This window comes from Seriola dumerili, unplaced genomic scaffold (genome assembly GCF_002260705.1).
Source record: "Seriola dumerili isolate Sdu_G_001 unplaced genomic scaffold, Sdu_1.0 BDQW01000097.1, whole genome shotgun sequence".
Lineage (NCBI taxonomy): Eukaryota > Metazoa > Chordata > Actinopteri > Carangiformes > Carangidae > Seriola > Seriola dumerili.
In genome coordinates this window covers 2,253,040-2,325,128 of record NW_019174352.1, presented here as the reverse complement: position 1 = coordinate 2,325,128, position 72,089 = coordinate 2,253,040, and the positions used below count along the sequence as shown (strand labels likewise).

The window sequence follows — 72,089 nt, the reverse complement described above, 5'->3', positions numbered from 1 at the left end:
AATAACTAATTTTGACAGCGTAGAAGACACAGTTCCTTATATTTAAGAATACGTGACAAGAATTCCTCCTTTGAAATCTGTCAAAGACCACTGGTAAATAGGATTTGTGGGTGTGTTAGTTTTACGTGGCTCCGTGGGCCTGACCTAACCCAAACATGTCAAACTCCTTGGCTGCCGTAATGGCCCAGCACCAAACCCTGTCACCTACACCCAACTGAATCCAGCAGCCTGAGCCAGTTTGGCCAATATTTACCCATGAGGTAACAAATGGTGTTAGTGTGTCTGAAGGACTGGGTTTTGAAGAGGGCGCAGTGGGAGGCTTACGAAACGTTTTTTTGTGGGCGACAAGAAATAGGAAGGATTCTCAGACTGGGTTATGCAAGACATTAGTCATCATGGCATGATTCATCTCTTGGTTGACTTTCTGTCTCTTGTCTCTCTCTTTTATTCTCTCGCTCCTCTCCCCACTCTTAAGCTCCCTTTCCTGTCTCTTATATCTCTTTTCAGTGAGGGCACAGGAGGTCACGCAGAATGAGACACTGGCCTGTTTTACCTTTTACTGTAGGTGGAAAAAAAAAAATTGTTCCAGGTCCAGCAAGATGCACAAGGAGTTAACAAGTCACTTTGAAGTTGTATCCAATTAGTCTATGTCATAGGTCCAGGTAATAGACATTTAAAGTGTATGACTACATGTAATTTGATAATGGTAAACTAAAAAAAAAAAAAAAAGTTAATATTTTTTCCTGTTACATAACAATTCTCTATCGCTATGGTCTTGCCAGCACACCTCTGACTAACCACCCACATGTCTAATTTTGTTATTGATTCAAAACGGTGTCACTCTCATGAATGGCTGTTTTCCACAGTTGGAGAAACACAGCCAATCAGAGCCTTTGTAGGCGGGTAGGTGTGCCAAAAAAAACAAAACAAAACAACAACAACCAAAAAAAACATGCAGAGCAGCAGGTCGGCTTTCGAAAACGCTGTGGTGATGGGAGAGGTTGGAGCTGACGGAAAGGTAATTCAGATAACCACTCTTTACAAATGTAGTGAGCAGAAAAGCATCTCAGAATGAACAACATGTCGAACCTTGAGGTGGATTAGCTACAACAGCAGAGGACCACGTCTGAAAATGATGCGATGCAGTCACGTCAACATGAAGCAGAATCTCAAAGGAACGTTTTCAACATGTAGTTAGAGCAGAAGTCTCACCCGTGTAAACCCCTACAATCACTCAATCCCTTTTGTTCATGTTTTGTCTTGTTTTTCCACTTCAGTTCATATGTGATCATGCCTCCAAAAAAGATGTATCCCGATTATTGCGTTACTGCCAGCCAGAATAAAGATAAATGAGTTATTGGAGATTGACAGGTGGATCATGGCGGCGTCAGCAGTAAAGCAGCTGTTGTACCCGACCATTGTGGTGATGAGAGGGCTGAGAGGGGAGGCAAAGCTCTCGATTTACCTGTTGACCTAGATTCTGAACCTCACCTTTGGTCATGAGTTTTGGGTAGTGACTGACAAAATGAGATCGCAGATACAAGTGGCTGAAATGGCTTTCCTCCATAGGGAGGCTGTGTTCAGCCTTAAAGATGTGGCGAGGAGCACCAATACCCAGAGGACATTCGAAGTAGAGCCGCTGCTCCGTCACGTCGAAAGGAACCGCTCGGGGTGGTTTGGGCATCTGATTAGGATGCCTCCTGGGCACTTCCCAGTGGAGGTGTTCTGGGCTTGTCCAACTGGTAGGAGGCCCCAGGGTGGGCCCAGAACACGCTGGAGGGATTATATATATATCTCATCTGGCCTGGTAATGCTTCAGGATGCTGCAGGAGGAGCTGGAAGGTGTCGCTGGGCAGAGGGATGTCTGGACTACTTCGCTTGACCTGCTGCCACCGCAATCTGACATCTGATTAAGAGGATGAAAATGGATGGATGGATGGATGAAGATCACAAGGTGTTTTGAATCAATGTCCCATTTTGTTGTTTAGCATTTCAATTAAGTGTATTGTTACTTAAAAATGTGCAATAGTTTTCTACATTTAATATTTTTCAAGCAGTGAACATTACAATTATTTTGAAATATAATCACGCCAGATGTGTCGACACAAGGTTTCCATGGTGCCATCATAATGTTTTCCTGCTTTTATGCTTCAGTCTCTTTTCAGCCTTAATAACTTTTAAAAGGCAGAAAACTGCAGAGCAGTTGCTTCCTTGCCGTTTGTTCACTCTTCCCTCGCCCTCATTGACTCTTCACACCTCCCACACTTACGTACATACTGTGCGCCACCTCATGTGAACGCACATGACCTTTAGCTTTGTTGCCTTTCACCTGAATATGAGGTGATGTTTTGTGCCTTCATGTAAATTTCGCTGCCACAGTGTTTAAGGTAAATCCTTTTTCTGCCAGGGAAACACAACAATTCAGATCCATAAGAATCTCTACTGTACTACAGATGTGGACAGAACACATAAATGTACTGTACATTCATCCTATGGCTCTTTGTTTCAGTTAAACAGATGCCTTTGAAGCTTTTTTCTTTTTTTTTTTTAATGAAGCGCAATGCGCCACGATTACAATGATTGTGTCTGTACTGTACTCCCCATCCCCCCCCCCCCCCCCCCCCCCCCCCCCCCCCCCCCCCCCCCCCCCCCCCCCCCCCCCCCCCCCCCCCCCCCCCCCCCCCCCCCCCCCCCCCCCCCCCCCCCCCCCCCCCCCCCCCCCCCCCCCCCCCCCCCCCCCCCCACCCCCCCCCCCCCCCCCCCCATGCAACTCCCTAACCATTGTGACATCACCAAAATACCGCCGCCATCATCAAACTACATAAATCATGTCCTGACAGTGATGCTAAGGTGACTGATCCAGCAGGAAGAGAATAGGATCAGTGCAGCCGGCTCTATTGCTCACTCGCCGCTTTTCTCTTTCTCTATTTTTCTTCCTTCACCTGACCTCACCTCCTGTCACCCCTCCCCCTCTCCCCCTCTCTTCATCCCTTCTCCCTCGCTTATGTAAGAAGGTGATCACGGCTGTCCACTGGGCCGGTGGACGATGTGAATGAAGAGGAAATTATGAATGAATATGCAGCCATTCTTAATCTTGTCTCTCTCTCTCTGATGCCTTCACATCCTCTGTCTCTGTCTCGTTCTGAGTGTCTCCCTGTAACATTTTCAGCATTTCTGTCTTGTGCTTCCTCCCCTGGCATTTCCTTTTTCCTTTCCTGTCATCCTTCCTTTTTTTCCTTCATTTCTCTCTCCGTCCTCTTTCTCTCACCCATCAGCTCAGCATTAAAGCAGCACGGGGGCTGTTGCTGTGCAGATTAAGCGTTGTAATCCTGAAGCGCAGGGATGCAGTGCGCATGCATGTGAGTGTTCGTGTGTGAGCACATGCACAATTGTCTGCAGAGGACCGGATGTTTCTGTTTGCCTTACATCATGGCAACAGCAGCGGTTTATGACCGCCGCTCCATCCCACACCGCCTTTCCATCATCATCAGTGCTGCCATCATAATCATCATTGCTCCATCTTTCGAGTTTTTGGGGGAGGGGGCACAGCTGAGCCACAGATGAGGTCATGGGACGGTTTCATCGCTCATTCAGGAAAACAGCAGCTGAATGAAAGAGGGAGGGAGGGGGAGAGGAGATAAGAGAGCGGGAGGGGGAAAAGCATGCCGTCATCAGAGGACATATACCCACGTGCTCATTCAGAAAAACTGGCTTCAACAGGGGAAAGAAGAAATAAAAGAGAGAAGGGAGGGATATAAAGATGGGTTTATAGCAGCAGCTAGCTTTCCATCTATATAATAGCATAGTCTCATGAATGCAGTGGCAATGGAGGGAGGGTAAAAGAAAAGCACACAGAGAAGAACAATGAAGGATTTTCATCTAAAACCAGAGGGAGAATAGAAGATAAAAGGAGATGATACAAAAGAGGAAGCAAAGGATTATGCACACGAAATTCAAGTGCTGTGCAGAATGAATTTCCAACTGAAACCTGCGACAGTAACATCCAGAATCTTCATCAGCATCATGTATAGATGCGTAGAAGATGATGAAGAGGTTGCAGGACACAGCCAACATACTGAACAACTCTACACTGAATTCAGAAATATTACACCTTCCTTGATGCAACTGAAGAGGGAGACAAAAACTTGTAGTTCACCCAGCCTCAACTACATGTGCTGCGATGAAAGGGACAGGGTGTGATGACAGTTTTTGTTCTCGCAAACTGCTTTTGTTATGAAAAAACACGGCCGAGCATGAGAAGTGACAGGAAACGGTATTGAAGATGACTTGAAGGGCAACATTGTGCCGTTCCAGCTGCAAGCCTCAAAGACTCAACTAGAGTAAAAAAGGCAGAGCACTGCTAATTTATTCAGTTGAATGTGTTTATTTCTCTGGCCACGTGTCTTGGAATCTCTTTTATAAAGAAATTATTGGTTTCTGTCCAAGAGGCAAGAAAAAAACCTCATTCATAAACGACTGACAAAAGAATCCTAGCTCCAAACAACCTGGTTCAACAGTATGTTGTACAGTTAACTCCATATGTCTGAATAAAGGTTGTACTAAATAAAAAACTAAACAAAACAATGAAATGCTGCTGTGCTGCCTTGACAAATATAATTTCCCACAAGCCCAAAGTGTAGAGAAGAATTTATGACACCTTAGAGATTACGCCTAAAATATTGGTGAATATCGTAGAAAGACAATAGCTGCGATGTACTGCATTGCACTCACCGCTGCACTATAATATCAGGCTCTGTAGATACTCATTAGCAAACCCCAGAAGCACATTTTACTTTTCGGAAAGAATGCTTAACGGAGCTATTTGCAGGTTTTTGCTACTGATACATAGCCAACTAGTCTTGTCAAGAGATTCAGTCTTTGTTGCACTTAACAAGGTTAAAACATCCTCTGAGCAGCGCTGCTTCTTCAGGGCAGACTGGATTCGGTGACAGTGACTCGATATCAGAAAGTGACGAGACAGTCACAGTGGGCGCGGGCTAGCTGGTTAGAGTGCTAACTTAAGTAGAAGAAAAGAAGTTATAGAAACAGAAGCAAAACAAAAGGGTTGCTTTCCACCTCTGGAGACAGCTCTTGGCGAGTAAAGGAATGAAGTTTGATGCTGAACTCTCAACATTTCTTCTAGACGGGTAAGTACAAATAACTCCTATAAAAGTTCCTTTAATGGGACAGATCTGCAGGCTAGCACCGAGGTACCTGTACCGGACTGTACCGTAGTTGGACACCAGGATAAATTTCCAGAAAGACCGACTACCACAGCACAGATTTATTTATTTTTTGTCTTAAAAGACCTGAGCCAATATTAATTAATATATTAACGATGTGGAAAATGGATCTTGAAATGATTTTTAATTTGACATAATTAACGGATTGATTCTGCTTGTTGATGCTGATGTGCAGGAACTGAAGTTTACTCTAACCTGCTTGATTCATTAAGCACAGAGTGAGCTAATGTTTGTTAAATGCTTAAAACATCAATGTAAACTGGGTCAGTCAAACTCAGTGAGGCCGGAGGCCAATTGTTTACAACACACACACACACACAGAGTCAACTGTTACAGTTATCTCCATTGTACAACTGTAGGTCAGAGCAGGAGTCAGTCGTCCATGTGTGTGTGTCAGTACTGGGGTTAAATTGATTTTTCCCCATGGTCCATGTGTTGGTTTTGTGTCAGTGTTGAGTTGTGTGTTAGAGACGGTCGTGGGGAGGAGATTTGTGCTTATATAAAAAAAAATATCACAAATTCTCAAAACAGTGAGAGATAACAGGAAGCAGAGCGACCTGATTTCCTCTAGATGGAGGTAAAATGTCAAGAGCACTATCTGTTTTCTGTGTGTGTTTGTGATGGTTCACCTTTGTCTGCCGGCTTCCTGTCTTTCCATCAGCACTGAGAATACCACTACATATAATGCTGTGATTGAGTGTTCGTGAAACGTGTGTGGTGTGTGTGTGTGTCTGTTTGTGTGGGTGGGTGAGAGTGAAGAAGAATTAACTGCGGACTTATGGAAAGCCAGCGACAACAAAGGACACCACATATGCACGCACATCCTCAATGCCAGTAGTCACACACAAACATATAAGTGCAAACACACACACACACACGTGCGCCCACAGGGCCGCTGTCATCTGATGTTCTGATGTGGAAAATAAGAACACTGTTCTACTATAGATGCTCAAACAAACATGCCCTCATTCCATGCATATATTTACACGTGACACTCACTTCAACACATATACTTAGATATGGGCTTGTTTCCTCATACACACACACACACACACACACACACACACACACACACACACACACACACACACACACACACACACACACACACAAACCCACACACACACACACACACACACACACACACACACACACACAAAACTGCACTGACATACAAACACACTTACTATGGTCACATGGCTAGCCAACCTCTGTTAGCTGCAAGTCGCTGATTAGCCACTCCCTCCTGCCTCAGGGGGGTTCCGCCCACTTCCTGTGAGCTTACGGAAATTCTGAGCCATTAGAGGATGAGTCTCACCTGAAATATTGATTAGCAGGGTTTCATCACTGTGTCCCTCGATTTAACTGACTGAGAAGGAACTGAAAGTTAATATACTCTAACTGTTTTTAGTCCAAATCTAAAAGTAGTTGACCCCAAGTGAAGTTTATTGTCTGGCCTCTCTGCGTCTCTCAAACTATAAACTCAGAGTGACACTCCACTTTTATGAATGGCTCGATTCTCTCTGGATCTACGTGGTGTAAATCCTGGGGTCTCAGTGTGGGATTACCTCAGATAATCTTGCCCTGCAGTGAGATGTAATGACCTCGAGGGGTTATGGCTACAAATTAGGATTTTCCATGTTCGTCCAGTGAATGTACCTTTGTAAACCTTCACCTGTGTATGAATGGCGTGTATGTACTCAGTGAAAGGGATTAAAAAGGGACCCAGACGAACAGGGAACTTGTAGGTAAGTAGGTAGGTAAATTAATTTTGGTGACGTGGAATGGATTTCATTTGGGTGTATGCGTGTGTGTATGTTTGTGTGTGTGTTGTAGGGAATAAAGGCTCTGTGACCCACACAGGTGTTTTCACTTATTCTGACTAATGAGACCTCTGCTCATGTTGAGGGTGGGAGGAGCTACGGGTGTAGTATTTGACTATGTAGTGTGTTCAAAACAGTCGGTACATATACACGTTTGAGTCTGCTGTTGGAAACTATTGTTCCATAAAGAAAATAGGAACTAAAAATATAAATTAATTGCAGATGGTGATGAGAAGACAATCTTAAAAAAAACAAAAGTACAATATCTTTACAAATATATTTTGCTTTGTAAAGTTTAATTGGAATTCCAAATGCCAGTCTTCCTGTTCAGTGGCAACAAAGTACAACAGAGAAGTAGGCTACGCTCATTTCTTGTAGACTGATGCCACATAATTACCAGTTTCCTATGTGTAAACTGTGTTCACATAAACATGCAACTTGAAGCTATGACTGAGGAGCGTACTGCACAGTGTGGATGCCTCATGTCAGCCAAAAACTATTCTTTAAGTTGATAGTGTTCTCAATGCATTTTAACCCTCATACAAGCACCTTTGTGATAACACAACACGATAGTCTTTCCCATATCAACCATCTGTCCCATTAAGGTGCGACTTAGCACAGCTGCAAAAAAACAGTATGTCATGAAAGTTAATATAGTATGACTGGGACACAGCTTAAAAGAGAATCCTTTTAAAATAGATGAATTTAACTTAATATTCACATACAACCAAATGAAAAATACCAAATGCAGGTGTGAAAAAGGAAAAAGAAATGAGAGATGAGAAATCTGAGGTGGTGAGGGCTGTAAAACGAATACAATAAAAACTGTTAAGGTGCATCAAATCGAAGGCTGGTGTCCAGAGTCTCACCGTAAGTCTGCAATGTTGTAGATTCTGCTTGAGTGAAAAACCCACAACAAGGGAAAGAGAGAGGACGTAAAAAATAGTATCAAAGAGCTGGCAAGAATATGTTTAAATGCACATTGCTGCAAGCACTCAGTTAAGTTTTGTGTTTCATGACGGCATGATTTGTTTTCATTTGATTTCAAACAGATACTAACACAGTTTTTTTTTTTTAAATCTCTATATGAAGTATATCCTCATGAGGCATTTTAAAACCCTTGTGCTCACACAGGTCACACAGGTGATGCCAATTAAAGTCAAGGGCTCAGCTCTACCTGAGAGGAGGTCTAATCAGGCAAGATGAGTGAAAACACCTGTGTGGGTGCACCATGGCTTTGGCTTGTAAATTTCAGTTTGTGCATGTTTGTATCTGAACAGTTTTTATTGCTTCCATCCCCTAAAACGTGGATCATTTCTCTTGTGACATAGAATTGGTTTTGTTTTTTCCTAATGAACACAGTGCTTGTGGTTCTCTCTGTGTTCACCAGCAGAGGTTGTTATATCCTGGCTTATGAAATACTGCCACCCTGTGGGCAAGAATAAGACTTCAGACTATGCACAGCCTTGTGTGTTGTATATTGTTCAATTCAGTCAATGTTTTAACTCAACATTACTCCCATAGGAGCTTTTTTTTTTATTATCTTCTATTAAAAAGTTCTGACTGGAGGTTAAAAATGTTCCACTACAGAAAACCTGTGTCAGGGAAGGAGATACAGTTTGATTTGCCAGTTCTTTGTTTCAAGACATTTGTCTGAACAATTATCTTTGTTCAAACTCTGTATATCGTTAACAGCACGTGCTGCTGTTTGGCATTGTAGTGCTGATGGGATTTCCCACCCTGTTCTGTTTTGAACAGCTGGGGATCCCCCCGTTAGTTCACCTGTTTTTTATTTTTTTTTATTTATTGTTTTTGAGATTAAATTCTTTTAAGGTAAAACCAGGCAGATGTTGGTCTGACTGCGCCACTACAGATCAGACAACCTGCCGATCTTAAACAGGCCACACCGACAGAGCAAACCATTTCAGTAATGACACCAGGCAACAGGGAGTAACTGTGAAAGACTAAAAATATGTTATGTCTTGTCTTTTTAATGACACTTTACTCAATATTTCACATAAATACAGCAGCCAATGTGGTTACTCAAAAATCTCATCGATTTCTTCAAACAGATGAATGTGAACTGTTAAAGCTAAAGGAACTAACGAGCAAAACGTTTCCACCTGTTGTGTATGACTGCGCTCGTTCTCCACAGGTGTGGCACATTCTCATGAGGGCACGGACCTTTTCAGATCTTATTTCTGTCATGATGCTCTTGTAGCTAGAGATGGAGACAGTCACTTTTCTCACTTGTAAGTTGCTTTGGATAAAAGCATCTGCCAAATATTTTCAGCCAATATCTTTGTATCAGCTGGACCTGACACATGTGGCACAAAGTCAAGAAAATTCAGATAGTCATAGTTGGATTAGATATTCACCCAACTAAAATGATTGCATTCCTGTCTTTCTTTATTTTTGCTTTCTAAACATTTCTACAAAATTCAGAACAAAAAAAAAAAAAACAAAAACAAAGAAGAAGAAAAAAAGCACATTCATTTTGGAACTGACTGAGTGCACAACCTTCCACAGTTGTGAATATTTTCATTAACTGATGTGTAAAGCCGCCGAATCAAGCTCAGTTTTATGGGGGAAAAATTGATTGAAAATGATTGAGGCTTAGTTCTCTCTCTCTCTCTCTCTCTCTCTCTCTCTCATGCATCATATAATCCCCTGCGAGGGGTCAGAGAGAGGAACCCCCTCGGTGAGTCAGAGATTATCTTATCCCTAACTAATATGAAATGATTCAAAATCCCCACAGGGAATTATGGTGAAGCTATGAAATGGAGATAGCTGGAAACACCCCACTTCATAAATGACGGATGACTCTTCAACAAGCAGGACTGACTCGCGTGGCGACCCTTCTACATGAAACTGAATGACTCGTATCATATCTGGGTCAAGCCATTTCCTTAAGACTGGATCATGTAGGTCAGCTGGTTCGTCAGTGGTGATCAATGGTCTTCATTACACCTGACTGTGACTCCTGCACAATACATCCTTTATTCTCAGCCATGTTCTGTGCCTCTTTTCTGCCTTTTAAATCAAGATAGACACTGAAACATTGCTAAAGAAGTGTGTTTATTTTCTATAACGATGGAAAGAAGGCATGGTACCTCTGATAAAGGAGCCAATTGTTCAATCTAGGACAATCAGCATAGGATTAAATCAGTGGGTTCACATAGTCAAAGGTAGATATCAAGTGGGAAAGATGTTAGAGATTCACTTTCAACAACAAGGCCAAAGAATCGTTTGTTTCCAATGGAAGAAAACTTGGCAATAATGAACAATTAGGAGCACAACGTTTGTGTGTTGTGTCACGTTATTTCATTTGCTCATCCTATATTAACTTTCTTTGTGATGGAACGACCCTGTTACGCACGAGTCTGACCCAGATCGGTCCGACATATGTAGATACTAAGCTGTGTGTTGGTCACGTCATTTGTAAATGAGTCCGGTCTGATCAGGTCTTCCCTTCAACGCCACGGGCCTGCGTGTCAGTATGTCAAACATCTGACTGGATCTGAGCAGGCACATGATAGGCTTTGATGAGGTGTTGATTTGCTGTCAGTATGGTAAGACAGTAGTACTTCTCTCTCAAGTTCTTGATTAACGTTGGGGGGGGGGGGGGGGGGGGGGGGGACCATGGTCAAACCAGAATTAAAGGTCCCATATTGTATAAAGGGAGATTTCCATGTGTTGTAGGTTCTATATTAATACTGTGAAAGTATCAAAGCCTCAGTCCACAGAGAAATACACACACAGCCTGTATTCAGAAACTGAGCCTTAAAACCAGCCGTCAGGACTTCTGGAACTGCAGTCACCACTCTCAGCCACGCCCCCAGCCCAGCCCACCCACACCCAAAGTCCAGCCTTGCAGCATTTGGTTACTCTGAGTGTTTTACCTGAAATCTGCTATATTTGTATTAGATGATTCAGAAAGCAGTCAGCCAATTGACCTGTTGTTACTAGTTGTTACCTTTAAGCTTGGTGAAGTTTGAAGAAAGATTGTCCCTACATAAACTTCTGGGAGGACCATTTGTCAAAGTCAGATGCTTTGTACACACATCATCAACCCTGACTTCCTGCTGTGTGTGTGTGTGTGTGTGTGTATGGATTGATTTAAGCTATCTCTCTGGAGATAACAGTAACACTTATGCTGATCACTTGCACGTCCACGGGTCAGCAGCTACTGTGTGAACTCCCTTTTTGTTCTCAACGTCACACCATCACAAGGGTCCATGGTTCATCAAAGCCTGGAAATGAAGCTCTGATCAATTCTTTTCAATGTTCATCTACTCACATTTTTCATTAGTCACTGTCTACCAGATCTGTCTGATTGTTAGGAATGGTTGGTAACATATTACAGTTAGGTTTCATGGTGAAACATCTGTACACACACTTTTTTGTTCCCAGTTTCGGACTTGCGTTTATAAAAGATCTTTTACAGTATTCACAACTTACGAAATGTGATTTGAGTAAGGAACAGTGCTTTTATTTATTTATTTTTTAGGCCTTTTTGATATTCTTTTATTCACTGTTACTGTCGTCTGCTAATGAAACTCCAACATGACACAGGTTAACTTTCTCAGGACAGAAGTATTCCCTCGTCTTTGGTTTTATCATGTGAAACATTGCTGTGAACTGTGAGAGGCTGAAGGTACAAAGAATCTTTTCAGTCCAAGTCGTACCGTGTCCAATCCTTTCAGACACCTGCTTTACAGAAACGCAACAACAAGCTTGTGAAAAAATCTGCTAGCTGCACTTAAAGGTGAGCGGGACGCAGTCATCGGGGGAGAAAAGTTACCGGGGTAGTCTATACGGAAAAGCGTGAAAATCATCGAGGATTTAGGAATTTTAATTCTTACAGGATCTGTGGCTGCTGTGGTCTTTTGAATTAGACATGACAATTTTGCACGTGAACAGAATCCTGCTGTGTAAAACACTGCAGTTTAAAAGACCTTGGGAAATGGACACCGTGACAGAGGGGCCTCTTTGTGGTGATGATGGAGGTACATGAAGAAAGAGATAAATAAGGAAATCAAAGAGTGGCTGTTAAGGTCAGAACACCAGACGCCTTTCATGTTCACTAAGTTGGCTCAGAGAAACTCTCCCACGCCAGGACACTTTTCTTTAAAGCAAACAATCACGAACTGTATCGTCGTTGACTCAACGCTACATGGTGCAATCCCACACAGCGACACAGTGGTGCACCACTTTTTAAGTTTTGTTTTTTTCACATTCAGTTTTGCCTCTTGTAAAACAACAGCATTGTATCTTTGCCTAGCAAGTCAGACTTCACTTTGGCTCTGCGTAAGACTGAGAGACAACATAGTGCTATTAAACCAGAAACACTACCACTAATAAGTTTTAAAAACACACATTCACTGATCTCTCACACGGAGGTTTCGACACTTACAGGAGCACCAACAAACAGATGCGACGGATCCACTTTACCAGGCTCCTATATCTGTGTGTGTGTGTGTGTGTGTGTGTGTGTGTGTGTGTGTGTGTGTGTGTGTGTGCCTTTTATAAAAGAATGCTTATATGTACTCATTTTGTTGTAAAAAGTTATATACGTAGTTTATAAGTTTATACATAGACTTGCTGGGGCCCACAACATATAAGTGAAAAATAAAAAGTAAAAAATAAAACCTTTTTAAAATGAGGCCTTGTGCCCTTATCAGAGCTAGCATAACATTTAACATTAAAGTATGATAATGTAAAGTAAATTACAGTTGAACATTTTCAAGTTTTTAAAAAAATTCTTAATTCTGATTGCCTGGCAGGTGTCCATCAATTAACCTGTGACACAGGTGTTTGCTATTTAAATTAATACGCCCGTATTCAACTGTGAGGGCAGCAACAGTAATGCTGCAAATGTTTGGCTAACGAGAGTTTCTGTTATTTGCTTTCCAGCTATTACAGACTTGGATAAATGAGAACCACACACTTGTAGTGTGGGTCTCTCATTTCTTTCTTTTGCAGAGGCATTTCTCCACAGCTAAAGAAGGAGCTCAGCTGTTTACTGACCATTCTGGAAGAAACGTTGTGAGTTCAGCATCAAAGTTCAGTCATTCACTGTCAGCCATGATTAAGTGAAGTTCAATCAATTGGATAAAAAATAAGACGAGGAACAAAATTCCCAAGCCCTAAAGAGCAAAGATTCATGTACAAGCTGCAATAGTGACGAAAGCTGCTGTTATTGTTAAATTATACCACGCAGAAAAGAAACTGAACAAGACTGTCAATTCCTGTGCCACCCCAAAGTGACTCATACTGGCCTCGGCCTGGCCAGGCCTATGAAAATCATCTGGCTGCACCACTGCATGTCAAGTCTCCCAAACATGCCATGACCATAGGAATGAATTGATTTCTCATTCCCTTGACGTGACAGCGATTTTGAACATAGTATTCATGCTTGTCTTCACATATCCAGAACGTGTCAAATTCCTGATTATGTGTGGTAATAAGAGCAGGGAACATACAGAACAACTATTGGGTCAGATGTAATGTAAGAAGACAAGATCCCATTCTCCAGACTAGAGATGAGACAGTTCCCGGTTTCACACTGTATCACGGTGAAAATGCCAGGCGGTTGGTATTTCCATTTAAATTTTAATTATCACTATAACCGTGGTCAATTACTGTGTTTGATTATTGTGGTTAATTTGACTGATGTCAGGTTCTCCCAAGACGCATGCGCGGCAAGCAACGTAACGTGGGTTTGTTAATGTGTCAATCAAAACATGGCGGAGGGCAGTGAAAGTTTCCAAAAACTTTTTACACCACAGTTACCGGGTACAGGAGGATTTTTTTTAAATGCGACCAAAACCGCTAAAAAACACTGAGTCGCATTTTACAGACTAGATGATCAGATAAATCTGCTTTCTTATAGCTGACTTTTAAAGCCGACCTCCCTAATGATTGAGAGTATATGATTTTTTTTAAGATTTTGTCTTTCCTTATTGTTTTTTTTTATTATTTTATTTTACTAAACGGACAAAAACAAAATATTTGTTGAAAGAGTAAATGTATCGTAATTTTCTTTTTATTGTTTTCTCATTAATGAGTCTGCATTCCAGTCAAGTTTACTTTTATTGGTACTAGTCTTGAGAAAATTTAACGAGCCCTATCTATTCTCCATCTCCTGGGGGTAAGAGAGGGACAGACCAGCGGATCCCCTGATCAGAAACTACTGCTCGATAGTGAAATGAAAGTTTCCATCTGAACTTTACACATAATTCTAACCATTTTCCCAGAAAATCTGCAAAATAAAATGTGAAGTAATGCGTGTTTGGGAGATTATGGGATGTTCAGCCTTGTGGATGATGGTTCTAATAATAATCACGGCACAGAAAAACTGCAGTTACTCAGTTTCCATCTGTGTGTGCGGAGGGGGTGTGATGAAAGTGTATGCAAGGACACAGGAAAAGAGAGAAGCCAGTAAGAATCGGTGGACCATAGACAGAAAACCAGAACAGGATGGGTTACTTGAGGTCGAGGTTTTTCATAGATATAAAGACAAATTGATTTTCCTTTTCTGTAGGGTTGGATTATAGACATTACCACTCATTTAAAAGCATGAAAAGTATTTGGTTCTATGATAAATAAGTACAAGCCTGTGCACATAAAAACATAAGGCGAGAAGTTTGCTATGACTCCTACAGTGCTTTTCCCAAAGAAATGACCAGTGACAAGTGACACATGTGTTAATAAAAATAAATAAGCTGTTGTTACTTTTCATCGTACTACGTCTCTATGTTCTATATATTTTATTTTACTACTAAATCTGCCTAGTTAGATGAACCCAAGACGCTCGGTTTCATTACTGCGGACAGACAGTGTAATCAATGTCTGTCCACGATAGATATGAAACGGAAAAGACATTTAGTATCACAATTATAGTGACCAAAAAAATCACAGTTATCAGTATTATCACGGTATTGGTAAAATTCACTGAAAATGTTCAAAAAGTAATAAATCAAAACCTGAAATCATTTCACCAAGTGACTGTTTGTATTTAAACATTCAAATAATATGTCCAGCACATCTATGTCACACCAGGACCAGTAGCAGTACTGGGTTTGCCTGCTGCGTGCCCTCTCTGGAAACAAGGGAATAGCAAATTAATTCTTTTTTTTTTCCTGTGCTGTAACGTCTTTCAGAACAGACACACCTGTCACCTGTCCAGCACGGTGCTGTTCAACGCGGCTACACTGCACGGGGATGACAGTGAGCTTTTTAAAAACACTTACTTACTTCTCATTGGTTAAAGTTAGGGGAAGGCTGCACTCATGGTTATATAACAATAAATACAGGTGGTAAGGGAAGATACAATAAAAGATCTTATAGAAGTTATATGATAAGTTTTAAGTTTAGTTTTGAAAGTTGCAACAGAGATGCACATCCTATAATGTACATGAAACTGCTCTAGAGACAGGAAGTGACTGAATTGAACAGTCTCACTGCAGGCTTTAGTGCCGGAGCGTGGAGTGATTATGTGAGTTCATGTGAGTCAGTGGAACACTGATCCATTAGGAACTCAAACATAGACTGATGTTAATGACAGTGTCATTCCTTCTAAATGTCAAGCATCATACTGTGACTGTGTGATAACATGGTGTCCATTGTAGTGCAGGTGAACTATAGCATCTTAAAAAAAAAAAAAAAATAGAGAAACAGCCATGAAACAAATCAGACACTGAAATCCACTGAAACACTGCACAACGAAACCTATTCCCAAAATCTCTCAACTTCAGATCTTTTGAAAGACCGTTTTAATATGTATGACAAAGTAAACATTCATGTGACAAACGTGTTTGTCTACTCTCATAGGATCCAATCGTCACACAACAGCAGACACATGACTGTAAGTCGGGGTAGTTAAGCCTACATACAGTTAGCTACTGACCAGAAACATTTCAGAGCCAGGGAGGAGATTAGAAAATAACTGAGTCACTCTCTTCTTGACTGTGATACTCAGTTTCCCTGGTGACGTGAGTCACATTGTCCTCTTAGTTCTGCGTCAGTCAGTTTTACTCCCACCGTGTGTGCTTGTGTATGTGTGTAGAGCCGACACTTAGGTCCACAGAAGCAACTACACACCACCTTGCCTTGTTTACCAGAATGCATCTCACCACAGAGGAGAAAATAGAGCTCGGATTCAAGGAACGAGGATCAATCAATCTTGCATTTGTGGTAAGCGAAAGTGTTTTCTTAATCCTTCAATTTGGCTTTGTGAAACCGATAATATCAAAGTTTCAGATACAGGTTGATGTTGTGCTGTTTAGTGCATGCACATCGTTTTAATATAAAGATGAAATGAAAGTTGTTTCAGTTTCACTTTTCCTAAGAGACCAAGAGAAGGTGACTCACAGTGCTGTTTTCTTACCTTACAGTAACAGTGAGAGCTAAATGTAAGCCCCTGTGGAATGTGAAATTACCACCGTGTGCATGTGCTCCGTAAAAGACGGGACATTTCAGTGGAATCGATTGCACGGTTTCAAAGTATGTGGTAAAGATCAATCGAGTGTAGTCGAGGCGGATGGAATAGCTTCAAGGTAAAACTAGAAATGCTCTTTGGTAAAACATCAACCAAAAGACAAGAGACTGAATAAAGGATATTGAAGTGGGGACGTGTGTGTGTGTGAGTGTGTGTGTGTGAGAGAGGGTGAGAGAGAGAGAGAAAATGGTTTGGCTGCATGGGGTATGCAAGTGTACACAGCTGAGTCTGAGGTTGATGTTTCCCCTTCTTTACTCCCCATCCCAAATAACGGAAGAATTTAGAAAATTAGGAAAACATAACAAACAACCTAGCTTTGACTCCAGATGTGTGAACACATCAGTCTGTCAACACTTGCAAAGGGCAATGGCTTCATTTATTATTACTGTTATTATATGTATTGTATACCACCCAAAACTCCTATTCAAAGCCCAACAAGAGACTCTAACATAGAAAAAATTCAAAATAGTTATATTAACATTTATACATTTGCCAGACACCTTGATTGCCAGGCACCTTGATTGCCCCATTCTCTAGTCATATATTAAAAGGAGCTATTTGCAAGTTTTGCTATTGCTACATAGCCAACGTCAGCCTTAACAGCTGTTAATTTACCAGTCTTTCCAAGAGTTTAAGCCATTGTTGCATTTACAAGACGAGGTTAAAACAAACCTTCTGAGCAGCTTCAACTTGAATGCTACAGTGACAAATTCAGTAGAAGAAAAGATGTGATAAAAAGAGTTAACTGCTGGAGATAGTAAAGGACTGAAATTTGATGCTAAACTTGCAACGTTTCTTCTAGACTGGTAAAAAATCAGCTGTTAATGCTAACGTTAGCTATGTAGCAATAGCAAAACTGGCACACAGCTCCTTTTTAAGTTGCATTTCAAACAAATCACTGGCAGATATTCTCATCCTAAGGCAGATTTAATTTTAACAGCTGAATATCATGTTTATTAAAGATTTTCTGCTGGATTAAAAGCTAAAAGCATATTTAGCAAGTGAGAAATCCCAGCAGTCAATCTTTAAGGCTAATAACTGATTCAAACTGTAATATAATGGATATAATGGAAGCAGAAAAAGGACATATGTATTAAACAGTGAGATCAAAAAGTTTCAGTAAATGCAGGGATTATGTTTTTATTATTATTTTTTATTTTATTCAGATTCAATTTTATAATTTTCATAAATCTGTTAAAGGATTTAACCCATAGCCTACAATGTTCCCTCCCTGTCCTCATGCTGTTCAGTATGCATGTAGGTGCTCGGATCTTTTCCATATATAGTATATGTCTTTGCCAGTTGTCATGTTTGGAGTTCACCAGTGAAGCATTATTATTATTATTATTATGCTTCTTTTTTCTTTTTTTTTGCAGTTTTCCTGCATTTTAGACAAAAGAGCTTCTGTTTGCCAGTGAGTCAGGTAGTGCCAGACCTTTTAAGGTTTCAGATGTCAACAGAGGAAAGAGGCTGAAGTCCAATAACAAAGACAGGCTTCATGAGAGAATGAAGCACAGATACTTCTGGTCACAGGAACATCGACATGTCAACAGTGAAGAGCTCAAGGGTCAGAGTTACTGTACCGTGGCGATGAGGTCTGAGGCTCATTGTGGTATTTAACTCATTGTAGATAACTCTGGAGGTGACCAATAACTGGCCTAATGTAAAAGATAAAAAATGCTGCTTTATGTATAGAACGACCATTATGCTAAGAGAAATAGCTCAATAAGAGATGGTGGTATTAAATATTGCAAGTACTGTACTGATTGTGTGCATGCATGTTTGTGTGAGTGTGGAAATCGGTAAGTACAAACTCAGTCGTCTGCGAGTCTGCGAGTCTCACAAAGAGAGGGTCACAGAAGCACAGCTCAGTTTACACAACTCCTCCAACAGGAACTTCACCTTCAAAATTTGCAGGTTTTGGATAGAAAACCGTGAATGTCCAGATTCAAATTTTTGGCAAATGATTTGCATTTTCTTTTTAACTGTAGGTATGTAGATTAAAATGTAAGCGGGAGGGGGCGTCGAGTAGCTCAGTTGGTTGAGCATCCGCCCCGGTTCGAGTCCTGCATCGGACAGCCCTTTGCTGCATGTCATTCCCCCTCTCTCTGCCTCCCCATTTTCTGTCTCTCTCTACTGCACTGTCAATAAAAGCATAAAAAGGCCCCCCAAAAAAAAATGTAAGCGGGAGAACACGGTAGCAAAGTTAAATTGTCAGAAATGGTGAAAGTCATTGTCGCTGTATTTGCTGCTGCCTCTAAGGCACCTGAGAAGCCGCGACCTCTGTGTCGGGTTAGACAGATGCACTGACAAGTGCATCTATTCTGTACTGAAGGAGGAATTCTGTACACACCTGACTCGGAGAGAAAACACACTTCACATTGTAGTTTCAGTCAACAGGCTTCTCACCGCATCAGCAAGTGTACATTTGTAAATATTAACTAATAACATCCCAATACCACTACGTGTAAGAAACAGAAGGAGAGGTTGAGATGGTTAAATCCTGAGGTTATTGTATTGTAATCAGTGCAGTACACGCAGTAAGTTCACAGATGCTGCATCATAGCACCACTGAAGCAGTTCTTTAGTTTACTACAGTGATCTTTACAGTCACTAACCAGAAGAGCCTCTCGAAGATCATCCAGGCAGCCAGCTAACTCATTGGTCTTCCCACGCCCCAACTTATCTGTCCGTATCATCTCAGCTGCATGGTGGAAGGCACACATCCCAGCACATGACGCTGCATGCTAAGTAATCGCTCTGAATACCTTCAGTGATGATTAACCACACTTTTAGCACCATCTGTTTGCAGCTGCTGTATCTCCGACTCACTACATTTACAGAAGAAATAATGTAGCCTGCTCTTTACTCCACTGTGTTCATCTAATAGCTGTGGTGACCACTTTGCAGATCAGGAAATAATGATATCACATTCGTATTCAGTTTTAGTTAGTGGTATGATGACGTGGTCAGACCTCCCCCTGGGCTGACACTGACATTGTTGGTTTATTCACAGTAAACCAACAACTTACATTTTACCGCTAATAGTAGTGCACTGTGTGTGTTTTTCATGTTAACAATTCACTGTTTACTTTCTAAACTATTTAAACAAGGTCTCCCCAATCACACACACAAAAGTATATATTTTCTTACTTAATTTGATGCAGCCATGCAGATGGTTTACTTTGCTGTAGTGTTTTTGGCCGTTCTTGCCTTTTTTAAGTTGGGAGACAATGGAGAACATGAGTGACAGGACATGGGTGGCAGTAATTTATTATTATTTATTATATATATATTAATTAATTAATATTTTAAAAAACAAATTTATAAAATTTGGCTTTTTACAAACAGTTTACCAGTTATTCTGGAAAATCCACAGAAAACAGAAGTTTTGATCCTGGAAATGAGAGTTGGTGATTTTTTTAAAAGATTTTTTTATTTTTTGGTGAACTAATATGACTTGATAATTCATAAATAACAATATTATATATGGAGTGTCATGGAAGACATGGTGACTCAGAAAACATAAAACAGACTTACATGGAGTATATACTGTAAGATCTTAGGTTAGGAAGGGTATGTTTGAGTGTGTGTGTGTGTGTGTGTGTGTGTGTGTGCATGGATGTTTTAATAATATATTATAATAATATAAATTAAAATTTAATTTACAAATTAATACATTTAATAATTAGAATCTGTGGTATGTAATAATAATAACAATCATAATATAATAATTATATTAATAATGTAATAGCAAATATATTATCAATTATAGTATCTATATATTTGTGTACATATATATATATATATATATATACAGCAGACACTATAAAAATAATCATAATATTGCCCATTTTGATCATCATTATTATAATGATGTAGTAAAGGTGGGAGTGTGGTGATTTTTTTTAAATCACCAAAGTCACTAATCTGAGAAGCAATATCTCACTTAGACAAAAACACCACACTACGACCATCAACATGTCCAGATACCACAAACGATTGTTGAGAAAATGTGTTTTTTCAGGAATATAAGGGAACTAACCCTTCTCTAATAGTATAAAGGAAATAGTAGGTACTGGTAGTTGTTGGATCCCTCCACTCACATTGACCTGCGGTCACTAGAGTGCAGGTAGATAACCACTAGATGGAAGCAAACGGTCATGTAATCCCTTGAAGCAGATGTCCGTGTGTACACTACCTGCTGAGAATTAAGTACCGTGAGAGCAAGTCAAAGACAGGGGAGGAAATGCGGTGCAGATGGGCCAGCATTTGCATGGTCCGTCTCTGTCATGTGACTCTCGTGTGAGACAGACGCGACGGTGGGATGTGCATAAGGTGTTTTCTTTTGTTTGAAGTGCTGAGTGAGTGCCAGGCTCACCCTCTGGGACACAGCAGGTTTCAGAGCAAAGGGCCACAGCATGTGGCCTTTTTCACTCATAAGACTTCGGTGTGAAATATTCTCATATTCACTGCAGTCTGGATGTTATCTCGTGAACTCGCTCTGGTGTGTAATGTGTCAGGCATCCGGTGAGAGGGATGGTGCAATAGTCCAGACACTGTTACTGATAAGGTACAGTACACTGAGATAGATAGATGGCTTAGATTTAATTGGTTGATTGCCATTTTAAATCCAGTGCTGAAAGGTCCCTCACATACAGCAGGATCAAAGCCATAACCTATAATATGGGCCCTGTTTTATGTCTTCACTTGTCTCCCCCTAACACTGTTCCCTCTCCACTGTCCAGAACAATAGATACCAGAATCTTTCAACCAGAAGTGCAGACAGGGTCACAGAAGACCCTCTGCACCTGGTATATTATTATTGTTGGAGGAGTACAGGAAATATAGTGTAAGATAAAGAGTCTATTGTTTAAGGGAAAACTTGATCAATGGTATCAGATGTTCACATGGAGCATACTGTACCGTTTGACCAGTAAGGTCAGTATTACTCATAGTTTGAAAGGATTATGTAGCCTTTAACTGCAGGGGTCTGTGAACTACAGAAACATCGTTGGTGCTGGGATTTAAATAGGGGTGGAAAGAGTAGTGGAAAATTGTAATTGTATTTTCTAAAATATAAGGTTTACAATAACATACGATAAAAGGCCACCAGGTGTATATATGCATTAGTATTTGAATGCATATATACACCGTTCTCAGGTGAGAACTGCACGGAAAGTAACCAATAAGTTCCAGCCAGGCACTTTGCAGCCCGTGCATACAACTGATAATTGCACAATTACACTCAGTTAGCAGTTTATTAGGAACACCTATCTAAAACTAATGCAGTTTAATAAAACAGCTCTACAATTTCAATATTATTAATTGTTGGAGAGAGTTATTGATATATGATGTTTTTGGAGGATATAGTGTGCGGTGATGTGTGAGCCGTATTGTATTATACACAGAGCTTCTATAAATGGGACAAAACAGTAGAAACACCAGGACACCACGGGCTACATAGACTTTATGTAGCAATATTAAGATACATAAATCAAGCTACATAAATCAAACAGCTGCCACTTCTTGTAGATTAAACAACAAAATAAAGCAGCAGTTGCTTGGCAACACAGTAGTTGTTGATGCTGATCCAACCAGCAGCAACTTCTTTGCTGCAGCTGCTGATTTGACTCTTTGTTGCATTCTCACACAGTTAATCATAACTTCATCATGTGACTTTTGTTTTTAGTCAGGACTGAGTCTGACTTTAAGATACTGGAGTTAAGAAATACTTAAGTACGAGTAAGTTACAGATTTAGAAGTACACAAAAAAAAACAAAAAAAAAAACACTTTTCAGTAATGAGAGTAATTTGTTGCTTTCACCCCTGGATTTAAAAGTGGAGGAAAATATGTCATACGCTAGTTGTTACAGTTTAATATTTGCCAGTAATATGTAAATTTAATAAACAATAAATTGGCTTCAGGGGCCCAAAAAAGTCTGGGATATATAGTACAAATATAAACAGCGTCTTTATCCTGTTTCATCCAGGGTTCAAATTGAGTGTGGGCTGATGGTTCTGGTTATGGGTTCCTGATCCTTATGGGATTACAACCTATTTTACTGTACAATATCAAAAGTAGCCTCTGACAGCTTTACATCACTGACTGTGTGCTACACAACACAGTAGAAACTTGTTTAATATGGGCTTCTTTATCTACATCCCCACTTGTGCTCTAGTGTGTTTGTAATGTAGGGTTGGGCTGTAGCTATTGTAAAGACAAAGCTCCTCAATCCGGATGAAATAATTCTAAGTATCAATGTCAGTTTTCCTCATTATGATTGAGGAGGATATAATCTGAGCTGTTGCTTGACTTAAAAATGGTAAACTTTTCTTTTTTGTCTTTTTTCCATCGGTCATCTCATATGTCACCATCTAATATCCCCCCACCTCTGAATACCTGTCACAGTTGGAACACTGGTGTCATCTACTGACTTACACTTCAAACAGACACATCCTCAAGAGAGTTTGTACAAACGCCTTGGAATCTGATCTGCCCCATGTGGACTGTGTTAAGAAGGAGCTGACCTCTTTGCATTTGAAGATATCTAATGGGTCACATGGGACGTCCCACAATGTACTGTACATGCAAAAGTTAGGATAGGAAATGTAATCCTGAAAACTGAAGTCGGATAGGTAATGGCTTTGATACATACGTGTTTACACATACACTACTGGTCAAAGGCACCCACATTTTTCCAGTTTTATTGGTGTTTTTATTAGTTTTGAGGAAAAAAAAACAACTGAAAGATCCTGTTCACAGGCTTTTTTCTGGGAAAAAAATGTAGCTATTTAAGTAAATAAAGACTTAAAAATTAATGCAAACACCAAATCCTCTGTCTATACAAAGGCAGTGTTTGAACAAACTGTGCTACTACATCCTCTGACGCATTATTTGGACAACACTGTGCTGCAGGAAGTATGAGCGTATGCTGCTGTCAGAATGGTGAGAAAAAGACAAGTAAGAAAAGGAAGGAAGACACACTGGTTGGTCAGAGGTTCATCCTACAGCAAAATAATGAGCCAAAGCATCGGAAGAAAAGAACCAGACGTTGGCTTCACATGATGGAGGAGCAGCACAGTCGCCACTCTTAAACCTCATGGAGCTGGTTTGGAATGAACTGGACAGAACGTGCAAGTGCAACACATTTATGGGACCTTCAGCAACAATGTTGGAGCAAACTTTCCAAACATTACGTGATTTCCAGTGTAGAAAGAACACCGGTGTGTTCGGCTGCTGAATGAGTCAAAGATTTAGATTCAATTTAGGATTTAAGATTCCATGATTACTTTTTGTTAAGAAAAATAAAAAATGAAGTATTTATTTATGTTTTTGTTAAGTGCTTTAGTTTCAGAAACACTGAGACATTACACTATGTACATTTCAGTAATACATGGGAAAATGGAAGTGCTTTAAAACTCTTGGCCGGTGCTGTATTGTTGACCAGTTTAACCTCTTATGGAGGAGAGAATAGGTTAAAGATTGTCAGTATTAAATCATACCAGCCTTAATCACTAACTCAACCATGTTGATTACTATTGATCACATAAAGTTCCCCAAGGGGTCTTTGGGGGGTTCTTTGGGGTCCCACTCAAAAAAAGGGGAATAATTCATGTTCACTAATTCCATCCATAAGTAACACAGTGACAGAAAGTACGACGATTTTGGTCATGGGTTTCAAACACTCTCTGTAGTACAACATTTAACAGCAAAAATCTTGTCCCTTAACCCAGGGACCAAATCTTATCAAATGGCGGTCTGCGGTCCAATTTATGTCAGTTTAGGGTCCTTGATGTGAAAAAGTTTGAGAACTATTGATATAAGTCATAATTTTTTAAGTTTTTTTTTTATTTTTTTATATATATTTTTTTTTTAAATAAGATTGAGACAGGACATTTTTATCTAAATCACTGGTAAAAAATAAATATATGCATCATGAGCCTGTTGTCAAAGACCTGTAAGAACTGACGCTGATGAATGCTGGGAACTATGCAGACATCTCTGAAGGTTTGTCTGTGAAATAGTGTAGCTGGGGGTTAAAGGGTTCTCAGATGCTGGAAATAACCACTGAGCCTTCCGGACCAATATCTGTCTAAAGTGAATCAAATGCAGGGGGGAGATGACCTGATAACCCCGGAGACATGCCCTACATCAGTCAGGTGAGGCAGCTGATGAATCCTGCTGATTTATCACAAGTTATTTAATGACATGATATATAGTGTGTGGCGTTAGCAATTGAAAATTTGTGTCAGGTCCAACATCTGTTTGAGCTTTTGTTATGGACTCAAGGTTGATCCAGATGATGTGGACACGCTTTGCTTCAATCAGCCCCCTGGGAATTTACAGCTAGACCATTGTGATCAACTCCTCCTCTCATCTATCTGGGTTTCATTTCAGTGGGATGTTTTGTTTCTTTGCAACGGTCCAAAACATTGTTTTCAAGTAAAAAACACTGAGGTGACAGAAGGATGTGGAAGGGGTTAAAAAAAAATTGAAAAGCTGGAGAGAGCTGTAAAAGTAATAGGGTCCAACTGGGAGAAAAAAACACTTTCCTTGGGTGGAAACTTCTCTTCCCTTCTCCCTGAGCATCTTCCTGAACATTTTATAAGGACTCAATGTCCTTTTATTTCTACACACAGGTGTAATATCGCACAGCACGCTCTAAAGCAAATATTTCCCTAAAAACAAAGGGGTGACTGCGCACCGGACGGATGCAATAATGAATAACGTAAAAGAAATGTCTTAGATCACAGCAGATAACTTCCCGTAAGGGTATATGACTGTAGCATTAACCTTTTTTTGATGTCTTCCAAAATGTCTGCTCTCTGAATGTTATAATTATCACAGCAGCCTCTCAACAGACTCTCCGCTGGAAGGAGGAAACTTCACTAATATCTTAAAAAAGTGCAATGTGCTTCAAACACATGTTTTTTTTTGCTTTTTCTTCGTCTGTGGTTCAACCTAAGGCTTTAAATGCACAGAAAACACCTGAAAGTATGATTCTGAAAATATTTAAATTGCTGATTCATGACCAATTTTTACAGGGATTCCTTAAATTTAATTTTGCTAGATGATTCCAATGTCATGGCTGCTCTGAAGTCAAACTCTGATTCTCCTAACTTAAATAACACAATTTTTAAAAAGGCATACTCCAAATGGAGCACACTAACCTTTTGCATAATAACAGGAGAGTCCTCTCTTACCAAGCATTATCAGTCTAGGAGTGGCTGGCAGGGTCATGTCTTTCTCAAGGAATGCTATTTGCTGCAGTTGTCTTTAAAACACAAAAAAGCCCTGGATTACAACATGTTTCAAATACAGCCTCAAAATGACCAAATACACATTTCAGGTAATTCACAAAACTATTTGCCTACTTACGTCTACTATGCTGGTCTGGTTCTGCTGCGTGGCTGTTGTGTTGCTCTCAATGTCCTGTAGAAGACCTTGAACGTCTCTTTCCTGAGCCTGCCTTTGGAAGAAGTATATGGTCTTCTTCCCCTTCCTCCTTCCTAGATCACAGATATCAATACCTATGAGAGTTTTGAAACGGGCGCAGAGTCCTCTTTTTGTAAAGAGGAAAAGCCATTTTTCCTCAGTCACACTGACAGGAGGAGGAGGGCAGGTATTCATGATGCGTCATTGATAAATGTATCTGAAACTCATTGAATTGTCAATATCTGGCATGTCTGCAGCTCTGGGGCCAGCAGACTGAAATATAGCTGCCATATTTGTTCTTCTGTCCTCTAAAGAGACCTTTGTCTCTCCTTCTGGGAGACATTTTGGCTTCCAATTTATGCGGCCACAGCCGTCTACTTTGCCCTCTAAATATTGCCTGTGAGAGTGAAGCAGGCATCTTGTCCCAAGGAATCTTGAACTGGCTGATCCATGAGTTCTGTGTTTTTGTCATAGAGAATCCAGGATTGTGGGGTTGTGTACGAGGAGGTGTGAGGTCCTCATGTCCGTCTGTCACTTCCAAGGATAAGCAGGGCGCTGTCTGCTCATTTGGCAAGCAGTTAACATCGGTGTCGACGGTATTATTCCGTTCACTGAAGATAAGGAAAGGATAAGGAATACATTAACAGATATTTACAAGTTTAGGTTACTCATATTATATACAGTTTACAGATCAGAGGCTGGAAGTTTTAAATAACACTGCGCCAAATTCTTTAAAAATGTGTCAGGGTTCAAATCTGGGTTCATTTCATTTCTATCAAGAGATGAATTAACAGTCTCATCTTGGTCTTGAATGTGTTGAACTTGTCAGTGTCTTGTGGTGCATGTGGCAGCTCAACAAATGACTACCTGTGTTTCCTAGATATATGTGCAGCAAAGGATGACCTCACTCTAAAATATTGTCAGCATCCCTCAAAAGGACAAGTGACTTTTTTGCCATTGCGTATGTGTAATCTCAAATGAATGCACGGCAAGGAAAAACTATTGTCAACCTTGAACACTGCATTTGAGGTTACCACTATGCTGATACACATCTCATCTCTGTGACACAGCAGGGAAGTGATTTCTCTGCATGTGAGTCTTTAACACAGAAAATGTCCTGAAATTTCCAGGACACTCTTCTATGTCATGGTAAGACCTATGGTTAGCCAAATTTCTATGGCTTTTTGCATGGGCACAAAAGGTTTTAAAGCTGGCCAGTTATACATAGTTTTAATTTTTTTTTTTTTCACGGATAATACTTACATACGAAACACAAAAGGGATATGAATTGACTTTGGACCAAAATAGATCTCTGTCTTGTTTCTGTCTACCACTCGTTAAGCTTTGAAAAAGAAAATCTTTGCTGCTTGTACTGTACAGCAATCACTCTCACAAAAACGTATCCACTTAACAAATATAACATTGTAAGGTTAATGATAAACTTTAGCTAGCCAGTGTTAGTCCTTTATTCCATTTAAGAAAACTACAACAAACAACTACAGCTAAAGCTAAAAAAAAAAAAGCGTAAATATTAAGCTAGCTTAAATTCGGGTGCACAGAGTAAGTTTTAAACTATCTTAAATTCTGGTGCACAGACCTCACAAGCGTAATTACTGTATATGTATGTATTCTTATTTATTTATTTCTTATTTTTGTACCATACTTACTGGTCTGTGTCTCTTACGGAGAAAACTCTTCTTAAACACCGGCACAGGTGAATGTGTTGCCCGGAACTTTTAGTGTGTGTGACCGTCCTCCTGCGCTCCCTCCCCGAAAAAATATGTGTGGTTCCCAATATAAATCTAGCTAGGTTGTCACTCTAAATGTAAAATAAAATGATACGGAAATAAAACAAGTAATGAGAAGAAAAAAAAACGGTGAATGGTCGCGAAAGGAATACAGTAACATACCGCAATTTGAAAAAAAAAAATAGAGTAAATCACTGTATGCGGTGTATTACGTCACAAAAAAATCCCATGATGCAATGGAAATTACAGTTATTTACTGGAAGAGGATTTATAGTGTTTTACTGGGTGATATACAGTGAATAACTGTACAAATTACATAAATTTAATTAAAATTGTATGCACGCACAACTACGTGTGGGTAAGACGTTTTTTGTTTTTATCTTTTTATTTATTTATTTATTTTTATCATGTCCCTTTTCCTGTATATTAAGTATGAAGTTATCTCTTACCTTTCACCCCTGATTGCTCAGTTTGACCAGGAGATCAGCTTTAGGAAGAATTCTGATTGTTCCAAACTTCCTGCATTTAAGAATTAATAACCTTTTTATAAATTTGCTAAAATTTCTAAAATTCACTTTGTATTATCGAGTATATACATACAGAATTTCCTTTTTTTCATTTTAGCTAAAGGATGCCACATTACAAAATGTGAAAAAATGAAGGGGTTTGAAGACTTTCTGAATGCACTGTAAATCAGGTTCTTGTGTTTGAAGATAAATCTGCGCTGGTTGAGGGCAGAAGAGGTTGAATTCAATCTCTACTAGTTAGAATTTTATCATTTACAGAAGCTCAGGAAGTTATTACAACTGAGAGCTGCTGAAAAGAAACCTTGGACAAGACTTTGTTTTCCTGTGTTAATGATTAGTAATAGGCTGCTGTGGCATTACCGGGGGGCCTTTACTGTTTGTAACCACCAAAGGCAAGGCATACTTGCACTTCAAACAGGCACATCCTCAAAAGGGTTTATACAAGCCCACAAGAAAACTGATCTGTCCCGTGTGGCCTGTTTAAAGAGGGAGTTGACCTCTTTGCATTTGAAGAAAGCCCCTTGTCTCACATATCAGGTGGCCCTTAAGGATCACCTTAATAGTTATTAATGCAAATCACACTCACATCTGCCATCATCAGCTAACACCTTTTCCCAAAGGATGCTGTAAAAAAAACACCCTGGACAGAGCAGGCCGCCGGTCCATCACAGGGATGAAAAACACATAGACACCTATGACTACATACATAGTCTCTAACCTATAGAGAGAAATACGTTTCAATAGTAGCCTCAGATGTGTGTTTTGAAGATTTAACGTCTTTGTCCTGACTTCTGTGTGCACATGGACATCGTTTATTTACTGTAATTTGTTTATAAATCATTAAACACAGCAGGGTTCAAAAGTCTGAGTCCTGCTGTATATTTGCAAAATTTGTTTCTCTCTGTACTGAACCACCTGACATGCTTTAACTGTCTTTGGATAATGGGAAGAAAGCCATCTGTGTTACATAACAGAGCACCACACTTGATTTTTGTATTATTCTCTCACTTCTATGATTTACCACGTGTTTGATGTCACCGCAATGATTTAAATGGCAAAGAAGGAAAGAGAGAAAATAGAGGAATACAAATAAGATCTCTGGTTTCAAGTTTCTCGTGGTATTTGTGAGAGTAAATAGAAGTGAGTCTAGTAAAGGTTTATGACTTTGCCTCTGACAATATGAATGGTGAGGGAGTTAACATACCTTATGTTATGGGATGGACACTTTGATGTAAAATGCTCGTTCACACTTTTCTCACCCCAATTGGAACCGAACCTCTGGCACTGTCTGTGTCGTGTTCAAGACATTTTCAAAAGTAATTCATGCAAAAGATAAGGGCACAAAGGTCCAGACCTCAGTAAATTTTCCCTGCTTGTTAAACCTGCATACGACCGAGGATGTACACTAATGTTGTTTTTGGCGGCCTGTTTTAGTTTTAGTTTTAGTCTAGTCTTTGTGTCAAGCTGTCATTTTAGTTTTTATTAGTTTTAGTCATGTTCATACTCTTTTTAGTCTAGTCAAGTTTTAGTCGACTAAAAGTCTGAGCATTTTAGTCTTATTTTAGTCAGTGAAAATTTGATTTTAGTCTCTTTCTAGTAATGCAATTCTATTTAACCCAGTATAGTATAAGTACCTAGTAGTATAGACAAAACCAAAATTTTCTTTTAGCCAAACCCATTTCACAGTTCAAACAAGGTTATCTTATTATTATATTATTGTTACCTTATAGACTCAAGAATACATCCATTCCACACAAGACGCTCTGATTTGAATTTACAACATATTTATTTTACCAACCAAACATGTTTTCCTGTGATTTTGTGGCCGCATTTCTCCCCATCTTTTTCCACAACACATTCTGTTTTTTTTTCCACCTCTATGTAATGAAAGTGTGTCCAAATGTCATTTCGTCTTTTTCTTCCAAAGAAGAACCCCGACTGGCTGCCGGCCATCGGTCCTTTTCTCTGTCGTGTTATATGTTTCTGAAATTGTCGTTCAACCGCAGCTGCAACTTCTAAATGCCGCCCGCGAGTGGGGATTGAGGAAGTGACGTCGCATGCGTCGGCGCAGTGCGACCTGATGAAGTGAGACACAGGAAACAGAAATACTGCAAAATAATAATAACTCGACTAAACGAGTCGAAATGACGTTATAACATTTCGTCTCGTCTCGTTTTAGTCAACGAAAATGAAGGGACATTTTAGCAGAGTTTTTATTTTGTAAACCACATTTAGTCTCGTTTTTATTCGTCAACAATATTGCATTATATATTTAATTATAGTTATCGTCACATGACCAGCATTTACGTTGCGTCTCGTCTCGTTTTCGTCACGTGATAAAGGTTCGTTGACGAAGATATTTAGTCATAATTTTCGTTGACGAAAGCAACACTAATGTACACTCACTTACCTGTTTGACAAAAGGCAAAAGGTGGCTTCCTGCACTGACCATAAGGTAAACAAAAATACAAGTGGACCAACTACCCCTTTTCCTACAATCTGTACAACTGATTTAGTGTCCCATTACTCCAATGAACACAGTCATACAGACAGTAAACACACATGCACATGTGGTTTTAAGTAGACCTTGCTCAGTTGGGTGGTCATTATAGCAGGGTGTCCCTGATTCTTAAAACAATAACAATCAACAGGAGGCACCTATAGGTGGGCAGCTCACTCTAAATCACAGCTGCACAATGATAAGCACAAATATATAAGAAGCATGTAACAAAATTCGTTCACTGGATTACTGGAGCAGGCAGGTGATGTAGGGAGGCCACAGCGTCAGGCTGTTTTGTTGAATGGTGAAATAAATCCCCACAGTTTGAGCATGGACCAGTCATGGAACTGAGTGTGGACTAAGAAGGGGTTGGTACAATAGAAACCAGCTTTCCCAGGTGCTGCAATCACAACTTTTTGTTAACCCAGTAGTTCCCAGCCTGTGGGCCACGAAGGTATCGAAGGTGGGCTGATAAATCATTTGCAAAACAATACAATTTTGGTTGTATTAAGATCTATCACTGTGATAAGGCAATGATTTTTTTATGTTGTCACTTGCCTGAACACATCGTATACTTATTTACTATCTCAGTCTGATTGCGCACTAAAAGATTACATCCATGGCAAAAACTTGAGTATCAAAATGGTTGGTTGGTTAGCAACATGAAGATTTAAAAGGAAAGAGAGCCAAGAGACAGATGTTGAATCAACAAGTGATCTCTCCCCCACCAAAGAAAAAAGAAAAATTGAGCTTCCAACATGTTTCCCCTGCTTTCAGTTCAGTCCTGAATGTTCAGTTGTTAATAAAAAGTGCTTGGAGAAGGCATTATTGGCCTCCATATCGTTAAGGGGTCGCATGTGGGCCGCCAACATTTTTGAGATTTCCAAGTGGGCCATAAGTTGAAAAAGGTTGGGAACAGCAGTTGAAAATCCCAGACTTTGGTGTTCAGTCATTGTATAAAAAACCCGCCAGATTACCCAGCTCCTCCAGTTGAATTTGTTGAGCTCAGACTGCGCCAATTTTCACTGGCAAAGCCCATGATATTGAAATGTTACACCCGTTTTTTAAGCAGCTGTCACTTTCAGTTTTAATCACACCCTTGATCTTGTTCTAGCACATGGCACTGAAGTGGAACATTCAATAGTCTTTCAACAGAATCCTCTTTTATCGGAACATTGCTAAATAACTTTTGAATTCCTATTACTGGATTACATGCCATTGGTCATAAATTCCCACACTAGATGTCTATCTGATAGTGCTGTAGCTAAATTTAGGGATAAATGTCTATAACTTACTTTAAGTCTTCTCAATTATTACCTGTATGACACTTTCATACCTGTACAGACACATGCCAAACCAAACATATAATGAAACCAGTACAGAAATATATACTTCAAACAATGCAAGCAAATGGAGTTATATTTCATATTTATATGCTGTCTCTGGCTGCAAATCCAACCTCAGTCCTAATCAAAGTCATTGCATCTTGATTAAACACAATTAGAAGGACGGTGTCATCTCTGAAAGTCACAGCACAGAGTAATAATGTTATAGTGCAACATAAATCACAAAAAGTGCATGAATTTCTTTTCTTTAAAAACAACGAATTTGGCTGTAAAAGGTTAAATTTGTTGGATTGAGGGCAACTGGACTTAGTTGAAGACGTTTCTTCAGTTCGGACTGAGTGGTGGGAGACTTGGGTAAACCTTTCTTGGATGACCTGGGGAAAGTTTTTGGATGACCATGATTTGGATGATTGAGAATCTTTTGCAGACATGTTGTGTGGGAGAAACAACAGAGCAATTCAGCTCTAAGCACCTTCAACAACAGCATCTTGATAGGATTTGGGAAAGGTATGTTGTTCACCCTACCTTCCCTCCACTATCACCCACATAGATGTTCCACCCACCCATAACTCACAGTATTGCGTATGTTTAGTATTTATGTCTGTCATCTGAACTAAACTAAACCAACAGCTCTAGATTACAGTGAAGATAGAAGGCTTTCCGTACCCTCCGTTTCAAAGAAAAACCAAAATATTAAGAACCATTACCTTTGGCTCGGTGAGTGTCTCTGGTATGCAACAGTGATTGACTGGCTCAAGGTATGTTTGTGTTGACAGAAAATTTAGCCCTGGGAGTCAGTGTCCAAATAGTCTGTGTGGAATTAAAGTGGGAAAAATATTGTTTTTTATTTGATGTTACTTGGATAAATGACATTGGTGAATTAATGACTTGTTTGTCTTTGCTATGCTTCTTTCCAAGGGCAAAGACAGTGATGAACAGCCAGAGCTGACAGTGGACATCGAGGAGCCACACACAGAGGCCCTGGAGGAGCCTGTGGACAAAGGTGGTGATTTGGTTTACTCCCTCAACGACAGGCCGCCGTGGTACCTCTGTATTCTGCTCGGCTTCCAGGTAAAGTGATGGAACTGGAAAGCACTTCTGACAACTTTCTATGAATTGATGATTTTTGGCCTCTAGAGAGATGAAGAATGTCAAGCTTTTAAGCTAAACAGCTAAATGCTCGTCCACATCCAGCAGACTCGAGGCAACATTAGCATTCACCTGATGGATGTTATCCCAACAGCCACACTCCTTTTTAGCTCTGTTTTTGACTCCAGTGGCTTCTCAGCTAGTTGCTGCTGTTTTGTGCCGAACAGGTCGCAAAGAGCAGGTTCATCAAATCTTGTTCAGTCTGCTGCTGCTGGAAACAAGATTGTCACCCTGGTGGTTTAGGGGTTAGGTGCCAACTATGAACCCCAATGTCCCATGAGAAATACATCATTCTCTATCTCTTTCTCCCTCAGTTTCTGTCACTTCTTTGCTGAAGCAATCCATTTAAGGTATAAAATAAATACTGCTACTGATTGAACAGGCATGTAGAAGAAAATAACGCCACCTTTACTGTCGATTCTATTGCCCCTCTGAAAAAGGAAAGTAATAAGTCTACCTGAGTCCAGCTTAGTCTGGCAAGATTGTCTTAAACATTAGAACAGAATTGTCCAAAGGATGCATCAGAGGGTGTAGTAACACAGTTTGTTCCAACACTGCCTTTGTACAGACAGAGGGTTTGTAAGTCATCAACAAAAGTTGGGGCACCTGTAGGAACTTGTAGGAAATCTGTAACCGATTATAATTCCCAAAAAGGTTATATTTTCTATAATATTTACATGATTTCTCACTTTTTGGTGACCTAAACCATTTTTTTTTCTTTATACCATTTAAGTTTATGATCTTGCATTTATAGTAGGTAGGCAGTGTATATAGTATGACTTAAAAAAAAAAGCTTTTGGCAAAGAGGAAGAACACAATACTTGCTTGAAGGATCGATTCATTGCAGATTTGGGGCTTTTCATGGGATTTGTTGGCCTCCAAGACGTTCTTTTGGGAACTGCACCAATCTGTCTTTGACTGTCTGTCGTTTTCATGGATCTGTATCACTTTTCTGAGTAATTTGTCTTTCTTGATGTTGCTTCAATACAAAAGAACTGCAATAAATAAATCAATTGGTTTATTTATTGCACTTCCAAGGTCGGACTTGGAAAAAATTCAGCCATGGACTTAACTCCTGGGACCAGCCCGCAAGAATGACAGGTAAGTAAGAGGCTGATGGAGCTGGTATAAACTTCCAAAACTTTATGGATGTTTTGACAGTCCACCGGCCGATGTGCACCAGCCTGTGCTTTGGTCTTCATTCTCAGGACACCATTAGTCCACTATATCTTTACATAGAAAATAGATGTTTGATGCTATTTTACTGTTTAAAATAATATCAGAGTTTAGCTCTTCTAGCTGCTCTCTGATCCTCAGGACTGGACTGTTCCAGCGGCTTGGATCATAAAAGCTAAAAGCTGCCTCATCAAAGGTTTCAGTCCTACAGTTTGGAGCAGCGAACAGACTCGTAACAGAGTGGCCATACTGATTCATACACTCTAAGCATGTGAGAAGTACATGCCACTGCATGACACACAAAGTGCTTTAAAGACACATTAAAGAATCTAAACATCAATATGGAAAATAACAGACACCAAATGTAAAGTATTTAAAACAGGTGTAATGCGTTCTCTCCCTCTGGTCCTTGTAAGCACTCGGGCTGCCTGGTTTCTGAATCAGCTGTAGCTGATTTATAAGATCTTTGCAGGAACCAGATAGACCAGACAGACCAGAGGGTCACACCAGTCAGGCCTGCTCAGTGTAAAAGCTTACATCAGTATTTCTTTGTCACTGAAGAGAGAGAAAAGGTCGCACCTTGGTAATATTTTTGAGGAGATATAAGGTATATTGAGAGGCAAACTTCACATGAGGCTTAAAGTCCAGATCTGAGTCAAAGACCAAGGTTTACTGCTTGTTTACTTGAGATTCTATCAGTCTGAGATGAATATGAATTTGAAGGAGATGACACAAGAATTTGTAAGCAGCCTTCTTCCCGGAGGAATATCCTCCCAGTTTCCTCTGTCATGAAACTGACCTTAGACATTTCCCCTGACTTATGGGAGTTGTAGGTTTGAGAATAACCCCATAAATCTGGCAAGGCCTATCAACATCTGTCTTCCATTTTTTTTTTTTTTTCCCCTTTGTCCAGATTCTTTTGCATCATGGCAATCCCCAAAACCAACACCCCCTCCCACCCACTCAACACAAACATGCATGCACATGGGTAGAGTGTGCTGGACAGTCAATCCTCGCAGCTGAATCCTGTCTCCCAGAAATTATGTTTCTATATAATTAAACCACAACCGAAAATACAGGACATGTAGGAAACATAATTGCGACCACATTATGTCTACTAATAACATGATGTGGATATGTTGTTAATTTCCATATCTGACAAGTTACAAATGAGTTTATACTGATGCATATATGTGTTTCCCATCAAAATAGAATATTGCAGTATGATATGCACATGTAGTGACTGTAGCATTATTATATTTTATGTTAGGTTTTTTTATTTTATGTCATGTTTAGACTCAGCGCACCTCAGGCACAACAAAAAAATATAGCAGCCTCTGATAAACTGCAGTACTGTGTATGTGATGCTGCAATGACGAAATATTGTGCAAACTATGTTTTGTACAGCCTGTGCTTTTTAAATAGGACCATAGAAGTGATGGATAACTGTGACAGAAGGTCATTTCAGCCGGCCAACTTTTGGGACTTAACATAAAACTAAGTAAAGGTTTATGCTCTGCACTCGTCATACAGGGAGTGGACACCGTACACCAATCATAAATAAATATTACCTTTAGGAGGCTTATAATGCTCAGTCTTGTTGAGACTGTTCCAGGCATTTATTCAGTGACAGGTAAACATTAGTTTTCACTTCTTCAAACTGAGCAAAGCCTTAACCATAGACGTAAAACATGAATTATTTCTGTGATGTCATTTTGAACAGCTTTGGAAGGCACTGACGAACAATGTTGATTTAGGAGTTGATGACAGATGTCCTGTTTGCTCATTTGGAAGAATTATTGGTGTGTGAATGAGTATGTGTGTCCAGATTTATGTCAGGTCATATCTGTGATCAGATTGCAGTGTAAAATGTCTCAGCTGGCAGCTGGTGTGATATGTCATGATCCTAGGTGCCAGGTACAGCACTATCACAGCTGCCCAAGCTACTGCTGCTGAGCTGCGCAGGACGACCTCTTTCATCACAATATAATAGAATATAATAGAAAAGCATTGATGTAGCGGTGTCCTGAATGCTTAAGACATATCGTGTAATTGCAACATCCCCAGTTTGATTCTGACCTGGGATGTTTGTCATCTTACCATGTTTCCTTTTCTCGACTGTTGTGGTTAATAAATGTTAAAATGTGAAGAAAAATCTGTTTTCTATAAGGGTTTGAATTTTGACTTCACTGATTTGTAATCAGTTTTGTTTTAATTGATGAGAAAACTTTCAGCCACTTCATTTTTTTTTTTTACCAGAAAATCAGATTTTGGGTGATATTGTGCTGGATGGTTTTCAAAACAGGAAGTGTGCAACAGGTTCATTTACAGTTTTCTGTACGTGGAAAAAGAGACATAATTTTTAGTTACAGTAACTCAGACGCATATCAGCTATAATGCCCCCTCATTATAGCATCTTATTTTTCCATTAGTCCTTATTGTGGAACATCTCATTTGCACTAGAGATCATTAGAGGTTAATGTCTATATTTGGAAAAACACATGTCACATAAAGACTAGTGATGGTCAGAAGAAGCTGCTTCTCAGTCCCCGAATCTATTCCCTCTCTCTTCTGCCTCTGCAGCATTACATCCTCGCTTTCGGCGGCATCATTGCGATCCCGCTCATCCTGGCCGAGCCGCTCTGCATAAAGGACAACAACGCCGCCAAGAGCCAGCTCATCTCCACCATATTCCTGGTGTCGGGATTATGCACGCTGATGCAGACGGCCGTCGGCACCAGGTAAGTGCCCCGATTGTCTCGCACGCTCCTGTGAACCGGAAGTAGCAGGCCACTCAGAGATATCGAGTTTCCACACACTCACACACACACATGAGATTTAACAGCTTCCATTTCTGTAACCCTCTGTGGAATGGCATTTGTGTGTGTGTGTGCGTGAGTGCGTGTGTGCGTGTGTGCGTACACGTTCACACTTTAAGTGCTGTCAGCCAGGTTTAAGATTTACAGCAGGTACAAACTGAGGAACTGCCTTGCTTAAGAATGTTCACAAGATAGAGGAAACTACCATATGTTCCCCGGCAACATGCCTTCAACACTTGCCCTGCATATGCTGCCTCTGCAAAGGTCCTTTCATAAAGTCCAGACACAAGCAGCCTCTGAGCTGTGTTTGCAACAGCCTGAAGTTGCAGCTTAGCTCAGAGGCCGCTGCCTTGGTTCGCGTGGAGTTTAATTGTGAGTCAGTTTCTCTGTCGGGCTCTACGTGGCGCTGACAGTGGAAATGAGATACCTTCAGCACAAGTTGTGAAATGCTTAAAGCCTTATGCTCTCCAACGCTTATGCAGCTTAATTTGTGGTTTTCCTTTTTTTAATGACAATCCTGGGAGCTGCTTGGCTCTTTGAGAGGAAAATCCACGTGAAGCTGATGTACCCATGTGTATGCTGTACCACAGTGCAGCTGCCTCCCACACATACAGCACTGTACGATACAGCACAGAGCTCCGCACACACCTTTGCTGCCCCCTCAGCCCTGCTGTAACAGTAAGCCTGAGCAAATAGCTAATGCTTTTGTTTGAGTTCTCCGCCTACACAGTTTGGAAAAAGCTTAAAGGGACGCAAAATGGGATCCCAGAAAACAACTTTGACACTGAATAATAAGTGAGTTCATCTTTATTTTTGTTGAACCTTTTCAGAACTGTGGTGTGAAGTGGTTTTTTGAAGCAAGACAATAAAAAGATGAAAAGCACAAAGGCGCGCAAGACAGAAGTGCATAGAAATACGCTGCAAAAGCAAAGAAAATAATACAAACAGGCATAAGCCAGAGTAAAAACACGTGTTTTATATTAAGATGTCCCAACCTTTCCCAAAGTTTAAGTTGAAAATGTACAGATTTTAGTCCTCAAAAGCAACAAGCCATGCATCATGTTGTGAAATCTCTGCATGATGTTCAGGGGCGGACAGTAACGAAGCACATTTACTTGAGTGCTGTCCTTCATATCTGTACTTTACTTAATTAATGATCGATCACTTATTGTTTCTTAAACTTATGACGTTTACTCGTTACCTCGAAGCAGAGCTTTTTAGTCGGAATTAATTTTTCTTTTCTTTTGAAAATGTGATAGACCATACGTTGTTTTCCTCACAGGAGAAAAATCCAATCACAGTCAACTCCTACGCGGTCAGTCATGTTGAAACAGCTCAGTTTGAACTTGGCACTGTCCTAACGATGGCTACGTTAGATAAACATGAGCCGGAAGATTCTTCGCCACACCACCATGATCTTATCTTCCAGGTCCATGATAGAGGTTTGACAAATCACGAAAGATTTCTTCCCTTTTAAATGGTTGCTGTGATAACCAGGATCAAACGTCCCCACTGCCAACAAAAATAAGAAAAAGTGACAATGACTCCTTGTGTTGATTCATACAGGTTGTACAGTGAGTCAGTAGGTTGCTTCAGAGTCATTGGGTTCTGTAAATGTGGAACAACACATCACTGAGTAACAAGGAGTAATATTTGACCAGGAGTATCTACACTTTGACTCAAATAATGCAGCTGTGTTCTTTGTCTCAGACCCACATCATCAGAGGTGGACAGTTTATAAAAACTATTGTAGTACTACTGAAATTCAGCCTCTGTGTCACAACTTAAGTTGAGAAATCTGAGCTGGAGCCTCTTTTACCACCACTTGTGAAATCCTTGCCAAGTTTTCAAAAATCATTAGCATTTGTCATGGGATTCATTTTAACGCCCATAAAAGCACTTGCACCAATATTGTTTTGCTTTCCTCACTGTACCGACAGTCTGTGAGAAAAGCTCATTAAAATTCTCAGCTCTTCTTCCAGGCTTGCTTTAAGCAGATCCAGGTCATCCTATTCTTCAGAGACCCGATATCATTACTTCCAGTGACCTCTGACCTTTTAACCTCTCTGCCTTATTGACTTAAAGGTTACCAATCCTCCAGGGTGGGACCTTCAGTTTCATCACGCCGACTCTGGCCATTCTCGCTCTGCCCAAGTGGCAGTGTCCAGCTCCGAAAGCACCGGGGATCCTGTCCATGCCGCTGCAGAACAGTACCAGCCCGCTGCAGATGGAAGATTCTGACGAGGTCTGGATGTCACGAATGCGCGAGGTGTGTAAAATATTCACTGGAGCCAGCAGATGATTCGCAGGACCTCACGTGCCCTGGCAGGGAATCCAATCGGTCACCTTCACAGTGCTAACGGATTTAAGGGGAACGATGAGAACCCTGTATAATCCTGTCGCACCTTAATGTTTGTATGCCGATAGAAACAGCCCTCTTAATCTATACATGTGTACATCCAAAGAACCGCACAAAATTTACAGACTTAAGAGGTTTACTTATTTTAGGTGAGGTAAAACAAGACTGAAAAGAGTGTTAAAATGCAGAAATTTGCAGTAAAAAGATTCAAATTCAAACAAATGTATTCCAAAGCTAGGATTTTCACTAACATTTAGGTCGAGCACTGTGATAAAAAAAAAAAGCCAAAACCGAAGAAAAAGTTTGGTAAAGTATGAAAATTGTGTTGCATGCAAAACCTTTCAAAATGGGTAAAACAAGACCCAACAAGTGACAAAATTTGGGGTAAAACCTTTAAATTTGGGTAAAGAAAACCCCACAAATGTGTTCAAATGCCAAAATTTGGGGTAAACACAAAGAATATTGGGTAAGAGTTAATAGAATAGGTAAAACTAAAGAAAGTGTGTTAAAATGCAGAAATTTAAGGTCAGAACAGCCCTAACGCATAAGTCATTCAACAAATTTGAGGTTTTTATTTAAAGAAACAATCATCATTACATGCTCCTGCTCATGCTCATACTCAGCACCACACACCATCTTCAAACTCGGCCTTAACTTTGATCTCAGTTACACACCTTTAAGGTTTCGTACCTGCATCCTGCAGGGTCTGATGCTATCACTCTGACTTCATCTAAAAAGCAAAAAACAGACAGACAGACAGACATCTAAACACTTGCCAGATTAATCAGAACCATCTCTGTGGTAGTTTCCGTGCAATTACACACATGCACACACACGCACACACACACACACACACACACACACACAGACTATAAAGGTTAACACAATACCAGCCCCGCAGTCACACCTGGTTATAGATAATCCAAAGACTCTTTAGTCAGTAAGAAATGATTATTTCTTGAGAATAAAAATCAATTCCTTCCATTTTTCATCATATAGGACGATGCATTCCTGTGATAAAGAGGGTTCAGAAGGATTTATGTGACCTTCTGGAATGACTTTGACTCAACATTTGGAATTTCATAAATTATCTTCAGCCCAGAGTTTAAGTATTTTGCACCCCCATATATCTCCTTGTCGGCAGGGTTTGGTGTAAGATTTTCTTTCCACAGATGTATGTTTCAGAGGGGAGTCTCCTAAAGGGGAACTGATCATACAATTACTACACCTCTACTAGCTCTCAGTAGGGAAGATTGGTGAAGGGCTATTGGATGTGTTTTCACTACTTTCACATGCACAGACTTACAGCCATATAGTGTAAATGACATGACATGTTTCTTTTTTTATGTTTACTTCACACTCATCGTGTATACATGCATATATGCAGAAGTCAGTGATGTCTTGCTTCACTCAGCCACACAAATAGTCATACTGGGTGGGGATCTGTTCAACTACAGTGTGATCTGAGCCTCGGTTGGAAAAGCTCAAAGAAAATGAAATGCCACCTCCAGGAACACCACTGGTGTGATATATGATGCACAGTTGAGTACCGGACACCTAGCACAAGCACTGATATTATGTCCCTCTTGTCTTGCCATCCACAGATCCAGGGAGCCATACTGGTGTCCTCCCTGCTCCAGATCATCCTGGGCTTTTCCGGGCTGGTGGGCCTCGTGCTCAAATTTATCGGTCCTCTAGCTATCGCTCCCACCATCAACCTCATTGGCCTGTCGCTGTTCATTGAGGCTGGAAAGAAGTGTGGCGGTCACTGGGGAATAGCTGCTCTGTGAGTGGAGTGATGTTTTACAACACTATGATGTATTACACAACAAAGAGGAACATGTTGTAACAGTGAGGGATTTATCGTATGTGCAGTCTGTCTAACTCCTGGCTAATCCAAAAATGGGCAAAGAGGTGTGGCATGTGTGGTGCGTGCAGAGGCAAGCATATGTTCCCGTTAGCATCATTAGAGCAGCTATTTGTCTTGCACGAAGGCTAACCCACGACCGAGAGGTCACATTCAGTGTGAAGCCGAGCAGACAGCTAGCAGCTAGCCAACTTTGATGGCACCCATTTGTCATTCAAAGTGGCTATGCCCTCAATTATACATAACTTTAAGCCTTAATAAAAATGTAAATGAATAAGTTGTATAAGAATTATTAATTTTTTATATTAAAAAATGCCCATGGCAGAAAATACTAAAGAAAACTCGCCGGCAGCTGAGTATTCATTCCGGCTAGTTGCTGCCACATAGTGAAATTCATCGCATTGCTTCAAGACACACTACATCGTTGATACACACCTGATCGACAAAATTCTCAACGATCAATTACCGAATTACCGATCATCGATTAATCCTTCCCCATCCCTAATCTCAATACAAATATACTTAAAAGAAAAGGTAGTTTGAAGATAAAATCAAAACCAACGCAAGAGAAACAGGAGACCTAAGAGAAACTGAGTAAAACCAGGAAGTGTGTTAGTGGGTGAACATTGACAGAATCTTAAGGCAACCTCAGACTGAACTCAAAGCAAAGTCTTGAAGTTAGATTTAAACTTGTCAGTGGTGGGACAGGACTTAATGTATGACAGGAGACTAGTCTAGACCCCGGGGGCAGCAAGAGAGAAAAACCCAGTCACCTTTGGTTTTAAGGTGTGAGTGGAAACTTGTTGTGAAGATGACCTCGGTGACCCTTCATAAAAAAAGTAGTAAATTTTGAGTCAGTATTTCACTGGTAATGTGTTTTTTTGTTTTGCTTTTTGTCTGTGTGTGTCTGACAGCAGCATTTTCAGCCCATTCGTAGTCGATAAAGGGGGGATATGGGGCAGCCCCACATACAGGGAATAAGAGTAATCCAGCTGATTCCAGGTCCCTCTGAGGAAAAACACGCCTTTTAATTTGGCTTCAATTCAAATTGTTTTTCTTTTAACCTCATTGTGTGAATTTGTAGTTAGGGGAGGGAAGGTTGTAATGTTTAGTTTGTGTTGTAATTGTTTCAAAGAGGTGGTGATTCAACTTTATGGTCATTTCCCATACAGAAATATAATATGTGACAAATATGTCCCTATATGAAGAGTGATGTAGCCTCAGGGGATATATTATTATCACATATATACATCCTCTGGATATATGAAGATATAAGTTTATAACATAAAGACCTATTATATATTAAAAGATATCTGTATGAAGATTTTTTTTTTTATCACATATGACATGTTGCAAACATAGAATATATATTTAATTCATACATGCAAGTTTATTAAAACAACATACATATAAAAATTCTATAAGCTTATATATGTTTTCTTATGAATTTCTTAGTAAAATGTATGTATGTATTCCCATTCTGGGAAAGTGGTGTATATAATAGTGTATATAATATCAACATGTGTTGACAGGCTTTGGGATGGATATATATGTGTATCGTAATAATATAATCGTAATTACATAAACATACACATTTGTATGGGCTAAACTTATATGTCAGTTTATGAATTTATTACAATTTCTAATAGATTTCAGTTTTTTTCAGTTTTTACATATGTGCTTTTATTTTAAATATAAATATATCCAGTATATTACATGATTATATAGTGGTGCTGTTGAACTGTATCACATTATACTGAGTGGTGTCTCCAGTATTTAGTCTGTCCCGAATGATAGGGTGGACAAAATAGTACGGGTGTGTTTACTTAACTGTACGTCTGTCCTATAGCTTCAGCAGATTAGGAGAGATGAAATTGCAAGACTTGATTGATATGATAAGAGTAATGTGGCTACATTAGTGAAAAAACTACTTCAGATTTTAAAATTGCAAATACAGTTATGTAAGATAAGATACTTGAACACATGGGAAATGAATAACATTCCCAGACAAATGAGTCTTGTCCAGTTTGTCCATCTTGTCGTTCCTCGCCAATAAAATGTAATTGTCATGTTTCTACGCTGCATTCATTCACTATGTATTTGCCTGTTTTCCTCTTCTCTTTGTTTCTTGATCAAAGCAGTGATGTCCACTATCTAAATCCACCTAATCTCCACGACGACTGCTAATGGACCTCACCGCTCCACATTAGCTCTCCTTTCATTTACCTTTGCCCCTGCCCTGTCCAGACCCATGAAACCTGTCTTCATTATCCCACTGCCATCTCCAGATAATGCAGACTAAAGCCATTACACAGAGTGATCCTTGTGGGTTTTAAAAGGTTAAGCACATCCACATCCTGGTGCCGTATATGGATGGTAATCAGTCATATCCCTCTTAGCTCTCCCGGCCCACGCTGCAGGGGAGCTCGGAGGCCCGGGAGGTTCAGAGTCTCCCAGCATGAGACAGTCGTGAATGGAGGATAAAACCCGTGATATCAAATCAGCATCTTCTGCATCTCTCTCTCTCCTCTGTCTGTGTCCTGCTGTTTCACACAAGAGCGATTAAGTTTTCTTGGAATTTTTTGTCCTAGCACATATTTGTCATTCCGAACATCAAACTACGGAAGACGCTGAGACGGATTTTGCTGATTTTGCTGCTTCTGCGTTCATTAGTTTAACGTGGATCAGTGTTTCAGCTACAGCGTAAATGTTTAAATTGGATTTGAATGACTTGCTCGTAATGTGGGACACAGCACAGTGGAGCTGAGAGAACTCATTCCTCTCTCTGGAATAGAATAAGCCTTTTTTTTTTCTTTCTTTTTTTTGTATGTCCAGTAAGTTCGACCTGTCCAAGTTTTCAGCAGGCTGCAGACTTTCCCACTGAAATGACCTGCACCACGGGGACCTGCATCTTAAACCTCGAGTAGTATTTCATGCACAGTGTGCGGTGTTTTCACTCACAGCGTGAAGCGTTTCATGTGCAGCATGAAATGTCATTCGAAGGCAGGGAACTGTGTATTTTACAATCTCATAATGGCCACCTTCACCACACCATTACTTACCCATAATCCCTTCATGATGACAAGTATCATATAGGCCTGTCTCCTGTGCAAAATTACATGCTTTCACTTGTTGTGATGTGATATGATGTGTGGAAGCATGCTGTGTTTAAAGCGCAGCTACAGGGGCCTTCGCAGGAACGACTGTGTGTGACGCATTTTGTCCTGTCTTCTCTTTTTCCCACAGCACGGTCGGCCTGATCCTCCTGTTCTCCCAATATCTCAGCAAAGTCGACGTCCCCATGATCGCATACAAGGATAAGAAGTGGAAGGTTTTCCAGTATCCGCTCTTCAAGCTGTTCTCTGTGAGTTGCCAACACGATCCAGCTCTCAGACGTTCTGCTTGGTTTTATATCATGGAGAAAAAAAACAAACGATTTTCATTTCAGGATCCCTGGCCCATAAAACCTGTTTATAACCTCCTTACTTTTACTTTTTTCACTCATAGACAGACACACACACACAGATGCAAATGTAAAACACTAAAAACACAATGTTAACACCAGTTTTACTGTCCTCAAACTATCTTTTGTATATATACGATATAACCTCTTTGCTTTGTTTCAAAACTATACATTTTAATGAGAATTCAGTATCAAACCAAAGTCTGTCCACTATGCAAGATAGATAGATAGATAGATAGATAGATAGATAGTGTCCTTACGATGACTGACGATGTAGATCTTTCAGACATGTTTTGTTTGTATTTATTAAAAATGACAGAATGAAAGATAAAACAGTTGATTACAGTGAGCTAGATGATTGTTTTATATTCTGAACAAATGCAGCTACATTTTCAGTTTAAATGAAAATATATTCCACTTAGTGGAAATAACGTGGCAAGTGATGGGCCACCCCAGTAACTCACCAGGTAGAGCACGTATTGCCCAAAAAATATTTTTGTTTAAATGAAAGGCAAATTATCCATGGAGCCGGCATGTACAACTAGTTTTAAAAAAAAAATGAGTCGGCCCGAGAAAATAGTTTGTTTGACCTTTCACAGTGGGTAACTTCGCATGTCACGGAGGCCTGGAAGAGGAAATACTACTCATGTGGAGAAGTCCGTGTGTAGCGCTGACAAGAAGAACGTTTTATGAGGATATTTCACACACACGCAGCCCCATTTGTAAACCCTTCAACTACAGCTCTCTTGTGTTCACGGCCCCCACCTGTCAGGTAGTGATCGCCTGTGGTGATCAGAGAGTTTTTACATGTGTTTTATTTAACTAACGTTCCTGCAGTTGCATACCTTGTCAGTATGAGAGCCGAGCAGCACAACAACAGTCCTCTGCTGGTCGCTGTCAATCAGACGGAAACTCGGCGGATGCATGCTGCTTTTACATGCAGAGGTTATACATTATTTACACTGCGAACAGAGATCTGTATATTTCTGCACTGAGAAAAAAATATACATCGTCACTGTATAAGACTGACCTTTCTCCGTTCATAAACAGGACATTGTCCTTTCTCTTCAGCAACAGCCAAAATAAATACCGTTCGCTCTGAAGCTCCTGGGCGGGAATTTTTATAACTTCCTTCAGTGTTGACTGATGTCGAGGAAAGACAGCGTTCTAATGAAATACTGACTCAATAAATAAAGGTTAAAAAGAATGACAAGAACATCAAACTGAAGAGAAGAGGCCTCTTCAGAGAACTAGAGACCTCTGAGCCACTTTGGCCTCAGGGTTCAGTCTCTGGAATGTTTCACGTACGGCAGGTCTACGCATTTTGACAGAATGAGTCATATGTTGTGACAGCCAGCAAAAAACTAAATATATAAATATTTCCTCTCTAAAGGTTAAGTTACCTGTTCTTCAGTATCGTCAACTTAAGCCATACAATACATAAAATGCGGCACTCTTTACTGTGAAGGAATGAAGCCAATAAAGCATAGACACACACTGTCTTATTTGTCATTAAGTGCACTTACAATGCATGATACACTTTGGTACCTAACTCACATTAGATGCATAATTTGTTGTTTGACTGCGACTCTTTCGCTTCATTAATCCTGAAAAACAGAAACGGAAGAAATATAAAGAGCGCACCGCCTTCCAGCTACTGGTCTGACTCTCCTCAAAGAGGCCTGCGAATGACAAAAGCGTTTTTTGTGCACAGCTCTGTGCTCTGTACCCAAAGCATGTTGTATGAAGAGGCACACAGGCTCAAATTTAACGCAATGTATCAACAGTAAAGTGCTGAAATTCGTTATTAAATTAGATTCATACTAATATATTTGAATGATGCAATAAAGGAGTTCCTTTGCAGAAACCTATGCTCCAGAATATACTCACCCTGACAGCTGTGGTTGCAGTTATGGGTGAACCCAGGAATAAACTGTCACTGTTTTTATGATAAAAAAAGTAATGTAATGTTGACTGTTTTTGGTCTTTAAAACATGTACACATGCACCAGACTTCAGGAAAAAAGAATTAAATTTATAATAAATGATGTGGATCTGACCCAAAAATGTAATGAGTTCTTCCCCGGCTCATGCCCCATGTCTCCAACAAGTAAGGTGCAAATCGGTTCAGTTATTTTTGCGTAATCCTGCTTGGCAGAGGTAATAAGAGTAGGGTATGTTTTGTGTTGGATGAACATTACTTTATATGTATTGTACTACGATTTCTAGGCTTTGTTCGGGATGTGCGGCGGCTGGCTGGTCTGCTTCTTACTGACCATCTTTGACGTCCTGCCTTCGAAGTCTGATGAGTACGGCTACTCAGCCAGGACCGACATCAGTCTGGAGGCTGTGACGAACTCTCCATGGTTCCACGTGCCTTACCCAGGTAAGTGCATAAATTTTAGGACATATTTTAGATCTTGGGCTTTTGCTGAAATAAATGTCAAATTATTTTACCAAAAATAATTTGAAACTGCTGAGTACCGTGATTCCTATTATTTATTCCACTCGTCTGCCACCCACTCTTTAATTTTCAGCTTTGACAAACATCCAAACCAAACGCAAACAGTGGACATTTTGAAGTCCAGCTGAGGGTTGCACAACTGCTCTTTAATGATCCGCCAAAATGTTACAAAATCTCTTGGAGAAAATGAAAATGATGCGCCTTTTCTTCGACTGCTTAAAGTCTATCTCCTGATATCTTCTAGTGTCTGAAATGGGATGGTGATGATGACACATATACTCAGTGACGGAACAGAACAGGCAGCCTCCTGAGAAAAGGTTATTTGGCTACGACTTAACGTTAAACAGGACTGTGCACGAGCAGCTATAAGAAAAATTCTACAACCTTTGCATCGATTTTCAAAGCCAGTCATAATAATCATTTAAGTGCTTCAGCGTTTTCATCTCATAACAGTGATATATCTTGGTACATCCTCTTTGTTCTGCCAAATATTGAATGAATATGTCTTTCAAAGCCTATCTATAGATTTGTGGAGTTCAGGGAACTCATTTGCAGGGTTGGTTTGATGTCAGTTTTCTTATTCATTACTACGAATGGGAAAGTCAGTTTTATGGCTTTTTGATTATTTGCACATGGCACCTGCTGTTTAAAGAGGGTACATTCATTCTGACCCTGAAATCCACATTTGAAAAGAATGAACAGAGCTTTTTACACAATGTTTTTGGCAGCACTTTGTATTACTTAATGTGCATAAATGGTTATGAATTAAGGATATTTACAACAACAACAACAAAATAAAACTGTGCTGTTTTTACTTTGTTATCCTACTATGAACCCAAACCCCTTCCACATGTGACATTTTTTTATTGCGGATGGGCTGATTTGACAGTGATCAGACAGACGTTTATAATGTGGCTGTTAAATAGGATTACGCAGGATGTCTAGGGCTAATGAACTGCCATTTGGGGATGAGACAAAGCTGATGCGTCTCTATCACAGGTATCAAATTTACAAACAAATCTAATTATTACTCTGCAAATTTTGCTCAATCCAGATCTGGTATTTTAGCAGGGTTTTATGAAAATGAATACGGACACATGTTTTTATTCATGTGGGGCCTGAGGCATTTTTATGTGACTGCATGCTTTTGCATGCCTTTAAAACGTGCTGGATTTAAGCAATTAATCCTAAAAAAAAAAACACATTATCCGCATCATCAGCTCCAGGCGTTGGCACAAATGCCTTAAAGGTGTCGTTTTGAATGTTATCGTTAACATTTGACACCTTTACCTGTGGATGCCTGGCTTCAAGTCCAAACTGGTCCTGTGTTTGATAACTTAAATGTTATATAAACTTGTCTTTACATTAGAAAAACTATATGTTTTGCCAAAGGGACATCGTTCCTGTTGTGACGTGCATAAAAAGCTGAAGATACAATATCGGGATAATGCAGAAAAAATAAGACCACAGCAATATTCACAGTAAACTGTCTAGGGATAGATATAACACATGTCAGCGGAGGTTTTACTCGTACCTCCCAGTATCACGTATACTGTGTCATATGCTTGTAAGTACGAGCACAACCATTTACATGTACACAAGGGTGCAGCAAGGTTCACAATAGAGTATTTAAGACCGTAAATACAGCTGGGGCAACAGTTTCTTTGGGAGGTAATGGCCTGAAGAAAATGTGTTGACAGACCAGGAGGGGATGGATCTAAATGGGACCCGCTTTAGAAGTGCCCAAGGTGTTGAAAATGTCACTAAGATAATATGGCCTGCACCGTTACTGCTTTCTTCATCACATTTTCTTCTTGGGAGACAGAGCCTTTCAAATTGTGCCAAGAAAATCCTGAGTGGAAATTTACAAGTTTTTTTTTTTTACAAGTGTTTCCATTTTGCTAAAGTGGAAAGGTTTGCGTATGAAAAAAGGGCTAATGAACTGCAATAACGGCTAATGAAAACAGACGTATGTAATGCATCCTCCTCTACTTTAGATGAAGCATTCATGTCATGTTATGTTGCGCCATCGTTGTCTCTTTTCAGACTGCACATCTGTATATTTTTAGTTAATTGTATGATGTTTTGTCTGTTGTTTTGTGTTGTTGTCTCTTCCTAGACTGTACGTCACAATCAATGCATTTGATATATGCATACTCTACTTTCATACCTATAGTGTATTGTGGTTTTATGATAATGAAAACTGACTATTTTATTTAAGCTGTACATGTAAAAGACCAACAAGGGTCAAGAGTTTAGAAATTAGCAAGAGCCATAAACTCTCAATGATGTTTGCAACACATCAGTTTTATGCTTTGTTTTGGAACTATGTTAAATTGCACTGTCCCTATTAAATAAATAAACAAGCCAATAAATATATATATATATATATATATATAATAAAATAAACTAAAAAAAAAACCAAAATGTAATAATTAACTAATTTTACCAATTTTTACATGTGTCCAAAACAACGCTGGACTCAGTCATTATCAAGGACCTGATCCCTCACTGACTTCCCACCCTGATACATTGGGTTATATTGAAGATGGAGGCATCACCTGGGTTTAAACCTGGGTTCATGTTACCCTTGTACCAACCATTTTGTTAAAAAAAAAAAACACATTATGCTGATTCCATTTCAACTTACTGCTAATGGAAACCAAACTCTCCCAGGAGGTTAACCATGTACTCTGTGGAGATGGAGACTTTCCTTTAAAATGGAAGTGTGTTTCTTTACTTTGTTCTGAGGGTCATATGTGATATGTTATCAAGAATTAAACACATTTTTAATCAGACACAAAGTAAAACAGCACTATATAAATAGCGCAGCCTTGTGGAGGGCCGGTGTTAGATACAACGTGATCAGAGAGCCAGTATCCCACAGCTGTAAAGTCAATTGTGTGAGGAAATTTATAATCCTGAAAATTAGTTTTCTGCTGGGACTGTTGGAACGAGTTCACACTGTTAAAATCTTGCAAAATGTGAGGACATAAGATCTTAGCATGATATTTGGATCTGTCCAGATGTTTGTATAATGGCATTGCGTCATATAAACCAGATGTTATGTTCACTGTTTGTCTATAAATCCATCAATTCTTTAGGAGCAAAACATATCTTTGTCCTTTAAGCCTCCTGGCCTCCCAGATCATCTCGTAGCAGCGTGCTACCCATTCTCTCAGTCAATATATTGATCATTCAGTTACTGTGCTACAATCGATTCATTCTTTAAATGTAAAGCTGTGTGTCTAAGCTAAAGTATGCCATTTCTGTACCCACAGGTCAGTGGGGTATGCCCACAGTGAGCGTATCGTCAGTGCTTGGTATGATGGCAGGCGTCTTGGCATCTACCATGGAATCAATCGGTGACTACTACGCTTGTGCTCGCTTGTCCGGTGCCCCTCCACCACCGACTCACGCCATCAACCGAGGCATCGCTGTGGAGGGCATCGGCTGCATCCTGGCTGCGCTGTGGGGAACTGGAAACGGCACCACGTCCTATAGCCAGAACATTGCTGCACTTGGCATTACCAAGGTACAACTCATTTTGATCTCTGGTGTTTTAGGGCTCTTCAAAGCTTCATTCATTGATCTTTTTGGCCACTGACAAACAATTGACATTTGAATAATTGGAAAAAAGCTGTAATTGAATTAATAAAGTAATGAAACAGCTACAGTATAAACCTCATTGCTCTCACAATGTGTTTTTTTTTGTTGTTTTGTTTTTGTTTTGATTTGATTGATAGCAAGAGAAGGACCCAGTTCCCTCTGCTCTGACAGAGAAACAGTTGTTCCTTCATGCCTCTGTCAGCGAGGCACTTTGACGTCTAGCAGAGCGTTCTGATGATTAACTGCCCCGCGGCACTTCCCCCTTGGAAGACTCCCCGCTGCTGTCCTTAGTGCTGGTACATTACGATGAATACTCAAATGGACTTTTATGAGTTCAATCATTCAAGGACCCAGTGAGAGGCGTGCAAGGGTCACATCCCGGGAGACTGCACTGTGATCTTCTGTTATAAGTTCTGCCGCGCTTTGAGGTGTAGTTATTGGAGTGATCCGTCTGTGCCTTACTTTTCTAAGTAGCATTGAGTTATTTTTAATCATGGAAGTGAAGGAGGGCAGATTGAGGGACTGGTGGAATGCACAAATAATGTTGATTTATTTGGAATTAATATCCGTCTGGCTGGGAGGTTTTTTGCCTACTTTTCTTGTAATGAGAGTGAATTTATGTTTATGGCGTAAAATACGCTTATAATCCATCTGCTGTGGGCATGAACCATAATCCATCCGCTGTGGGGATAAAGCAGGCGTTTTAAATTCGAAGAATAGAGCGTTAATGAAGTTATTCTGTTACAGCATGATGTTTATATACAATGTCATTTGAAATTGACTTAAAATGTCATATTAGGAGCTTTGATTTCTGTGTAATGATCATATGACTGGGACTGACTGAACGGGATTGTTTTTCAGTAGCCTAAAGCATGAGATTAGCTCAGTTCACAGCAACACCACAGATACACACAGACGCAAATCCCAAAGTCAAAAACATTTACAGACAAGAGAAACCTGAAATAGGAAAAAGCAGTTGTTTATTTAACAGATTCTTATGTTGGAAAGTGTGTTTAACCGTGTGTCGTTTGTGTTTTTGTTGTTTTCATGTAACGTCTTTGGGGCTGCCATTTTGGCCAGTTTCGTCGATTCGTATCTCATCAGACCGTCCTGGTTTAATAAAGGTCAAACGCAAGTATAAATAAAAATATATACATGAGAACAACCACGAGTATGTCATGACTTCTATCATCATTTGGGCGGACAGAGACCTGTAGTGTCGCCGAAGGGAGCAGGGCGAGCGGGGTCAGATATAATTTAGCTTGATCTTTTGATTACGGTCATGTGATACAATTAATGGGAGAGGATGATTTATTGATTGGCTGCTGCAGTTGTTTGTTGTTTGTTTGTTTGTGAGCCTCTCTGTCTCGCTGCTGACGAGGGACATAACATAAGTGCTGGTCATATATTACCGGAGGACGAGTAACTGTTTGGTGGGGGGTGGGGGGTGGGGGGTCCATTTCATATCCGTTTCACTATCTTTTTGCAAAACACTCGACCTTGCTCTGAGAACTTCAACAGCATGAATGCAGTTGCGTTGTTCCTGGAACTGGGGGAATAATAACAAATTGCTTTTGTGAACACAGAGATGTAGAGTATACTGCGCACCTACCTATGGAATTTGAACCAGCTGGTTTTGAGTGACCTTTGACCTTTCTTCTCCACTGGCCTGCTATTAGCTTTGCTTCTGCTGCAAAATGACAGGATAATTACTATGACAGTTGAAGTAAGAAACCCCGACCACTTCTCATGTCAGCATTCTACTATAACGTGTAAAATAATCGCCTGTTTTCAAAAATATCACAAAATTGAAATTGTCCATACAGAAGAAACAGAAAAAACTGCACCAGTAACGATGAGTATCACAGAGATGAAAACATCCATGAAGATGCCTTGCCGTATTCTCCTGGCACAACACAGACAATGTTCACACTGAGGAGACTTTGTATGTATTCATTTGTATTTTAGTGGAATATTTCACTAGCTTGGTATGTAAAAAGTATGTAGCACTGAGCCAAGGTCACGTGTGTTGTACCGAAGCTCCTCTTAAATAACAGCCTGTCTTTGAATGACACTGCCTCCCACCTCAGATAAAAAGCCTCTGCTACTAGTAAATGTTTTATGGACTCTGCTGGCTTGACCTGAGGCTGCTTTCTCTATTGTCTTATATACATCCAACTCAAAATATCACCTCAGATGAAACTGATAGTCTTTATTAAAGGTCCCATATTTTACACTTTCCCTGTGTTTTTTTAAATCCATAAAAAGATTTATTGTGGTTTAAAGTACCAAAAACCGTCCCAAAGTAATCTCCTCTCTTCAGACTGATTGATTAAAAATATAGCAGATTTCAGGTAAAACACTCAGAGAAACTAAATCTTGCAAGGTTCGATGGTGGGTCCAGGTGGGCGGGGCTTGGTGACTGCTTTGTTGTGACATCATAAAGTTCCAGAAGTCCTGACGGCTGGTTTTAAGGCTCAGTCTCTGAATACAGGCTGTGTGCATTTCTCTGTGGACTGAGGCTTTGATACTTTCACAGTATCAATATAGAAGCTAGACCTGATCTAGGATGCACCATCCTGGTAAAAAAATAAATAAAGGTGGCATGTTGAGAATGACAGATTAACCCATCTTGTGTATGTATCTGTTTTCCTTTTTGTCCAGGTTGGCAGCCGGCTGGTCCTCCAGACGACCGGCATTCTCATGGTCGTCCTGGGAATCTTTGGGAAGTTTGGAGCAGTTTTTATCACCATCCCAGACCCGGTCATTGGAGGCATGTTCCTTGTTATGTTTGGGATGATCGCAGCAGTGGGGATATCCAACCTTCAAGTAAACACATTTCAATATTGCAACATAATATTTTCATCGTATCTTATTTTCATAGTATGATATATTTTATTTGGTGGACACTTTATCCAAACGTCTGCTGTATGGAGTATTGAGACAGCACATCATTGTAATATTAAGACCCTGAGACACAAAACATCCACCCAACTGAAAGGTCCTATAATTAAACACTGAATCTCGCTGGCTCTGACACTGTGAGGGTAAAAGAGAAGAATCATACGGATCAATTAATAAAAATAAACTTTATTTGTGCAGCTCAAAGTGCTGAAAAAATAATTGATAGGTTGCAGACAAACACATGAAAATCCATCAAACAAACTAAGAAACAAATCAAACAAACAACAAAACAATCAGAAGGGTGAGTGATCAGCTGCATGTCAGATTTAATGCTGTAAAATTGCTCTTGCTGCGTGCACATGGCAGTTACTGGCCCTCAAGAGTCCATGACACATCTGTGAATGCCTTCCAGGCGTGGTAATACACTTTACTTTTAGGAGTGTAGTTGGGAAAAAGCCAAAGCAACGGGGAACCTAGTGGGCTGTGATCAGTTGTAACCCTGAGATATTTCTATGTGACTCAAGCAGGATGTACCAGGGCAGGTCTTGGTCTAGGCACTGTTGCTCATTAAAACCACCCACAGATAAACTTGCATTAGAAGAGTATTTTACTTTGGATACATTTTCCGAGTGGAAAAAAATTAAAATAAAAAATAAAAACATTACCAGCGTTCTCTAATTTTTGCAAACAGAGAGGTAATATAGGATTTATAGACCTTTTAACAGCAAGCAGTAGGCAGAGCAACAAAATTTATCTCTTCCTGTATAAGTGTCACAGCATCACCCTTTACATCCAGCGTAAAAAGTTATTTAAAGCAGAAATCTGACAGAAGAATGTGTGACTGCTGTGCAAATGTTGAAACTGCTCTTTTAACCTTTTAATGATCAGTGTGAAAAACAGTGCAGCAGGAGAAGGGTTTGAAGAAGGATTTTGCTAGAAAATGCAAGTTGAAATACGGACATACTGGCAGCTTTGTAAGCCGTGACTTGGGGGCGTAGAGTGTCAAAGTCTCACCCAGCCAGTGTATCATTTCCTGTGAAGGGTTTCTTTCATCTGCTCCGGATAAAAGGATCAAACGTGATACAATGGTGTTCGTCCACATTCTCATCACTATTTTGTTTGTCCACCCGGTTTCAGGTAAAGGTGTCAAAACCTTGTTCGCTCAGGAAACCCCAGTATCACATTTCGGTTTTCAAGAAAAACCAATGAAAGAAACCCTCATAATACATTTAGAGCTAAAGCTAATGGAGGCTAATTCCGATGTCGGGCACGTCGGCTCTTTATTAATCAATAACTGGGTCATTTTGTGTAACAGGGCGGGGAAAATCTTCCGTCTCTCCATAAACCTGGTTGCCCCCGTTCTGACCTGTGTTAACCTGTCGTAACCAAATAAATGTGAAACCTTCCCTCAAATAGAATTCAGGTCTTTTTTGGAGTCTCGGATTATTTCTAATCACATTTTAGTCGAGATCCAAAACAGATATGGCAGCCATCTGAGAGAGAACAACAAAATAATGGCTTGCATCTGAGAGTCAATAAACCAATTTAAATAAATTTGTATCACATAATCTCTTTCTCTATCTCTGTCTCTCCCTCTCTCCCACTCTCTCTCTCTCTCTCTCTCTCTCTCTCCAGTATGTGGACCTGAACTCGTCCCGTAACCTCCTCATTCTTGGCTTCTCCACCTTCAGCGGTCTTGTCTTACCTTCCTGGTTTCACTCCAATCCTGGCATCATCGACACAGGTGATTTCCGCAGAGAACATATACACACACACACACACACACACACACACACACAAACACACACACATAAAGTATGTGTGTGCTCACTAAATCAGTCCCTTAAACTTGGAACAACCCTTAATATTATTTATTGTTTATTTATACCACGCTCAATGACATTTTCTGCCGTCACTAACACACACACACACACACATAAAAACTGGAATGTTCTTGTACCAAAATAGTCTAAAACAGTTTGTCTTGCTAATTTATGGAGGATAAAATGCAGAACTTTGATGAGATGTCGGGCGGAGAGGCGTGCTGTGAACTCTGGGAGAGCTGAAGGAGAGAACAACTCTGTCGCTACAACCTGAAACTCCCCATGCTGTTTTTATCTGTTTGACCCAGGTTTTTGTCTCTTACATACATGTCACCAGACCCAAGTCAGAGGGCAAATGGATAAGGTCGACACAAACACACACACACACACACACACACACACACACACACAGTAGAACTGGTTTATTCCAATGTTCTTCAGAAAAGCAGCAAATACATCACATTTGCTCGTCAGATCATCAGATCAGCTCACCCCAGTTACTGTTAACTTCACTGCCTCTTCCACTTCTCTTATTATTTTATCTGGCAACTGACAAGAAACTCACACTGGAACAGATTTGATCAGATCAGTCATGATGCCTTAATAATATTTATAATTGTAATCCGATAAAAATAAGATGAGATATACTTTTATTGTCCCATGGGGAAATTTGTACCACACACACACACACACACACACACACACACACACACACACACACACACACACACACAGCTACAACCAACTGTGACACATGTTTTGTGATGCTGTGCTTTTATTTTGACAACTAAAAAAGGAAATTCATCTTAAGTCTGACTGACTCCTTTTTGTTTGTTTTTGATAAAACAAAGACAGACTCAGTAATCGATGCCAAAAAAACAAAAAGAAAAACACACCCATGCTGTTAATCCTTATCGGAGGAGCGGCATGGTCCTCAGACGGAGGCTGTGTGTGTTCCCACTGCTCTGCTAACAGATTACCCTTGAAAACATGGCAGCGGTTCTCCCAGCCTAAGCTCCTGAGGTCAAGGTGTTCCCAAATCCCAGAGGCCCAGATGGCAAACCCTTGGTTACCTTTAGTCTTTAGCCCAGATTTTAAAGTGGCAAGGAAGAACCATTTTAATAGTCTTACCTGAGCCTGAACCCTGAGTATTATTATTTTTTTGATGTGTGTGTGTGTGTGTGTGTGTGTGTGTGTTTCTTTGTTTGTTTTACCCCAAACAGGCAGTTTCAGGACGGGAATGTCAGTTGGTTTGTAGCTCAGTTGGTCAGGTCGTCGGTCACGTGGGTTTCAGTGGGGTGTGAGGAGCCGTTGGGCCTGTAGGGGGTACTCGAGGGGCTTTTTTACACTCTTGATCTTGATTCTTTTCACAGTCACAAATGATTTTTTTTTTTTTTTTCTGGTTATCACTGGGGGGGGATATTAGGCCGGAGGTGTCATATTTATTCACAGTGTAATCGCGTGGGTGTTGTCAGTCCCTCTGAGAGTGTAACTGTGAGGCCAATTCACACAGGCTTTTCTTGAATATACATGACAATAGCTGCCTGGGAAAACTACAGTTACAGAACCAGCACTCTGATAACGGAAAAAAAAGGGATGTCCATTCATTAAAAACTCATTTTTAGATTGGGTTTTATTCTTTTTATGCTACAATTTTTCTTCATACTCGGGTATTTTTCTGAGGACAGATGTTACTGACCGACTTTCATGTATTCTTGAACCAGACGTCAGTCTATTTCGCAAATCATTGTAAATTAAAAAGTGCAGAAAAGTGAGAGTATTTTAAAATCATCCTGTTTTTGACTGACAACTGCCCTGCTGCTGGCTGATAGCTGTAAACTGAGTCACATAAGTTGTAAAAAGTTGTAATAATTGCAATAATTACTTGCGGCAGCTGTCGAAAAAGGTTCAAGAGAGAAAATAAGGGTGCTCAGATGACAGAGGGCAAAATTCACACATTACCACCCAGGTTTAATCTGGTTTAATCTGGGTCTAATCTGGGCTGGCTGCGTGTTCTCTTGAACACAAAAGGCAGTGGTTGCGGTTAAAAAGCCGGTGGATTATGTCTTTGTCACTTCATTACTGTCACTACTGGTTGGTGGGATCGGAAGGAGGAAGCTGAATTGTGGAGGAAAAAAAGCAGAAAAGGAAAAAAAAAATAGACTAAAAAGAAGTGAAATATCTTTTTCTCAATACTGAGAATGATCCGATTACTTAAAGAAAATATACACATGTAGTCATCACACGCACAAACATACACACAAGCAGCTAGAACCTAATTTATCTGATCCAGCCACGAAACATTAATCCAACAGATGAAATTAGACCGTGTGGAGCTTTTAAAAACACGAGTCTGATCAATCAGAGATGTGAGAAACAAACAGAGATCAATCGCAGCCTATCAGCTGATGGCTCCCTGCTTTTGATGACACATTGATCGGCCGCCAAGCATCTTCTTCGTGGCCACCTCCTATGAAGTGCCATCAAAAGAGCAATCCTCAAGATTAAACAGCTCTTCCCTGCAGACATAAGACCTTGATCCCATGAGTCATGTGATGCGAGTGTCTCCCAGGAAAGTGCTAATCCAGAGTTCAACACTGGGCATGAGGGTTTGTCTGGTTTTCTCAGGTCTAGGCTGCTTACCTCCCAATCCTCTTGGCTAGCCCCCATGTCACTGGCTGTAATCTGCCCAGCTCAGATAAAGCACTCTTGCCCACGAGTCTCTCCCCAGCCTCAACACTCATCTGATAGCTACGCACAAGAAGAAGCCTGTCAGTGCTCCCTGTAAACAAACTGCTGCTCATCCAGACGTCTTTAGATGTACAAGCTGTGACTTAAAATCAACTCAGCGGGTGCCTTGAACTTTTGACTGCTGCCTCTTTGGGCAGGAAATGTGTGTGTGTGTGTGTGTGTGTGTGTGTGTGTGTGTGTGTGCGTGCATGTGTCTCTGCATATGTGCGTGTGTGGCCTTTCTTTTTCGATATTGCTTGAGTCCGAAAACCAGGATCTTGTGGGGACCAGAATGATGGACCTCACAAGTTTAAATGGCTGTTTGAGGGTTAAGACTTGGTTTTTAGGGTTTAGGGTTGAGTAGATGTGTGTGTGTGTGTGCGTGTGTGTGTGTGTGTGTGTATATGTGTGTGTGTCTTGGGGTGGGTTCCTTGAACAAGAGTGTATTCAGAGACAAACCACGTCAGCACTGTTTGCAATTCTTGATTCAATTCGATACAATTTCATTAGGCAGTTTATTACCTAAGGGGCATTATGAAAACGAGGAATCGGGCATGCAGGCATCCACATGTTCAATGGCGCTCTGTATTCATCCATGTGCTGGTGGTAACACATGCCACATGAAAGGCCAACTCTGACTCAGGAAATTGGAGTGCCATGGTGGTCTAGTGATTACTGATACTGCTCCTCAGCCACCAAACAAGCCTCCGTGAGTCGAAGTATCTGGACTTTTCCTGTGGAATCCTGGGACTTAATTATCACAGCTGCCTAACGCTGCCAGGCCTGCAACACTACCTTAATGCGGGGGGGTTCAGTTCAAAGTACAAGAAAAGTTTGCTCTTTTTAATGTTCCCGTGTGTTGTAAATACTTGTGTTAAGATGAAGTGATGAAGATCAAGAAGAGAAAGATAACATGACACAAACACATCAAGAGGATATTTAAGCTTAAATAAGGCTTTAAGTTAAAGGGTCAGCTCATCCAAAAAAGATTCAAAAATAAAAATGTTCCCAGTATTTCGCCATGCAAGATAGCTTTGGTTTCTACACGGCCAGGCTTGAGATATCCATTAGCGATATCACTGCCTACACCAGCACAATGAATGTGAATGGAATATTTTCAGCAGTGCTCACAGAATAGAAGAAAGCTATTCTGATTAAACCTGTTAGACGCAAAGAAGAAGTTTCTGGCTTCACAACCTCACCTACTTCAAAGGTGCATGGAAAAAGAAAAGAAAAAAGTCCAGAGAGGTTAAAGCGCCCAGCCACACCTACAGTAAACAGGAGAACTTTATGGTTGTGGTTGTGTCCAAAATCTCAACAGCTCAAGGCCACATTAGCTATTACAAGTGTAATATATCCGAATCTCTGCCCGAGTTGCATTGTGGGTAATGTACTGTAGGCATCAGGTTTTGACAAGGAAGAAAGGATGCATTGAATCAAAAAGTTGATACTGCTGGTTCTGTTGCACTGATTTTGATCCCTTTTTTTAATAAACATACTGTTGCCATGTGCAATTTTTTTTCTGTGGGGGTTGGCAGGAATCCCAGAGGCATATAATGCAAAAGCAGAGCGCATAAAATCTAAATGATCTGCTACGCACATGAATACACCATGATTGTCAAGAATGAGTGTATCATTGAAATGACATATAAAGATTTAAATTATATACTCTATGTGACAATTTTGTTTTCTGACATGTGGAAGGAGTTAAAATTTCAGTGTATGGCTCAGAGGGTTCAACACACAGAGATATGGTTTGTCTGGCCAAGAAATCCAGAAAGTAGGTATGCGATCCATCCAACAGACGGATTGGAGCCAGACTGTGTGTGGATTGGCTGTTATCCTGTCCTACAGGATTTACTGTCAGGCCCCAGTTGCTGTTGGTCTTGGTTGGAGGGAGCTTGTATTTCTTTCAGTTTTAGTAGGCTGAACTAAAACTTGACCTCCTCCTTACAGGTGTCACAGCCTACAGGTTATTTCTGAAGACACTTGGAGACATTAATTTGCGTTTGTTCTTGTTTTTTTTGTTGTTTTTTTTGTTCGTTTGAAGGAATACAAGAGCTTGACCAAGTGATTGTGGTGCTCTTCACCACGCACATGTTCATCGGAGGGTTCTTTGGGTTCATCCTGGATAACACCATTCCAGGTTTGATAAAACTGTGTGTTGATAATGATAAGTTCTCAGACGAGCCCTAGCATCACTATCAGCTGAGCGTTTCTTTTCTTTTTCAGGTACTGAAAAAGAGCGGGGCATCAAGAACTGGCAGGACAAGGTGCAAGGGGAAAGCAAAAACATGTGTGACCAATCATGTTATGATATCCCCTTCTGCAACAGTGTTTTGAAACGGTTTAAATGTTTCCAGTACCTGCCCTTTCTCCCTGCTTACAAGACCAGCCAAGAGGGGATGTCCAAGTAATGAAGTGTGAACTTACAGAGTAGCAGTGATGCTGGTCTGTTAGCCCTATAAAGCCAAACAGTAGCTACTGAGCATTGAAAAACAGAGGAAGTGAAACTGGGAAAATGCATTAACAATGGGCTTCCTGTTGGCACAGTTGCTTTTATATACTTTTTGGTGATATAAAACTTCAGTGTGGGGCGATAGTGTTAACAACTGAGCCACTGTGACACTCTGCTCCAGTTTCCTACCACAGGTCAAAAACATAAACTTTTGTTGACTGGCTAAAATAAAATTTATATTCTAAAACTTTGTTTAAAACCTCTTAAACAAAAGCAACTGTTTGCCTTTATGGAGTAGTGAGCATCTTTATTCAGTCGGGGTACAACCAGCTGTGGCTTTAACCTTCTAGTTTGCATCTAAAAACCACCATTCACTGCAGACAGGGGTGCTGATGCCTCGCCCTAAACACATACTTCTGAGGGAATAAAAGATAACCCACAGTGAATGAGGGTCTGTTAAATAAACACTATATAATCTAAACCTAATAATTTCTTTATTTTTTTGTTCTTAAACAGTCAGACACTGATTTAAACTTTTTGATTGAATTAAAGAACAAAGTTGAGTTGCTGTGTCTCCTTACAGCTGGAATTCAACAAAATAAACCCCCTCCACATCATTTCCAGGTTAGTAAAACATTCGTAGTGCCTGAACAAGCAAAGAGCAGCATGATACACTGAGGAGAAGAATCATCAGTCTTCATGAAGAGCTCGCTAAGATATTAATTAGACTCACCTTTGATTTTTAAAACAGAGTGTCAAAAAGTATAGGCTACATCTGCGAATCTCCCTGAGTGAGTGAGTGAGTGAGTGAGTGAGTGACACCACTGACCGGCCAGCTGAGTGTTGGACTTTTCCCATTGGCCATTGCTCTTTAAAAATGATTTGGTGTGAACAGTTTTATTGCATCATCAGGGGGATGTTTACAGCGGATCCACAACAGTTTCCCATATCTCCTCAAATAAAAAAATATGACCAGGGCCTTTATTTGAGGCAGGCCTTTATTTCTAATCTCCTCTGTTTGATATCATTCCAGTATTTTATTCTGACGCCTTGTTTTGAGCCGCCTTGTTAAAATTTCTTCTTTACGAGTTAATTCAAACTTCCTGTTACCGTTTCAACTTAAAAGCCCTCTAGTATCTCAGTGGACAGGAAATCTTCATTTCTCAACAGGGCTTTAATTTCTATGCTGACGTGCTGCAAGAAGTGTATTGTCTCATTTCCCGTTGCTGCCAATTCCAGCCCACCGATGTTGCGACTCACAGTGGATTTCACTGTCAGCGTTCGTACTCCTGTGACAATATCCTACTTATTTTTGCGCTGACAGTACGTTGTGTTAAATAATAGTGTTGTGGCACACCTGGCCAAGTGGTGCTCTCCATGGTTCTGAAAGGGGGATTTAATTGTAGCATGTTAAACTAGCATTGACCCTTTTATTTTGTTGTGTATGATTGCATTCCCAATGTGTCCGCGTGAGGAAAGGAGAAGGAAAATAGTAGAAATTTTGCCCTGGACACAAGCGTATTTTTCAAAAATTGCACCATGCACACACCCATACACGGTCCAGCCATGTACTAGCTTTATACTTGGTCTTGTTAAAACCACATCTTTGCATTATTTATGTTTCAAAAATGCCACTGATCTCATTTCTACCAAAACCAAGTGGCTTTCACATAGAAATAAATTAATGATTCTTCACCGAACTGATGCACTGTTCCAATACAAGGCAAAAAAATATATACTTTAAAGCTGGGCACAATGTGTGAGCAATCGTTTATGTGCCGTGACGCTACTCTGAGGCTGCAGTTCAGGTTTTACGAATGTATTATTACACACACATTTTCAGTTGGATCATTACTACCTCATCAAGAACAGTTACTTACTGAAGCAGATAATTAATGGAGGGCTTTTTTATTAAAAAATGTATTATGTGATTTCTTTAAGGAGCTGTTTTCATTAACGTTATTAAGGTTACTGCTTTATATATTTAATTTTGTCTTTTTCCACTGTATAGAAGTGCATTTTTAAATATGATGCATTTATGTTGAATATTTGTTATTTACTAATTTTTATACTATAATTCTGAATCATTCCTAAACTGTGACAATAAAGAGTTGTTTATAAAGACTTAATGACTTAATAAAGACTTTCATCATCTTTCTCACTCATTTCAATTTGAGATTATTTTGGTAACGTATTTAATTTCTTATCTATCTGCATCTCCTTCTCTGCATTTACATGAGTATGTTAAAGTGCTCTTTTGGTATGAAATCAGGGGGATTTATTACATTGTCACCATAAGTGAAACACTTGGTACTCCATATGGTTTTTAAGATGTTTTCTTTTAAAGGCTGAGTCTGTGGCTCTGTCACGCTCTACCAAGGCACAGCTGTACTTTGAGCTAAATGCTAACATCAGCACGCTACCATGCAATGACAATGCTCACATGGTAACATCTATGAGTCTAAATCAAACCCCTTTAAATCTGCAATGACTGATTATTTTTTGCCACTTTGGGGCAGCATAAACAAGTTGTGAACACATCATTGACATATGATCACTTTTTAAGTCAATGTAGCAAGCCTGCTAGCAAACTGCTGCTTATTTACACATCCAGCTGTTACGGAGCAACATTATTATTCATTAGGTGTTACAACCCCTGAAGGAAATATCTGGCTCTTTAGCTGCTAAATGCTCCACTATGTTCATCAGATAGTCGCTTTTTGCTGCTGTTTGCTACCAAGCAGGTCGTGTCCAGTGGATTTTGCACAATGCTAGAGCAGTGAGAGTAAATTAAAACAGTAAAGTTGTGGCCTGGAGCTGAAGTGTTTGCTGTGAAGCTCTGAACTGCGGTCGAGTCATGATTTGGTTTGATTTCTCTTAACAACCGTCATGTTCATCCCTGTCTACCTAAACTCCTGCAGGTAAGCACAGCTGAGCACCCGACGCACCCAGCGCAATTATTCATCTGCGTCTCCGAAGGGAGACACAGACAAATTGCGGTAATTATGTCATTATCATTTTAAGGTCATGATTGGGCTACACTTCGTTAGTGGCATGATGACAATGTTGAACCGCCACAAACTGAAGTGCTGAGGGTCTTTACGTCACAATGACAATACCAAAAATACACAAATGTTAGCAACACTCCAGACTGCAGTGTTACCTCTTATTCTTCTGTGTCGTCTTCAGCTTTAAGATATCTATCAGGTAAAAAGCATCCTGGTACCACCCAAGTTCAAATTCCAACAAAACTGCACAAAATAGAAGGTTTACACGCTCCAGATTCACCCCACTTGTGATGAAGAGAATTGCCTTTCAAGACCTAAATTAGGGCAAGACCCAGGATGGATCGTTCATATCAAGAATGGATAATTGTTTTAAGTTCATATTATAAGGGAAGATACTTGAGGCTTGTGATAGCATGTTAAGAGCTAACAACAATAATTGCAACGCATTATCTATTTGAAAATAGGCTTTGGGGAATTCTTCTGTGGATGAATACGAATATCCGGGTGTCGATTTAGTCAGAAAATGTGGAAAGAAATTAGATTATGAGCCGCTTCTTGTTGCCGCACAGTATCTTATCCTGTTTTACTGTTCAGATAATGGCTGAAGAGGTTAATTGGGTTAATGTAAATGCTAAGATTAGGCTTCTAGTGGGAAGGGTTAAAGTAAGGTTTAGGCAATGCAGCTAAAACACTCCGACACCCAAGTGTAGCAATAAACAGGTGTGTAAACGAGTGTAGGTTCACATGTGGATACATGAGCAGTTGTGTGTCTGCATGTTTTTGGAACCTCCAAATTCCTCTTTTTAAAAACCAAGCTTTGAAGTTTAGGTTTTCTTGATGTTTTGTCTTGCTCTTCTTCTTCTTCTTGCTGATATTGAAAATCTTGAAAATCTCTTCCTTTCTTGTATTTAGGGCCTGAAGCATATCTAACAGTAAAGATTAGCCTCTCAGCCTCAAACGAGAAATTTTAGGTGATCAAAAGGTCTCTGCTGATCTCCTGATCTCCAGGCATGGCATTTTGCAACAAAGGTCAGAGGTTTAATCCCCTGTGGTATTTACTGTCTATCTACCAGCACCATGCATGTACCCTTTGTCGTATGAAGGCAAACTTTGGAAGGAACAACTATGCAAAACACGGATATCACCAGACCGAGACGCCCATAGCGCCTTCAAAATAATGTAGATATTGAGGTTATGATGGTGTTCCCATGAATTAAGAGGAAATAGTTTATCACAAAATTTAACATATTATTCTAACCTTTGATTTTGTGAGTGTAAATTGATATTCCACCCAAATCTCAAACTTTCTCACATCAAGGACCCCTAAACTGACACACATTAGACCACAGACCCCCATTGCTTTTAGATTTTTTTTTTTACGTGAAAATAAATTATTCCCCTTTTTTCTGGGGACCCCCTGGATCCCCCTCAAGGACCCCTAGGGGTAACCAGACCCCACTTTGAGAACCACTGGCATAGATAATAGTAATTGTAAATGATTTCAGTTGCAGCTTAGAACTGGCCAAGGCTGCCCTCTCTCACTGTAATTATTTTCAATTGCAATTCAGACAGCCATAGCAATTCATAGTGATCTGTATATAAAGAGAATAATGGAAGGTGGTACAAAGCATATGCCTCCACTAAACATGGTCGATTTGCTTCTTTATTTCTCAGAACCAGCATCTTATCTGTTATTTATAGAGCACCATTCAGACACAAGGCCATTCAACGTGCTTTACAGAGGCATAGAAATACATTAAAAATACAACATTAAAATGAGATTAAAATAACATTTAAAAACAATAAAAACAAACTTGAACAAATAAAAATATTAGAATAAGACATATCAAAATTGCATAAAATCCTGTAGGAGACTTGAGGTCAGGTCAAATATCAGGTTTGAAAATTAAGTTTATGATGTTTTCATATTGCCGGTATCTTATCAGACAACCAACACCAAGCACCACAATGGTAACAACTTACCAGAGTGGCTACAAATAAAAAGGCCTTATGTTAGTGTGTCTTTATTCTATTATAGATTACATATAATTGAGTTTGCTACTGACCCTGCACACCAGCTGCTCATATCCGCTTGTATACATTGAAGCATTTAGTGTAGGATAAGCTACCATAAGATATAATGACATAGAAGGTGAAAATGCAGCCACACACACACACACACACACACACACACACACACACACACAGACAGTGAGTACCATATGGGAGAGCCATGTGGCTGGGAGAAGTGCCAAGTACGACACCAAGACCGTCACCCGGTCAAGAAACAGGCCAGTTGCACAGACATATATTGAAGACGGTGGTCTAGCCTCGCACTCGGTTGGCACAAATCTAACTGGATTACAAAATCCTAATCAGGATTGACTTTTATCGACAGATGCGAGTGTTAATTAAGTGAAGAGGCACCTTCGACCATAATGTTCCGAGCGCGAGGTCTTTGAGAAAGTCTGTCGGGGCATTACCTGCTGTGGGGTTTTTATCATCTGCCGGAAACGTGACTCATCTTGGATTTGTGCCACCGCTGAAGATGAAGGTTTTGTATTTCTGGATGGTGAAGGTGGCAGACACTAAACTAAGCCTGTCAACTCCATGCAGAGAATCTAATCAACTCTGAATGAGAAAATCAGCTTCAGCTTTCATTCAGTGTTATTAGTAGGCCTGTGCATATTCTCATTTGTCCAGGTCATAGTCTCCTAAAGGAGTTTAAATCGAAAAAACAACTGGACTTGATTATTTGTCTGGGAAGACGTTTCACCTCTCATCCAAGAGGCTTCATCAGTTCATGTTCCAGGCTGGGACTGGCAGATGCGTACATGAACTGATGAAGCCTCTTGGATGAGAGGTGAAACGTCTTCCCAGACAAATAATCAAGTCCAGTTGTTTTTTCGATTTAAACTCCTTTAGGAGTGTTATTAGTACTAACCATGGGAAAAACTAATTTTAACCTAAACACAGACAGCTTTTTTTTTTTATTGACCCGCAAAATCAAAATCTCTCTGCTTGTAAGTGGTTGGAAACGTAACAAGGTTCATAGTTGACTTTTAAAACAGATACAGTGAACCGGGGGGAAACTTTAGGATTTGGGTGCATTATCCAAAGTTGTTAAAAAAAATTAAAAAAAATCAGAGAGAGTAAAAGAAATTCATCACCAAATTCAACCGAGACCAACAGATCAGGGATTAGAGCAAAAGATGGTGCAGATTTGTTTCCTCTTGCTTAAGCTACTTTATGCAGCTTTACTCTAAGGTACACCATATTGAATTAGTCCACGGGGCCCAGAAGGCCGAGAGCTGTTATTTATCGGTCTTAATTGGATCATGATGATTCTGGAAAGTCTCCAACTTGGTCAGAATCAAAAAAAGGTTATGGAAATTCACTCCCCCTGATTTACACTGGAAATGTATTGGAGCTCACTGTCTTACATCTCCCATGCACTTTGCTCCACTAATTCACTGGAATACATTTAGAGCTGGCTGGTTTCTCTCCCACCAAAGTAAAAGTGCAGTGAAGGTTATTTTTGTTGTTAGTAGTATATAAAGTATTGTTCTACATTTGTGTTAGATTTGAACCTACTAAATTGTATTTAAAGTACTTTTGTCTACACACTGACACCATCAGTGCAGCACCATGGACAGGGCATCGTTGGGCTTTGAATAAATCAGGAGTATTCTCAATTTGCATTTACATTTTCAATTATAATTTCATATACTGTAGATAATTATTTATATTACGAATAGGAATCAGAAATGTGTGTAAGTCACGTATCTGTATGATATGTCCATTGTTGGATTCATCCTGCTGTTAAAGCCCACTATGGACATACAAATTACATTCATATGAAATATTTAGAGATACAGCTCAGATTACATTCGCTGGCTGCATTTTTGGTTCCAGTGCAGCAAAGTAGTGTGATTTACTTAAAGCTCAGTTCATAGGGAGAGGTCAGGGTCGACATATCCTACTTTAAGACACTGCTGATTTTCAAAATACTCAACAACCTTTCCCTAACTTTATCCAGGTGTTTTGGTTTTCTGACCTTAACACTGTACTTACCATGACACTGTTTCTATTACCTTAAAGCTTCACTATGTGTGTGTGTTTTTTTTTTAAATATCAACATTAAAACAAATGACTGTGTGTTATATGAGAATACTATCTAATTTATGGGAGCTTATCTGCCATCTCTGAAATTCCACAGAAATTTTTAACCCGTTTTCAGCCCTTTTTTTCCCCCACACATATTAACTGCATGCTTCATTCTGTCCACTTTCATTAAGCCTGAAACCAAAAGACAGTTCTTTTAAGTATACAAGCTCTGATATAACCATTTTACACTATCTGCTCAGAACCAAATGATGAACTTAAAGTTCAGGGCTGGTTGCTGCAGAAAGTGGACAAGCTGGAAACTAAAGAGCTGGGTATTTTTCTCAGGAGTTGGTGGAGACCAAACCAGAGTTTAAAGGAGAATGACTCCAAATGGACAGAAACATCAGCCCAAATAAAAGCTAATGTTGTTCTGCATCTGCTGGATATGTAAACTGGCAGCTGTTGGCTGACACGTCAAAAATAAATATTATGAAGCGATATCTAGTAGCTGCCATTTTGAGTTATTTTGCCTCTTAAAAATACAATAAATAAATAGATAATGCAATGTTGAAAAATCCATTGTCTGACCTTAATATAACCATAAACACCTCAATCATTCTTTAGTTGCTGGGAGTGGATAATTTAAGGAAAACAGATTAAAAATAATTAGAGTAGATGTTTAATATATGAATCTTTTGCAGAATGTTAAAACAGTTTGAAATATAACAATACATAAAACAACCTAACAACAACAACAACAAACAATTAGTAAAATGTAGTAGCTGATGCTATTTAGCTGTATGAACGTAAATTATAGATGTTTAACTTTGCTGGAAATCTGACTGAAGCCCCATTTGAATCCACTAGATTTCTATCAAGTGCTCGTTACTGTGAAGCAGAGCTTTTAGTCAGCAAAATCAATTTCCTTTTATTTTGAAAACACACTGTGTTCCTCACAGGAGAAAAATCCAATCACAGTCAACCCCTTCGCGGTCAGTCGTGTTGTGCTTCCTGCATGTTGGAACAGCTCAGTTTGAACTTGGCACTGTCCTAACGATGGGGACAATAGATAAAGACGTAGAACATTCTTCACCAGAGCACCATGGTCTTATCTTAAGTCCATGATTGAAGTTTTAGAATTGAAGAAAGATTCCTTTCATTGTCAATGTTTGCTGTGTTTACCACGACCAAACTTCATCACTGCCTCAACAAAAAAAAAAGAAACGACAATAGGCATCGTACCTCCAGTACTTGAACTCAAGTAAAAATTGGACTGAACAACTTTCACTTGTATTGGAGTAATATTTCAGGAGTATCTCAACATGTATCTGTGTGGTTGGTCTAGTTCAAATAGTCTCTGAGTGACTGAGAAAAATGCAAAAAGTGCTGCAACCGTCCCCAGTCTCCCCCTATTGGCATCATCCTTGTCCATGTCTATTACGACCACATCCTGTACTTTCACGGTGGTTAACACGTGGTATGGAATTATGAGACAAATCGCAAAGAAGTAGAGTGAATATTTTATTCTCCGCCTCCTGCCTGTAACATGAATCCTGTCCCAATGCCGCTTTAATTAATTCTGCTTTTAAGAAAACAGAGTGTTAACAATCAGAAACACGCCAATACCCTGCAGAAAAACAGTGTTCTGCAGAGTGTTACTGAAAAAAAACACTGTCAACACTGTAGGAATGGCATTACAAAATAACAGGTTACAGTGTCGTCAAACTGAGATAAGCCATGTGGGATCAAACACTTTTTTGAACTGATGCCAATGTGTAGGGGTTGCTGGAAAGGGGAGTGACCTATGTATTCTCAAGATCAGTCTTTCAATATTTTGCAAGTTCTTGTTGCATGTCTAATTTGCTATGGGTGATACTGGGCTTAACAGCACCTTTGGGTGTACAAAAAAAAAACCATAAATATGCCTCTGTTCTTGGCTCTGTTTTGAATGAAAATCAAGTCCAGACTGACAAGTTGATTATCAAAAAAAATAAAAATTTCACAATAGCATTTCCAGGCATGACAGGTGTGTCAGGATCTTTTGATATTTCACAACAGGTTCAGGTTAACCATCACAAGCACAGTAGCAGCAAACACTAATCAAATGATGGGAAGCCCACGTGACTTACAAACAATTTGAACAATTGTCGTCGTTACACTTTGACAAAAACACATTGTGTTAGCCGAACTTTTGTATTTTGCTCTGTCGTCTCCTGCACTCCTCAGGTACCACCCCCGCCCCTCCTGCAGCGGGTGGGTGAGCACAGCTGTTTCCACTTGCTCGTCAGGGCCAGGAGAGAGGAGATGTGCTCAGTCCATGTGGGCCTTTCGGCAGCTTTCCACCTTTTTGTGAGTTATCATCGCAAGTCACAGATCAGTCATCTCACTCCCTCTTTGGAGTGAGAGTGTTTATAGTGTTTGTTTACTGATTTATATGTTACTATAGCTCTGGTTGTTATCTGCCTTTCCTTCTGTTTACAGGGAGACAGATTTGTTGTTGTTGTAGATTTTGTTGTTTGCATATGTATTCTCGTGGATGCGATATCTCAGTAACGCCTTGAGGGATTTTTTTCCAATTTGGCACAAACATTCACTTGGACTCAAAGATGAACTGATTAGGATTTCGTGGTCAAAGGTCAAAGGTCAAGGTCACTGTGACCTCACAAAATGCATTTTTCGGCCATAACTCATGAATTCATACACTAATTATGACACAATTTAACTCAAATGTCTATGAGGCTAAAATGAAGTGACGATATTTTATATCCAAAAGGTCAAAGGTCAACTTCACTGTGACATCACAATGTTCTGCAAAAACACCTCTGGCACATTATTCAATGCTGTAACTCAGGAAGGGGAGATTGTGAACAAATTTCCTGGTCCTGGGCTGGTTGGCGGAGGGATACAGCCACAGTTCTCCTTGATTCTTTTTCCGCTGGGCTAATTTTTAATTTTAAAGTAACACTATGAAATGAGCAGCAGATAATGTAAATGCCATCTAACATTTTCTGTTGATTAGAAGGATACATAACCTTGTTTTCCATAGTTGGTACACTGTGTGCCTCTGAGTTCATCCTGTTGCTTCCATTAGCAGCGAAACCATCAATAAATGTGTGCCAGTTCCACTGGACCACAACAGAACCACCACCATGTTTGACAGATGGAGTGGTGGCTTTGGGTCAGGAGTTGTTCCTTTTTGTTCCTCCACACTCTATCATTCCATAGAACTTTGCTCCCGTCTTTCTTCTTGTTTGTCTTGATGCGCCCTGGCCTGTGTTTTTTTCAGGCTCACCAGGGGATCTGCATTGTGTGGTGAATCCTCTGAGGTCGTGGTTCTGAAGTCTTCTCTTGATCATTGACAAGGAAACACATACGCCCACACGATTTGCTGTGCAGTCATAAAGAGGTTTTTCTTCGGCAGATGATTTTCGGGTCGCCTGCAAGACTTGAGCGTTTTGATCTACCGGGTCATTTTCTAGTTTTCCTGTGCAAACCTGCTTTTTTTTTTCTTTAGAATTTACCCAACAGTTTATTTTTGGCAAATCACCTACCTATGATATCGCTGATAGTTTTGCTTTTCTCTTAGCCTCATTATCTTCTTCTTCTTCCTCTGCCAGTCCACAGCCACTGCCCTGACCTCCACATGATACTGGAGATCCATATCAGCCATGAGAGCTCAACAGTATTAATAAGTTCTTCCTAATTCCTTTGAGATTCTAAGAAAGAGCCAAGAAATTATATATCAGTTACACACATTATGAAACGAGATCAGTTTGATCAGCGCAATGAAAGGACAAACTGCAAAATTTTGAACTCATGACTGGAAAAACTGAGACAGAGGTTCACTTGGTAAAAAATGATAAATTAAATATTCATTCATGAAACTGGAAACACTATGTTTTGATCATGTAACAAACAAAACAGCATCTGTGTAACCGTGGAGTCTATCAGACTCATCTGCAGGTACATCAGCTGAATACCTCTTTCATGGATTCATTTTTAATCTTTATTGTGATCTTAAAAACA

The 72,089-nt window shown here is 40.0% G+C and overlaps 1 protein-coding gene across 1 annotated transcript; it reads left to right on the top strand.

Annotated features, from left to right (window-relative positions):
* The first annotated feature begins 16,060 nt into the window (after positions 1 to 16,060).
* On the top strand, positions 16,061 to 62,680 carry LOC111222479 (solute carrier family 23 member 1-like). Its single transcript, XM_022746217.1, has 12 exons — positions 16,061 to 16,264; positions 33,047 to 33,199; positions 37,037 to 37,194; positions 39,358 to 39,541; positions 41,236 to 41,417; positions 44,745 to 44,862; positions 47,190 to 47,346; positions 50,706 to 50,959; positions 53,698 to 53,862; positions 55,573 to 55,681; positions 60,541 to 60,636; positions 60,723 to 62,680. The coding sequence occupies exons 1-12, from the start codon at positions 16,127 to 16,129 to the stop codon at positions 60,905 to 60,907; spliced, it is 1,899 nt and encodes a 632-aa protein (XP_022601938.1). The 5' UTR covers positions 16,061 to 16,126; the 3' UTR covers positions 60,908 to 62,680.
* The last annotated feature ends 9,409 nt before the right edge of the window (positions 62,681 to 72,089 follow it).

Excerpts from the sequence above, each read along its gene's own strand:
- LOC111222479 (XM_022746217.1), top strand. The coding sequence starts at position 16,127 with ATGTGTGTAGAGCCGACACTTAGGTCCACAGAAGCAACTACACACCAC. Across the intron at positions 53,863-55,572 it reads TGGGGATATCCAACCTTCAA|TATGTGGACCTGAACTCGTC; the intron begins GTAAACACATTT and ends CTCTCTCTCCAG. Across the intron at positions 60,637-60,722 it reads CCTGGATAACACCATTCCAG|GTACTGAAAAAGAGCGGGGC; the intron begins GTTTGATAAAAC and ends TTTCTTTTTCAG.